Below are 50,961 nucleotides of genomic sequence, written 5' to 3' on the forward strand. Positions count from 1 at the left end.
AGGAATCAGAAATCAAATTGCCAACATCCATTGGTTCATCAAAAAAGCAAGAGAATTCCAGAAAAATATCTACTTCTGCTTTATTGATTATGCCAAAGCCTTTAACTGTGTGGATCACAACAAACTGGAAAATTCTTCAAGAGATGGGAATACCAGACCACCTTACTCTTGAAAAATCTGTATTCAGGTCAAGAAGCAACAGTTAGAACCAGACACAGAACAACAGACTGGTTCCAAATTGGGAAAGGAGTACATCAAAGCTGTATATTGTCACCCTGCTTATTTAACTTCTATGCAGAGTACATCATGCGAAATGCTGGGCTGGATGAAGCACAAGCTGGAATCAAGATTGCCAGGAGAAATATCAATAACCTCAGATATGCAGATGACACCATCCTTATGGCAGAAAGCGAAGAAGAGCTAAAGAGCCTCTTGATGAAAGTGAAAGAGGAGAGTGAAAAACCTGGCTTAAAATGCAACATCCAAAAGACTAGGATCATGGCATCCAGTCCCATCACTTCATGGCAAACAGATGGGGAAACAATGGAAACAGTGAGAAACTTTATTTGGGGGCTCCCAAATGACTGCAGATGGTGACTGCCGCCATTAAATTAAAAGACACTTGCTCCTTGGAAGAAAAGCTATGACAACCTAGACAGCATATTAAAAAGCATAGACATTACATTGCTGACAAAGGTCTGTCTAGTCAAAGCTATGGTTTTTCCAGTAGTCATGTATAGATGTGAGAGTTGGACTATAAAGAGAGCTGACTGAGCACAGAGGAATTGATGCTTTTGAAGTGTGGTGTTGGAGAAGACTCTTGAGAGTCCCTGGGACTTCAAGGAGATCAAAGCAGTCAATCCTAAAGGAAATCAGTCCTGAATATTCATTGGAAGGACTGATGCTGAAGCTGAAACTCCAATACTTTGGCCATCTTTTCCAACTGACTCATTGGAAAAGACCCTGATGCTGGGAAAGATTGAAGGCAGGAGAAGAAGGCAGCGACAGAGGATGAGATAGTTGGATGACATTGCCAACTTGATGGACATGAGCTTGAGCAAGCTTCAGGAGTTGGTGATGCACAGGGAAGCCTGGCGTGCTGCAGTCCATGAGATTGCAAAGAGTTGGACTGAGCGACTGAACTGAACTTACAGATGGTTGCCTTCTTACTGTTGTCACTTAGTCTTTGTATGCTGAGACACACAAAACTCCTCTTCTTTTAAGGACATCAGTCATATTGGATTAGGGTTCACCTAAATGACCTGTGCATGCTTAGTCGCTAAGTTATGTTCTCACTTAACCTTAATTACCTCTTCAAAAGCTCTATTTTCAAACAGACTATGTAGTAGGGATTAAGATATCAACATTTGAATTGGGATGGGGAAACAGTTCATGCTGTAACAACCACCATGCTTAGCTGTCTCTTAATTATACCAGGAAACCTAACATGATGTCAGTCTCAAGCTTTGCTTTGTGTGTCCTTAGTTCCTTCCCCTTAAGTCTGGGAGTCTGGTTTAAGCTGCTCGTGATTTCTCCCCTCACTGTGGAGAAGTTACCTTTTCTGGGGTGGCTGGTGCACTTAGTGTGGAAGGGAATACTGGACATTTCCCAGACTTTTCCTCCTCCCTGCTTGGCTCCATCCCTGGAATAGCTATGTTACATAGCTATTCAGAGTCTCTGAACTGTGACCGGATTCAGTTCAGTGGTAACCTGCTGGCCCTAAGGGAAGGTGACATAGGATTGACAGATTTCGGTGGAAGAAGAGATGGAGGTGAGTGAGAAGGTTGAAGCAGGGGGAAGCCTGACTGGAGAGCCTGCTGGAAGTAGGGTTCTATATCCATGAACACTCATTCAGTTGTTCCATCAGTCAAGTAGTCAGTCAACAAGCATTTCCCAGGTTGCCTCTGTCCCAAGCTTTGATGTTTGCCTCCATCCACCTGGAAGGATGAAGCATTCTGCTCAGAGGGCTCCCTGTTGAGGAGATACAGAAAAGGGGAACTTCCAGTGGCTGAAGAACATCACAAGATGGGGTAGGGGTAGAGAACAGCACTTTAGTAAGAGAGAACTGCATGTGCAAAGGCCTGAAGAGCAGATAAAAATGTGTATATGCACCTAGATGTATCAAAAAAACAGTCCTTCCTTGACTTGCAGTGGGGTTGTTGTTGTTAAGTCACTCTGTCATGTCCAGCTCTTTGCCACCTCATGGACTACAGCACACCAGGTTTTCCTGTCCTTCACCATCTCCCAGAGTTTGCTCAAACTCATGTCCGTTGTGTTGGTGATGCCATCCAACCATCTCATCTTCTGTCATCCCCTCTCCTCCTGCCTTCAGTGTTTATAGCATCGGGATCTTTTCCAGTGGGTCGGCTCTACAATGGGGTTATGTCCAGATAAACCCACTGATGATGAAAATATCATTAAGTTGAAAATACACCTAACGTAATGAATAGGTAGGCATAGCCTACCTTAAACATTCTCAGAACACTTATATGGAATGTTTGTAAGTATGTTGACTGTTCAGCCTTTTGACTGCACAGTTGACTGGGACCTGTGGCTTGCTACTGCTGCCCAGCATCGTAACAGATTGCTAGCTTGGGAAAAGATCAAAATTCAAAGCTTTTCTACTGAAAACATATCACTTTCACACCATTATAAAGTTGGAAAATCATAAACTGAACCACTGCAGGTCAGGGACTGTCTGTACATGAGAAATATCTAAGGTCTATATTAGAGGAATCATTTGATCCATCACCATACCCTCTGAATTAAAACCCAAAACCTCTGAAAGTGTCTGATCCAGAGTAAGGGATGAATAAAGTGTAATAATAGACATCTTTACTGAAAAGGAGGGGGAAAATACTTAGAGAATTTCCTGGAGGACATTTGATGAAGAACAGCTCAGTATCCTATATGAAGACCAGAGCTCTTCATGGTTATATTTCTGCAAAACCAATGATGTACTATGTAAAGGAAAAGCAGTAACCAATGTAAAAAAAGTATCATAAATTATTTTCTCTTTCTACTCAAGAAACTTCAATCAAAGCCCACATCTCTATACTTAATGTGAATATATCTGGATGTTAGGCCTTTAGCAGTTGCAAAGTTTTCACAAGTAACCTAATATAATTCTAAGACACATCATTTTGACTTATAATTGAATTAGTGAGAGCATTACAGCCAGAGAAATAAATTATAGTGTAGCCCTTAAAAAAAAAAACCCACAACCTCACAGCGACCCTCTCCTTCTCGTCAACCTCATCCTCCTGTATCCATGTATCATTTATCATCCTCATTTCCCCCTTTATAGTCCTTGCCTTCCTTTCATTTTGGCCTCCCTGCCTTTGCACTTTCTCAAGATGCTAAAGTTAATAAGCTCTGCCTTTTTGTTCCCTTTTTTCCATCTGACTCCGTCTCATTTCTCAGGTTCACCTCCCCAGGGAGGCCTTCCCTGACCACTCTGTCTAAAGTTGCTTCCCCTCATCCCAGGAAAAAAAATATTTTTTTTCTGGGAGACAGACATGTCTCTGTCTCTCTGTTTTTTCCTTGCTTATAGCCCATCTCACCTGCTGGACTGGACTACGACTCCATGAAGGCAAGGATTTTGGTCTTTTCGTTTATGGTTGTGTCCCTAGCATCTAGAACAGTGTCTAGTCTACAATAGGTCCTCAATGCTATTTTTTTTTTTGGCCTTGCAGCATGTGGGATTCCTAGACCAGGAATCGAACCCAAGCCCCCTGCATTGAAAGCATGGAGTTTCAACCACTGGACCACCAGGGAAGTCCCTCAATACATATTTTTAAGCTAATTACATGAATGTGAATATATTAATTCATTACTTGAATAATTTAAAAAAGAAAAAACAAACAGTTATATTGAGAAACTCGTTGAGGAGAGATGATAAGGATCTGTGGCCATTGGATCAAGGGGAATGTTAAAAGAAGATGGGGAGAAGGGAAGCCTGGCTTACTTTTGCCAGAGAGACAATGAGAACAGGGGTTTAGGGCTTAAGGTGGCCCTGGGTCTCTAAGGTTCCCAGGAAAAGAGAAGGGGCAAGAAGTCTCTGTGGGGACAGTTGCTCAGAGCCAGTTGTGCAAGGAGGAAATAGGATGGGGGAGGGTGCTAGTGGTGGTGGGTGGGGAGCAGCGTTCAGAACGGGATGAGAAGTGCATGGTAGACATGGGCCTTTAGACAGAGGGTCTTTGAGGTAATTTATCAGGAGCAGTGAAACAATGTCCTATGACAGTGGCGCTTTGAACAGATTGTATATTTTTAATTTTAGGAGTTACATATTTAGTGATGAAGGCGAAAGAGAAGCGTGAAAAAGCTGCCTTAAAACTCAACATTCATAAAACTAAGATCACGGCATCCAGTCCCATCACCGTGCATGGTGACAGCAGCCATGAAATTAAAAGACGCTTGCTCCTTGGAAGGAAAGCTATGACAAACCCAGACAGCATATTAAAAAGCAGAGACTACTTTGCTGACAAAGGTCCATCTGGTCAAAGCTTTGGTTTTCCCAGTAGTCATGTATAGATGTGAGAGTTGGAACATAAAGAAGGCTGAGCACTGAAGAACTAATGCTATCGAACTGTGGCCTTGGAGAAGACCCTTGAGAGTCCCTTGAACTGCAAGGAGATCAAACCAATCCTAAAGGAGATCAACCCTGAATATTCACTGGAAGGATTGATACTGAAGCTGAAGCTTCTATACTTTGGCCACCCGACGTGAAGAGCTGACACATTGGAAAAGACCCTGAACCTGGGAAAGACTGAGGGCAGGAGAAGAAGGGGGTGACAGAGGATGAGATGGTTGGATGGCATCACTGACTTAATGGACATGAGTTGAGCAAACTCCAAGAGATGGTGAAGGACAGGGAAGTCTGGCATGCTGCAGTCCATGGGGTCACAAAGAATCAGACATGACTTAGCGACAACAACAACAATATTTAGTGAATATAAGAAAATTAAAACTGTGATTTTTGTGATGATTGCTTTGGATGAGGCTAACATAGGTATTTAAGAAAAAAACAAGGAGAATGTTTAGAGTCAAATCTATGGTAGTCCACTTGTAGGAACATATGACTATGTTCATGGGAGAGATCGTTTTTTAAATTAATTTTTGGCTGCTCTGGGGCTTCGCTGCTATGTGCGGGCTTTCTGCAGTTGCAGTGAACAGGGATTACTCTCTACTTGTCCTGCGAGGGCTTCTCATTGTGGTGTCTTGTTGCGCAGCACAGGCTCTAGAGGAGAGGCTCAGTAGCTGTGGCTCACAGGCTCCAGAGCACAGGCTCAGCAGTTGTGGCGTAGGGTCTTAGTTGCTCCTTGGTATGTAGAATCTTCCTAAACCAGGGACTGAACCTGTGTTCCCATCATTGGCAGGTGGATTCTTAACCTCTAGACCACCAGGGAAATCCCATGGGAGAGAGATCATGATTCTTGGCCACCTCCATGGTTCCCCTCTCCCTCCCAAGCACACCCCATCTCTTCCTTGTGACCCAAGTGTACATCTTTGAAACATCACACCTTGTAATTAAATAATCTTTTAAAAGATTTAATGTCTGTTTGCACCCCCTCCACCAACTTCAAGGGAAAGAACCACTGTATTCTCAGAGCTATTATAGAACTTCAGTTCAGTTCAGTTCAGTTCAGTTGCTCAGTCGTGTCTAACTCTTTGCCACCCCATGGACTGCAGCACGCCAGGCCTCCCTGTCCATCACCAACTCCGGGAGCTTACCCAAACTATGTCCATTGAGTCGGTGATGGCATCCAACCATCTCATCCTCTGTCGTCCCCTTCTTCTCCTGCCTTCAATCTTTCCCTGCATCAGTCTTTTCCAATGAGTCAGTTCTTTGCATCAGGCGGCCAAAGTATTGGAGAACTTGTTACATAGTAAGTCTCCAAGGAGGGGCTGATGGACCCTAAAGGAAGATGAGAGAGAGGTCTGTGTGTGATGGGGGATCCAAAGGAGGCAGGAGGATCCTTGGGAGACCAGGATGGGTTTCCTGTGAGGTTGGGCTGGGAGGGTTGCTGAGGCGGGTATTGGGGGGTTTATATAACAAAAATGGAGTCCTCCAGAGGCAGGGATGGAGGCCCATGTGAAAAGGAAATGGAGGTTCCCAAAAAGTGGAAGCGGAGGGTTATGTATCAGCCAAGGGGAATCTCTGAGATGATGGGGGATTAAGACCAGGCAGAGAGGAGATTCATGTGGGGAGAGGCCAGTGGCTTCCAATACGTAGAGATGGTGGTTAGTGTGGGAGGGGGAATGAGAAGTCTACGACAAGGGAAGGGACTCCATGTTGCACAGCTGGGCAGTAGTCCTGTATTAGGTGGAGATGGGAGTCCTTGCAACAAAGTTGGGTGGTCCAGATGGGATAAGAAGAGGGGTTGGTGTTGCAAAGGTGGGGATACCGTGTACTACGGAAGTGTTCGGTCCATGTTGCAGAGTTGTGAGGTGGCACGCGGTGGGACAGAGGTCTGTGTCACGAGAGCTGGGAGTCAGTCCGGTGGGGGGGACGGGGTGCAGTAAACAAGGTTTGGTGGTGCCTCTCTGCGCCAGAGATGGGATTGGGGGGATCAAGTGAGGCCGGGATAGGAGTCCATGTGCACCGCTGACAGGGTCATCAAGGCGGGGCTGGGAGAGTCCTGGTATCCTGGAGGTCCCATGGGTCATTCCCGGCTTTCGGGGGTGGTGAGGGGGCTCGGCGGCGGCTCCCGGGCGCCCCCTGGCGGATCCGATCCCGCCGCCGCCGCTCCCACAATGCTTGCGTAGCCCGGCTTCGGGCTTCAGCAGCAGCGGCAGCTCCAAAATGGCGCAGACTATCTTCGAGGCCCTGGAGGGTGAGCGGCGGCGGGGCCGGGGGAGGCGGCTGTTCCGCGCTGTGCCCCCTCCCGCCGCGAACCCGCCGCGCCGGGCTCAGGGCGCGTGGCGGCCGCGGGGCGGAGGGCATCGGGACCGGAACAGCCGCGGAGCGGGAGGGGCACGGACGGGAACAGCCGCGGGAGCCGAGGCCCGGCGGGGGTGGGGGACCGAGGGGCCTGAACAGCTGCGGAGTTGAGGCTCAGTGGTGGTGGGGGGCGTCTCGGGAATGGAACAGCCGCGGGAGCCGGGGCCCGGCGGAGTGGGGGGCCACGGGACAAGAACAGCGGGAGAGGGAAGGCCCCGGCGGGGGCGAGCACCGAGACCGGAACAGCCGGGGAGGGCTGGCGCCGCGGGGAGGGGCGTCCCGGACCGGAACAGCCGCAGCGGCCAGGGCCCCGGGCGGGCGCGCGAGCTGGGCGCGGGGAGCAGTGTCCTGGAGAGAACAGCCGGGGGTGGGGTGCAGCCAGGCTTGGAACTGCGGGGTGAGCTAGGCTGCCCCGCGGATGCGAGGCTTGGGAAGAGCTGCACCCAGTGGGAAAATGGTGGGGATTTTCCAGGCAAGAATACTGGAGTGCGTTACTAATACCCTTCTCCAGAGGATCTTCCCACCCAGGGATCTAATCTGGGTTGCCCACATTGTGGGCAGATTCTTTACCCACTGAGCCATTAGGGAAGCCCCTGAAGAGCTTGCGTTGAGCACCAGCTGTGTGCTTTGTGCTTTGGCATAGTGTCTCTAATTCGGACAGGAAAGGATTGATGCCACCCAAAAGCAGCAAACAAACACTGGGTGCCTACTTTGTGTACTTTTCTGGGGTGCATGGTCTTAAAAACCCAGATCAAGAAAGGATGGATGCCAACGGTGTGGTTGACCGGGCTACCGAGTTCCCAGATCCAAACCAGCAAACACTGGGCACCTGCTGGTTATCCTGTGCTCTGTCAGATCCTAGCACGTGAATGGCCCTCAGGCTCTGGGAATTGTGAGCTTTGGAGCCAAGCAAAGGCAGAGGTCTCAGACCGTAAAGAATCCACTTGCAATGCGGGAGACCTGGGTTCCGACCCTAGGCTGGGAAGATCCCCTGGAGGAAAACATGGCAACGCACTCCGGTATTCTTGCTTGGAGACTCCCCATGGACAGAGGAGCCTTGGCGGGCTACCGTCCATGGGGTCGCAAAGAATCAGACACGACTGAGCGACTCCACACAGCACAAAGGTAAAGGACCTCCATGTGCACTTGCTGGGAGCTGGAAAGGATGTCTTGGGGAACTCAGAGCCGGGCAGAGTTGATGCAGGGGCGATACAGATCCAAGAATGCTCTTAGAGGAATGAGATGAGCACACACATAATCAAGAGTGCAAACTGAAAGTAGGCTGGATTCGGGGTGTGTGGCTGAGGCTTTGAGTCCTACAGCTCCTCAGGAAGTCTCGGTCGCGTGTCTTTTAACTTTCGGAGGATCAGAATTCTTTCCTAGAAACCTCCCTAAAGGTTCAGTTTTAGGAATACTCATTGGTGAGGGACCCAGAAATTATATAATTATAGAAAAGGTAATCAGTAAAAGAGGACAACCTCAGCTGGCCTTCAGTGCTGTGATGGGAGGGCCAAGTCAGTGGATGAGAGGCCAGTAGGATGAGGTGAGGTCTACTTCCTCTCGAGGTTCAGGGACTCCCTCAGTGTTTGAATTTTCACTGCAAGAATGTGTGTATTTTGGTGTGTTTTTTAAAAAATAATTTTGCTTTTGCTTTTGTTATTACTTTATCTTTGCGCTGGGTCTTTGTTGCTGCACAGGCTTTCTCCCGTTGCAGCAAGCAGGGGCTACTCGAGCTGTGGGGCCCATGCTTCTCATGGCCGTGGCTGCTCCTGTTGCAGAGCACAGGCTCTAGGGTGTTCAGGCTTCAGTAGTTAGTTGCAGCTCTAGGGCTCAGTAGCGTGGCTTACCAACTTAGCTGCTCCAGAGCATGTGGAATCTTCCCGGACCAGGGGTTGAACCTGTGTCCCCTGCACTGGCAGGTGGATTCTTAACTGCTTGGACCACCAGGGAAGTCCTGTTCATGTCTGTGTACTGAGTAATGAAGAAAGGAAAGGAAAAATCAGTTCCTTGGACTGTGTGATTATGCTGGGGTTGGAGAAGGGCAGCAGAACTGTGGGGATCCAGGGGTGACCCAGGCAGTGGGAACTGCATTTCCAAAAAGCCTTGGGGTAAGAGAGGTCTGGGGTTCACAGAAGTTCATGTGAGCAGCTAAAGATGATGTTTGTGAACTTTATCTTGGCATCCGTGTGGAGCTAAGAAGGAGTTTTCAGCAGGGGGGCTGCACAAGCTAATGTATGTTTTATAAAGTTCACCCTGGCTGCCCTGAGAACAGACAGGAGGGGCCAGAGTGGCAGCAGGGAGCTGAGACCACTGCGGCCATCCTACTGAGAACTAATGGTGGCCTGGGCCCCGAGGACAGCTCGGGGGATGGAGAGAAAGTGGATCTGAGAGATCTTTGGGAGACAGACTAGGCTAGACTTCCTGAAGGGCTAGAAATCAAGGTGGGAAGGGAGATAGGTTAAGGAAAGAATCAGGGGTTGTCCCAGGGGCTTTGACAGAGTGGGCAGTGGCACCTTGTTCTTAATGATGAGAATTACTAGGAGAGGAACAGTCGTAGGGGTGAGGAACCACACATTTAGTTTGAGTTTTAGATTTGTTGTTCTTCAGTTGCTAAGTTGTGTTGGAGCTTCAGCATCAGTCCTTCCAATGAGTATTCAAGGTTGATTTCCTTTTGGATTGACTCATTTGATCTCCTTGCTATCCAAGGGACTCTCAAGAGTCTTCTCCAGTACCGCAGTTCGAAAGCATGAGTTACAGAGGCATAGATAGGCAGCATTTTTATCAAGCACTTTATTTTTTTTTAGGACACTTTTAGGTTTACACAGTTGAGAGGAAGATGCAGAGACTTCCTTTGATCTTACACATTCATAACCTCCCCTTTAATCAACATAACTCACCAGAGTGGTACAGTTGTTACCAAGAGTGACCCTGCACTGATGCATCATAAGCACTCAGAAGTCCATCATTTCTCTTTTTTTAAAAAAATGATTTACTTGTTTTTGGTTCTGCTGGGTCTTCATTGCTGCACGCGGGCTTTCTCTAGTTGCGGCGAGTGGGGGCTGCTCTTTGTTGTGGTGCACAGGCTTCTTATCATGTTGGCATCTCTTTGTGTGTGTGTGTGTGTGTGTTGGCATCTCTTTTTGCCAGCGCAGGCTCTAGGCTCTCAGGCTTCAGTCGCTGTGGCTCGTGGCCTCTAGAGCTCCGACTCAGTAGTTGTGGCCCACAGGCTTAGTTTCCCCTTGGCGTGTGGGATCTTCCCGGACCAGGAGTTGAACCCGTGTCTCCTACATTGGCAAGCAGATTCTTATCCACTGGACCACCAGGGAAGTCCCCATCATTTATCTTAAGTTTCATTCTCCGTGTTGTACATTCTACTGCACAACTGTATAATGACATATATCTACCATTATTGTATTAGCATATAGAATATTTTCACTGCAGTAAAAATTCTCTGTGTTCTGCCTGTTCATCCGTTCCCCACCCCCGCCCCGCCCCCGGCAACCACTGATCTTTTTATTGTCTCCACAGTTTTGATAGGCAGTATTTTTCATTTATTTGATTTTGGCTACACGGATCTTCATTGCAATGTGTGGGCTTCTCTAGTTGTGGCCTGTGGGATTTTAATTCCCCAACCAGGGACTGAACCCACATCCCCTGCATTGGGAGGGGGATTCTTAACCTCTGGTCCACCAAAGAAGTCCCAGGCAGTATTTTTTTAAATTAAACTTTTTATTTTGAAATCTTTTTGGTTCTGTAGCTTCATGTGCAGATGTAGAAATAATACCGGGAGATTCTGTTTATCTTGTCACCTAGTTTCCCTCAGTGTAACATCCTGTAAAGCTACCCTATAATATTACAACCAGTGGCTCTACAGAACCATCCTTCCACTGCAAGATGTTGCTCTTTTTATAGCCACATCCACCTCTTCCCCTGCTCCCTATCCCCCATGTCTGGCACCCTGATATGTTGTTCTCTGTTCTCCATGTCTTTCTTTTTTAAATTGGGGGGAAATTGCTTTACAGTGTTGTGTTGGTTTCTGCCATGTGACAACACAAATCAGCCATGATTATACATATATCTCCATTTCTAAAATACTATCATTTCAAGGATGTCATGTAATTAAAATCATAAAGTATATAACCTCTGAGAATGGCTTTTTTTACACATTGTAATTCCCTGGGATTCATTCAAGTTGTTGCTTATATCAGTAGTTTGGCCCTTTTTATTACCGAGCGGTGCTCTGTGGTGTGGATGAACTGCAGTTTGTTTAACTATTCACCCACTGAAGGACATCTGACCTGTTTCCAGTTTTTTACTGTTATGAATAAAACCGCTATAAACATTCAGGTACAGGTTTGCACACAAATGCTGATGTGCAATTTTGCATCATGATAGAAGATTTACTGAACCTCATTCTGGGGAGGATGGACCCCAGAATGGTTTGATACTCAAGATAATAGGGAGAACTAGATGAGGGTGAGTGAGGATTCTCAGGGAGAGTGGAAGAGTGAGAGGCGCGAGAGAGCCAGACAGAAGGAACCCTTCAAAACAGAAATATTTAGGAGACAGACAGGAGAAGAAAGTGAAGGAGGCAGGGAAGTAGCAAGTGGAAAGATGGGAGAAGACCCAGGAAGCTGGCGCCCTGGAGCCTTAGAAGAGGGTGTTTCAAGAAGAAATGTCCAGCGCTGCCGGCTTCTCTTTGGTGATTCTGGTGGAATGATGGGGGCTTAAGCCCCCTGGAGTGGGTGGAGGAGGATTGCGAAGTGGCCAGAGGAGATGGAGGGTGTAGACAACTCTCACTGGATGCTTGATGTTGAAGGGAAGAGAGATGAGGACATGGGTTCAAAGGAGGGTATCTAGAAAGACCTGAATGTGTGTAGCTGCTGGTGAGAAGGAGAGGTTGTGGGCACAGTGTGAGAGGGGCCAGCTGGTGGAGAGGGCTTCTGCAGGAGCTGGAGAGGATGGAGAGAAGGCTGGCCTCAGGAGATGCACAGCCCATACCGTCACAGGGAGAAGTATGGATTCAGCCTGACCGCAGGATCAAATGCTTTTCAGTGAGGGGCTGGGGTAGGTGTCCAGGTCAGAGCTGAGAGGTTGACTGTGAGGACGGAGAGAAAGAGGCAGCCCTCTGGGTTATTTGGGAGGGAGGTAGTGTGCCTTGGGGGCCACTTAGGTGTGAGGGGGCCTGTCCTCCAGCTGGTGCCACCGCTGGACAGTGTACTACTGAGAATCGCAACAGTGACAGCTGATTGGAAAATGTAAACGTAGCCAACTTCTCAAGAACTGCCCCCAACCCCTGACCCAAACCCAGATTGCACTGTTTATTGAGGATCTGAAGAAATAAGCACACAGGAGAAAAAAAGGAGAAGCCCAAGTACAAACAGGTTTGTGGCATTTGTTGGCTGTGGTTGGGGAAGACTCAGTAACATGATTTCCAGAGGGGTCATTGCCCTTTGGATTAGACTCATCCACAAGTAAGAGAGAAGCCCAACCTAGCAGTGGCTTAAACAGGCTAGAAGTTTATTTCTGTCACGTGGGAGTCCAGAAAAAGGCACCCTACAGTGTGACAGTGGCCGTGTTCTACCAGGTCCCCAGAGGCCCAGGATCTAGCCAGTTTTTTGCCCTGCAGTGCCTAGGGCCTGGCCCTTGTCCTCATGATCTGGGATGGCAGCTGGACTTCCCACCATCATCTTCTTGTTCTAGGAAGCAGGATGGAGGATAGGACAAAGAAGGAGATCTCATACTGGGTAGTTTTTAAGAAAACTTCCCCAAAACTCCTATTGGCCAGAACTTAGACATTCGATAGCTGCAAGAGTGGAGAAGGCAATGGCACCCCACTCCAGTATTCTTGCCTGGAAAATCCCATGGACGGAGGAGCCTGATAGGCTGCAGTCCATGGGGTCGCGAAGAGTCGGACACGACTGAGCGACTTCACTTTCACTTTTCACTTTCATGCATTGGAGAAGGAAATGGCAACCCACTCCAGTATTCTTGCCTAGAGAATCCCGGGATGGGGGAGCCTGGTGGGCTGCCGTCTGTGGGGTCACACAGAGTCGGACACGACTGAAGCGACTTAGCAGCAGCTGCCTGCTGCAAGAGTGGCTGGGAAATGTATTCTTTCTTTTGGGTCCATGTTTCTAGCCCCAAATCTTGGGTTATGTTACAGTAGAAGCAGGAGAGAATGTATATCAGGGCATGGCCAACCACTTCTGCCATCAGGGCCTTGCAGTGGGTCTGGCTTTTAAGGGTGAAGTCACAGCAGGATGCTGAGTTCACCTTCCAAAAAGACTGCTTTTCTTTCTTCAGGAATGGACAATCAGACTGTCTTGGCCGTCCAGTCATTGTTGGATGGCCAAGGAGCAGTTCCTGATCCAACAGGCCAGAGTGTCAATGCACCCCCTGCTATCCAGCCACTGGGTGAGTATCTGCTTAGGTTCATCAGCGGGAAGAGTAAGGGGCTTCCTGTGAAAAACAGGTGGGGCTGACGGGGGGGTGTGGGAGTGAACTGCCCACTGTGGTCCCCAGGTTGTCCTCTGGTGTCTGAACCCTGTCCCCTTCCTCCCAGCCTGGATCTTCAGGCTCAGACCTTTCTCTGCTTAGCTCTGAGGCCACTGGTCCTCAGTCCCTTAGTAAGTGTGGGGATCATGACAGAGAATGACTAGGAGCCCTGATGTTTGTGCCTTTGACCCAAAGTAGTTCCTCAGCCTCCTCTCTATGAGACTAAACATGAGTCTCTCCAATTTACAACTCAGGCTCTTGAGACAAGAAGAGGGCTTTCTATAGAGCCCTGTGTGAGTCTGTGTTCATCTATTCATGCTACAAAGATTTTTGAGTACTTGGGAACCATGCTGGGGACAGAGAGATTTGCACCTAGTTTGGATCCTTGCTCCTGAAGTTTGGCTCTGTGACCTTGGGCAAATGAATTAACCTCTCTGTGCCTCAGTTTCCACCTATGTACAATGAGGACGATAGTCCACCTCATAGTAATCTTGTGAGGGTACTTGGGATTTGGTTTTAGCTGTGGTAAATAAGAAGTGCAAGTTTCTTGTAATTTGTACACGATTAAAGTTTCCCTGTGGTATGAAGTCCCAGTGACTCAGACCCCTTCTTCTGTATGGCTCTGCCGCCCTCAGCATGGGGTCCAAGATGGCCGCTCCAACCTCCCACTTTCATTTCCACACTCCAGCCAATAGGAAGGGAGGAAAGAAGGAAGTGGAAGTCATACCCCTTCGTTTCAAGAGAAAATTGTATAGACAGAATACTTCTTCTCTTATCCTATTGGTCAGAGTTTAGTCACATGACATGTCTAGCTGTAAAGAAGTCTGGGAGATACGTTCTTTAACTAGATGGCCATGTTTCTCACTAAAGTTTATATTGTTTAAGAAGGAAGAGTGAATATTGAAAACTTTGGCACACTACATAGCCTGTGGTGGGCCTTCAGTTATGGGTGGTGGCAGCTGTAGCTAATCTTTCATTTAGTTTTACATGCATTCAACAGACATCCACTGAAGGCTTCCTATGTGCCCAGAAAATATTGTAGTTATGGTGATAAATAAGAATATTTCCTTCCCTTACAAAATATGTTGGTGATGGGGAAAATGTGATGAGAGGCTTGCTTAGAGGAAGGAACTGGGAACATTGCTTTAGGAGGACTTCCTGGAGGAGGTGACATCTAGGCTGAGCCTTGCAGAATGAGTCATTCTGGAAGAGGCAGCTTGGCAGGGGGAGCAGGGGATGCAGAGGCACCCAGGAGTGTGGTCATGCAGCCCATTTGGGGACTGGTAAATAAATAAATTCAGGCAGGATAAAGATTCTGACTGTCCCAACCTTGAAGCGAAGCCACCTTACTATTTCCTGATTTCTGATTTTTGTGATACCTGTGTGAACCTGGCTGGATATTCCCAAAGGTACTGATGTGATTTGAAAGCTCATAGGAAGCACAGAGTTGATGCTTGACCCTCAAGCACTGAGTGATGGAATGCCATTAGTGTGCTTTCTTATGGTCCAGCCATGGGCCTTCCATTTCTCACTGATGCCCTCTACTTTTTTATTGCTCTTTTCCCGTTATTTCTCTCCTTCTGCTACTCTGCGGGTGTGACCCTTAGATGATGAGGATGTCTTTCTCTGCGGAAAGTGTAAGAAACAGTTCAACTCGCTTCCAGCATTTATGACCCACAAGAGGGAACAGTGCCAAGGGAGTGCCCTGCCCCTGGCCACAGTCTCACTGGCCACCAACAGCATCTACACACCTTCGGCAGCACCCTCAGCCGTCCAGCAGGCCCCACCTCCTCCCAATCGCCAGGTATTCATTCATTCGTTTCGTTCATTCAGCTATTCAAGTCTTTTTTGAGCGCCCGCTGTGTGTCATGCTCTGTGTGGGCACCAGGGGTGCAGGAGTGGACAAACAGACCAGGTCACTGCTGTCGTGGCTAAAGGTAAGATAGACACCACCCAAAAGACGTGTTGAGATGGACTTCTCCCAGGACCAGTGCAGAGGGGCGGGTACCAGGACAGGGCTGGGAGGTTTTGCCTTTTTGTATGTGATGCTCAATGGGATGAGGTCTGAGAAAAGGTGACATTTGTGCAGAGACCTTGGGAGGTGAGAAATAGTCACACAGCTCCTTGGGGAAAGAGTATGCTGGGGGCAGATCAGCAAGTGCAAAGGCCCTGAGGCAGGAGTGTGCTGGGTTTATTCCAGGAACAAGGAGGTGAGAGTGGCTGGAGCTGAGTGAGTGAGGAGGAGGGTAAGAAGTGATAAGGTCAGAGAGGCAATAGGGAGACCCTGGCAAATCATGTGGCGTTTACTCTGCTTGAGATCAGAGCCATGGGAGGGTTTTGGGCAGGAGAGGGATATGGTCTGATTTATGGAGAAGGAAATGGCAACCCCCTCCAGTATTCTTGCCTGGAGAATCCCATGGACAGAGGAACCTGGCAGACTACAGTCCCTGGGGTCACAAAGAGTCGGACACGACTGAGCAACTAACAACAACAGCAACAAATACTTCAATTAGATCACTGCAGCTGCTGTAGAGACCAGATTTTTTGTTGTTGTTCAGGAAATAACTTTTTATTTTATACTGGAGTCCAGTTGATTAACAACATTGTGTTGCTTTCAATACGGCAAAGTGATTGAGTTTTACATATACATTTATCTATTCTTTTTCCAATTCTTTCCCCATTTAGGTTGTAACATAGTACTGAGCAGAGTTCCCTGTGCTATAGGATAGGTCCTTGTTGGTTATCCATTTTAAATATAGCAGTGTGTATGTGTCAATCCCAAACTCCTTAACTGTCCTTTCCCCAACCCTTACCCCAACAGATTTTGATGAGAGTCAGGAGAAAAGTCCAGAGACCCATTAGGTGACTACTGTATAAATCCAGCAGTGGGTGGTGGTGGGTCGCTTGACCAGGATAGTAGCAGTGGAGTGGAGAGAAGGGATGAGACTTTAGAAATATTTTGAAAGTGGAATTGGCCGAGGCAGTGGCTGGATTGGATGTAGGGTGTGAGATTAAGAGGAGGCAAGTGTGCCCAGAGTTGGAGTTGCCATTAACTGAAGTAGGGAGAACACAGAGGAGATTTGGAGTTGGGCTGCTCATGTTGGATTTGAGATGCCCACTGGACCTTTAAGTAGAGGCGATGAAAATGCAGACAGATAGACAAGTCTAGAGGTCAGGTAACCACGCTGGGGGTATCTGGAGAAGCTTCCAGAGTCCTCAGTGAGGAACACAGTTCTAGAGCAAAGACACCGTGGATGGGAGCTCAGAGGGATTAAAGAATCGCCATAAAGGGGGCTGGGCTTGTCCCAGGATGCCAAGTCAAGGGGTTAGATTTCCCTCTGACTTCCTCTTATCTCTTTCTTCCTCTAAAATGAGGAGTCTCCAACTTCTGGGATCTAATGCCTGATGATCTGATTAATAATAATGGAAATAAAGTGCACAATAAATTTAAGGCTCTTGAATCATCTGAAACCACCCCCCTGCTCCGTATCTAGTCTGTGGAAAAATTGTCTTCCATGAAACTGGTCCCTAGTGCCAAAAAGGTTGGGGACTGCTGCTCTAAAACATTAATCTTCCCCTGTGGTTGTATACACATAATTCCTGCCATCAGGATAAACATGTCCACCCCCAGATCCCTAGGACACTGTGCACTGAAACTTTTCAAGTTACCACAGACGTTTCCTAACACAGAACATAGTCATTTTTCTCGCTTCTTGATTATGAGTTTCGTTTAGTAGAAGATGTTCCTTCTCTCCTGACTCCCTTTTTATTTTCAATAGGAGAGAGGGAAATTCTTCCAGTCCTGGGCAAGAAGAAAACCTTAGCACACAATCAATTGGTTAGGGGCAAACCCAAATCCCTCTGCCTAAGTGAGCTGGATGGACATGGAAATGATTTCCCATTTTTTTGTCCCAGGCTAATGCATGTGACATTGCAAAAATACATGTCACTGCCTTTCGTGGCAGCGACATGGGGTGCATCCCTAACCTGCCCAGGCTGTCCTTGCTTGGTTGAGGGCAAGGACTTCTGTTGGAATCGGGGGCTCATTTGCTGCTGTCCCCAGGGGTCCTATAGACAGGTGACTTAAGAAGATGCCAGAAAAGGCAACAAGTAAACAAAACACCCTTGCATTTACAACGGGAAAGTCACTGCGTGTTTGACACTGTCTTGTAAGGTCTGCCATGCATCTTTGCTGTTAACCTGAGAGCATATTATTATATTTTCACATCCTTACTGAAGTACCCACAGGAGTTACATAGTAGTATTTTTTGGATTTTTAAAGATGAGGATATATAATGTACATATTATTATAAAATTTAATTTTCCATGCAGTACCTCTTACTTGCCATCTATAGTATTCTAGCCATGACTGTATTACATGTTTTTAAATCTAGCCTCCTATTGATGGACATCGAGGTTATTGCCAGTTTTTCACTATTAGAAAAAAGGCTGTGCAGAGTGCTCTTTTTTTTATGGTCTCCTTGTGGACAGGTGTGAGTGTTTCTCTAGGCCAGAGATCAGGAAAGATTGTTGCTGGATTATAGGTTATAGGCATTGTGGGAAGGTGTAACTTACTCTCCTCGTTTGATAGATGAGGAAATGCAGGTTGAGAGAGGTGGTGTGACTTTCCCAGGGTCGTGTGACAGGGCGCAGTAGCAGAGGTGGAGATGTGGGACTCCAGACCCAGATCTTTTCTACCATGCCGTCTGCTTCCTTCCAGAACGTCAGAGATGTTCTTTCCGTCTTTCTCTCACTGTCCAGATCTCCACGTACATCACAGTGCCCCCATCCCCGCTGATCCAGACCCTGGTGCAGGGGAACATCTTGGTAAGCGACGACGTGCTCATGTCCGCCATGTCAGCCTTCACGTCCCTGGACCAGCCCATGCCCCAAGGCCCCCCACCTGTGCAGGTAAGGAGGTGGCCAGTTTCTTATAGGATCTTGATTTTTGGTCTGCAAGTTGATTCCTGCAGATTCAGAATCTTGTAGAAAGAAGGGGGGTTGACCCCAGCTCTTCTTCAAGCTAAGGAGGACTGTCTGCTCTCCCTTGGTCAGCCCTCCTGTGGATGGGGAAGCTGATGTGTTCAGCTGGGACCCACAGCGTGACTTTGGGGTTTCATAGCCATAGTCCAGTTCTTCTGACTCACACTTTTATTCTTTTGTAAAGAATTACTGTATTTTTTAAAATCTGGTCTGTGTTGGGCCTTCCTTGTTGTGCGCGCAGGCTCTTCTCCGGCTTTGGAGACTGGGGGCTACTCTTCAGTCGTGGCGTACAGGCTTCTCACTGCAGTGGCTTCTCTTGCTGCAGAGCACAGGCTCCAGGGTGAGCGGGTTTCAGCAGATGCGGCTCGAGGACTCAAGTCAGGGTTCCTGGGCTCTAGAGCGCAGGCTCAGCAGTTGTGGCACATGGGTTTAGTTGCTAAGTGGTATGTAAGATCTCCCTGGATAAGGGATCAAACCCGTGTCCCCTGCGTTAGCAGGTGGATTCTTTACCACTGAGCTACTAGGGAAGCCCTTCTATTTTTATTCTTTGCGAAGTGTTCCATGTCCATTAAAAAAACACTAGAAAATACACAAAAGAAAAGTTTTTTTTTTAATTTAATTATTCTTAATATCGAAAGAGACAGGGCAACCAACTGAATTTGCAATTCTTGGTTGGATTCTAGATAGGGTGTGGGGGTTTGGGGTGAGGGAGGCCTTAAAGGCCTTATTGGGACACTTCGGGAGATTAGAATATGGAGGAATTTGAATATTGTAGCTAAAGTATTACATCTGTTCAATTTTCTGTGTGTTCATCCAGTTGTTACATAGGAGGATGTCCTTGTTCTTAGGAGGTGCATCTGAGTAATTTTAAGGAATCGAGTGTCATATTTTTAGCTTACTTTCAAGGGGCTTAACAAAATGCAGGTATATATGTGTGTATATGTACACACACACGTGCACTGCAGATGTGGCAAGATGGTAACAACTGGTGAATTAAATGATGTAGAAAGAGCATTCATTGTATTCTGTTTGCAACCTTTTTGTAGGTTTGAAATTCTACAGAATAAAAATTGGAAAGTCAAACAAGCACTCTTAACTCCCTCCACCGAGAGAAAACACTACCAAAATTTTGGTGTCTGGATTTCCTGACCTTCGAATGCAAATAGAAATAGCTTTTTATATAAATATGTTTAAAACATACACATCTATATAAATGGATCTTATACGCGCTGTTCTGGAACTTGCTTTCCTTACTTTGTGCACTCAGTCGTATCTGACTCCTTATGATCCCATGGACTGTAGCCCGCCAGGCACCTTTGTCCATGGAATTTTTCCAGGCAAGAATACTGGAGCCCGTTGCCATTTTCTACTCCAGGGGGTCTTCCTGGCCCAGTGATTGAACCTGAGTCTCTTCTATGTCTTGCATTAGCAGGCAGATTCTTTTACTGCACCACCTGGGAAGCCCTTTCTTACTTTGCCTTTTGTTTAACATCATTTCCTATCTATGCCTACAACCCTACATCAGTATTTACTGAAGTGTTCCTCGGAACAGTGGCTCCTTGGGATTTTCCAGTAGAAAAAGGATCATTGGTCCAAGCAGCCTGAGATGGAAGCATTGTACTTCTTCCCTTGCTCTGTCCCTGGGTTTTTCCTTCAGTAAATACTTCAGAAATACTTTTGATTTTGTCAACCCTGATTTTTCCCCCTACATATTTGACCGTGGAGCCCAAGGAACAGCAATTAAGAGAAGCACCCTTTATTGAATACTGATCAGCACCATCACTGTAACAGCCACAAAGGATTCTGTTCCATTCCAGGTGGATGGACCATCCTCTGTTTAGCCAAACTTCCAATGGGAGGACATGTAGTCGTTGCCAGTTTTTGCTATTATAAAAATGACAAGTAACATCTGTGTATGGTTATCTTTGCCTACCTGGTTGATTTTTTTTGTAGAATCAATTGCTAGAAGTCAGTGGCTGTGTTTCAAGGATCCATAGCCACCCACACATTTCATGACTCTCTAGAAAGACTCCCAGGACTCAGGATGCTTGTGCTCTTGGTTGGTTTAAAGTAGAAGGATACACAGCAGGACCAGCAAGGAGGAAAGACCCAGCTACTGGAGTCTGCAGGAAATCAGCGTTCTTCCAAGTCTCCAGCTTTCTTTGCCTCAGGAAAGTGGGGAGAGGCTGCTCAGGGGGGCACACGGCATTCTCCAACAGTCAAGAATGCCCAGAGTTTCTGCCAGGAAAGAACACCATTGACTCTAAGGCCAGGGCTTCTGTTGAGGATGTCATGTAGGCTTCCAGCCACACAGCGCAATTCCAGATACCTAGGTGAGAAGGAGTTGTTCACCATAAATCACATTGTTGTGGAAACTGTCTAGGTAGTTGGTACACTAGGGCCAGTGCCCCAGGTGGGCAAAATAGCCTCATCACCATAGGGAACCTGCAGGACTTCCCTACAGTCCAGTGATTAAGACTCCGAGCTTCCAAGGCAGGGGGCATGGGTTTAATCCCTGGTCCACAGGACACACAGTGCAGCCAAAACAAACAGAAAACCAGGGAACCTTCTTCAAGGCAGGTTCTCAGATGCCAGTTCAGAGCCAGTCCTACAAGCAAGCCCTTCTAAAGACAGCAACATTAGAACCACTCTATGAGCTCATTTCTGCACAAGCTGGGCCATTTCTGCTTACCTTCATAGAGAAAAAGGGCAGCAATACCAGACTGATGGCTCCTTGGAATTCTCCCATGATTTGGTTTCCATGCCTGCTCTCTGCCTTTTCCTCTCTTCTTCCCACATGACTGGCTAAGGCAAGTATCCTTCCCTGCTGATAAATCAGACAGCTGGTCTCAAGAGGCTATGACAATTTAATTTTCTCTTGTGATTTCAGAGTAACTTGAATATGCATCCTGCACCAAACTACCTGGCCCAGCCTCCACCTCCTCCTCCGCCCCCTCCACCGCTGCCCCCGCCCCCTCCCCCCCAACCCCCACCACCCCCACCCCAGAGCCTGGGCCCCCCTGGGCGTCCCAACCCTGGCGGGAATGGCGTGGTGGAGGTGTACAGTGCCACGGCACCCCTCACTGGGAGTGGAACGGTAGAGATCCAAGCACTGGGAATGCAGCCCTACCCACCCCTGGAGGTGAGCAGAAGCTGGGGCTTGGGGTGAAGGGGGAAAAGCTGGTCATAGTCGTCATGGGTAACCTGAGCCTTTTCTGATGCCAGACATACTGTGGAGCCTTTTCTGATGCCAGACATACTGTGGGGGTAAAACCAGCTCAAGCTATCATACGTGTAAAAGTAAAATGCACCCCATGAGAAGGTGGAATGAAGCAGGGGCTGTAGCAGAAATACAAGCTGCCCTCAGAGAGTACTCAGAACAGTTAAGAAAATGCTTGCCTTAGGGGAAGGGATTCCAAAATCATATATGTGAGTGTCTCATATGTTGTAACAAGCTAAGTGTATCAGTTAGCTGTGACTGTGTAAGAAATACAGTATTTGGGGAAAGATGTTTATTGTTCTCACGTCTATGGTGGTCAGCTTGGCAACTGCTGATCTTGGCCGGGTGCTCCCACATGTCTGGAGGTTGGCTGACTGGCTGCTGCTCTAGAGTGGCCTAGGGTGGAATAATCAGGTGCAGTGACCCAGCTCTCCTCCACACATCTTTCCTTCTCAAGCAGGCTCCCCAGGCATGGTCTCACCGCTGTGGTGGACGTGCAGTAATGCAAGCGGAAATGCTCAAGACTTCTTGAGCCTTAGGCTTGTAAGCGACACAGGGTCACTTCTGCTGGTGAAAGCAGGTCACAAGGCCAGCTTAGGTTGAAGGAGTACGGAAATAGATGCCACCTCTCTGTGGGAAAAACTGTAAGTCACACTGGAAAGGGCCTGGGTACCAGAAGTAAAGAATCGAGGCCATTCAGTCAGTGTACAGGCATACCTTGCTTCATTGCACTTTGCCAATATTGTGTTTTTCGTCGAGGAAGGCTATCCGTGCCATTTTTCCAACAGCACTTGTTCCCTTTGTGTCTCTGTGTCAAAAGTTTGGTAATCTTTACAGCATTTCAATCTTTATCATTGTCATTGTATCTGTCATGATGATCTGTGATTTTTGATGTTATTAGTATTACTTGCTGGAGGCTCAGGTGTGGTTGGCATTTTTTTTAGCAATAAAGTCAAAAAAGTTTTCTTTAATTAAGATATATACATTTTTTAGGGTGTAATGCTATTGCATACTTAACAGATTACAGGACAGAGTAAATGTAACTTTTTTTTGTGAACAACTTTTTTTCATAAACATAACTTTTATATGCACTGGAAAATAAAAAGAAACTCTTGTGTGACTTGCTTTATTGTGATGTTTGCTTTATTGCAGTGGTCTGTAACTGAACCCACAATACCTTCAAGGTGTGCCTGTGCCATATGTACCATATTAATTTCTGGCTGAAGAGTTTCGAACTACAGGCAGTGTACTCTCAAGGCACTGAGACTTCAGAACCATGCCAGGCACAAGTGCTAGGGGGCATGGTTATGACAGAAGGAGCCTGCCTGCACTTGAGGTCACATTATCTCAGACTCACTCTAGAATCCAGCCATACAGACATTCTATGCTAGGTGATCTCTCTGGAAAGAGAACTAGACTGGAAGAAAATTCCACCACCAGCCATGTAATGTTATACCCTGCAGGGGGATTTTCCCTACCCTGGGAGAATAAAGCAAGGACTTGGCTGAATTTTTAGAAAATTAATACATGTGTATGTATGGCCGAGTCCCTTTGCTGTTCACCTGAAACTCTCACAACGTTGTTTGTTGATCAGCTAATAACCCAAATGCAAAATAAAATTGAGTCACCAATTGATCAGTAAAAATGACTTGTAAATTTTGTATTTAAATAAATAAATATTATTTAAATTGTCAAAAATAATTTAGCTAGTGAGATGCTGAGAGGATGATGGTGCCCTCATAGACAGAGGGGCCAGCATAGGAATAGCCACTGTTATTTATTTTTCATGTAGACAAAGAGTGCTCTCTGAAAACAGCCTGAATCATCTTTGATTTTGCATCCTTGGCACCTAGCAGAGACCTTGCCTGTGGGACACCCATAGTTGGTATCTGAAATAGGGTGCTTTGTCCTGTTTCAGAGAAGAGACTCTAGAATGGGAACTCCCCTTGTAGAACTGTGAGGATAATGAGAACTAACCCAGTGGCAGCCATATCATTGCTCAGGAATGACCTGGATGATGGGTGAATTCATTCACTGTGACAAATATTGAGTGCTGTATTGGTCAGGAAAATTGAAACCACTCTAGGTATTTCTAACAGAGGGATTTAATATAGGAAGTTAAATCTGTAGGGCTGATGGAAGGGCTGGAGGAGTTAAAGTCAGGGTTGGCAAGAACCACTCGTTTTCAGGGTCACTGTTGTGGCTTGGCCCTTGTAACCAGGACACTGTACTTGGTGAGAAAACTGTAGGATTCTATGGCTGAGGTTTCAGCTGCCCTGCCATCCTTTGGGCTGGTAATCAGGAGGGGAATGTAGGGTTCAGTTTGCCACTCCAAAACTCATGACTGCTAACCTGCCTGTCTCCCAGAATGGCTGCCAAGGAGAACAATTTCTTCCTGCCTTCTGCCTTCAAATCTCATGTAGATGCTTCTCATGGGCAGAACTTAATTTGTGTTCAGAACTGTGCTGGCAGGGGTACTTGAGAATGTGGTTTCAAGCTTGCCAACTCTGGATTTCAGGGGAGAGCATGGGCGGGTGTAGGAAGGTGCCAAGGGCCGACAGGCAAGACCTGGCAGAAGCACCTAGTGGTGCTGTATTAGATGCCTGAGACCTCCCTAATTGAATTCATTCATTCAGCAAATGTTTATTGAGTGCCCACTCTGTGCCAGGCATTGCTCTAGGCCTGGGAATAGAGGAAGAAACAAAAGCAGAGCAGAAGTCCCTGCCTGCATGGAACTAGGCAGATAATAGGGTAAGTAAGTAAAATGCATAATTTATTAGATAATGATGCATCTAAGGAGGAAAATGAAACAGAGGAGAGGAAGTGGAATTTTGGTTAGGGCAGCCCAGGAAGACCAATGAATGATAGGTAGATGATGGAATAAATGAATTCTTTACAATACCCCAGCGTCATGATGTGAGCTTAGTGGTCACTGAGTTTGGGTGGCTCAGAATTCCTTTGGTAATTTCTCGTGGCTTCAGGGTTGATTCCTAGTCAAGGGATGCCTGCTGGTGTGACATCAGGCAGAGTTGGTTAAGAAGTGGAGTTGCTGGTGAGGGCATAGACCCTTCTGACTTCCTAGTTCTTCTGTGCAAGAAGTCTACTACTAACAACAATAATAATGGCCATCACAACAGCTGATGTTGATTGGGTACTTACTACTTGCCAGGCCCTCTTCTAAGCTCTATCCTCATACAGGGTTGCTATAATTGGCCCCATTTTACAGATGCAGAAACTGAAACAGAAGTTAAAAGACTCGCCCAAGGTCACTTAAATGATAAGCGGCAGAATCAGAATTTGAACCCAAGCAGCCTGGTTCCAAAGCTGCTTCTAGCCTGCTGGCTTCATGGAGTTCTATTCAAAGGGGTCTTGGGAGTGACTGGGGGGACTGAGTGAGGGGGAGGAGTTAGGGTGGTGATGTAGCTGTGGGTGGCTGAGATCAGCCAGGGCCACAGTGAAGGTCCCACCACCTGGGGCAGCTCTTCCCCTCCCTTCCCAGGGCACTCTCCCTGACTCTGCTGTCCTTGTAGGTGCCAAACCAGTGTGTGGAGGCTCCAGTATACCCCACACCCCAGGTGTACAGTCCCGGCAAACAAGGGTTCAAACCAAAAGGACCAAACCCTGCTGCCCCTCTGACCAGCACCACCGGGGGCACAGTGGCCACCTTTGACTCCCCACCATCACTGAAGACCCGACGGACCAAAGGTTCCAGTGGACTCCCAGAAGGTGGGCACACAGCCTGTCATGGCATCTCTCCTCAGCATGGAGGTACCTGTCCACAGGCTGCGTGGTTCCAGTCTTCCCTTTTGTGATAGTTAGGATTAAGTTTGGTTGCATGTAGTGGAAAATCCAAAAGAGGAGTGACTCCAGAATGGTAGAATTTTGTTGGTCTGTGCAAAACAAGTCCAGAGACAGGCAATCTGGAGTTTGTATGCCTATATAATCACCAGACACCCACATTTCTTCTATCTTTCTGCTCCATCATTCCTAGAACATGACTTTTGTTCTTGGGTGCCTCATTGTGTAAGATGGCTGCTGAAGCTCCAGTCATCAAATTGCATATTCCAAGCATCTGGAAGAAGGATAAAAGAAGCATCCCCCAGCTCCCAGAAGTTCTAAGCATGATGCTTTTGCTTACATTCCATTGGTTACTAAGTCACATGACCATGTCTATCTCCAAAGGAAGCTGGGAAATGTCTCTCTTAGCCAGGAACGTTGATGCTCCCATTATGTAGGGGATTTGTGAAGAAAGGAAAACGGAAGAGTGAGTATTAGGCAGGCAAGCAGCGATGTCTGCCACCCTGCTAGAGATGCTAGGTATATGGTTGGGGACGATGTCAGAAAGTAGTGGTAGTAGAGAAAGGCAGAAGAATTGAGAGTTTGCAGGGGCTTCCAGCCCCTTCTTTCCTTTCACAAATGTGTTGAGCATCTGTGTGCCAGGCTTGGTGTCAGAACTGGAAATCTAGCATCTTGGATCATGATTTCCTTACCCTTAGTTACTCACAGTTTAATGGGAGAGACAGGGAATAAATAAATATTTATGGGTCACTCTAGAAAGCAGATTAACAGAGTGCTGTGATTGAGAATACTGGATAGAGACTGGAAAATGCTGCTGCCTATCTGTCCGGGGGTGAGAAGGAACAGTCTCGTGACTGTCTGAGGGACAAGCATTTTAGGCAAGGTGGAACAGCAGGTGCAAAGGCCCTGAGGTGGGACCATGTTTGAGGTCTTTTGAGGTTAGCCGGGCGTTCACTTCAACTAGATTGTAAGAATAATAGGATTGGTAGGAAGTAGAGGATGCAGAGCCCCAAAGACCATGGCAGAGAGGGTGGATTTTATCCTCCGGCAGAAGGGAGTCTTTGAGGGGTTTGCCCTGCTTTCCCAGCCAGAGCATGTCCTGGAATTTCTTCTCCCAGGCCCTATGAGAGACTTACCTGTGCTTCTTCCCCAGCCTGTCCAAGATGTAGACCTCCTAGGATCTGGGCTGTCTGGCCCTGGGTCTAGGGGTCGAGTGGCTGGAAGCTGCTCTTGCTGCCTACAGTTGTGTTGCCAGCCTCACCATCCCCTTCCTTGTCTTCTTCTGTGTGTGTCTTTTTTTATTTTTCATCAGCTGCAGGGAAGCCAAAGGCTCAGAAACTCAAGTGCTCATATTGTGACAAGTCATTCACCAAAAACTTTGACCTGCAGCAGCACATCCGAAGGTAACCGGGCGTGTTGGGGCAGGTGGCCCCTGGGCAGCCCTGGCGGGGAGGTGGGATGGGGAATCCACCGCGGAAGCAGTGCTCCTTTCCCCGCCCCCTTCGCCTGGTGGTGACCAAGGGCCCCACTGGTCTGTCATGGTTCTCAGGCCTTCCGTCCAGCTCAGGGTGATGTTGCCCTTTTCTTCCTCAGTGGGAAGGATCCGTGGAGCCTGCCTGCCATGATAAGGAAGGTCCATGGTGGGAATGGAGGAGCCGGAATTGACTTGAATGGCTAGGGGGAGGGCTTTGTCAGTGGGAGGCGTGCCTCAGCCCTCACTTCTTAGAAAGGCCTGACCTCGGGGTTAGCGATGCTCTATGAACGGGCCTCTGCAAGTTCTCTGCTCGCTCAGTACTAACCATGACACCGCTTGTCCCAAGAACATGCAAGGAGCCCCTCTGGGCCTCAGGTTTTCCATTGTGAAGTGAAGGGGTGGTCTTGTTCGATGTTTCTCATAGAGTGGAACACTGGGACATAAGATGATTTTAGGTGGTTTGTGGATGTGGGTATTGAAAATTTCTGAAAGATAGAGTGAGAAAAATTTTTTCAATTTCTTTGAGTCAGAGGAGAAAGCCTCAGTTAGGTGTGGTCTGTCTGTAACACCTCGCACAGTTTTGCTCATCTTTTATAACAGAGAGAAAGAGAAGGAAGGGAGGGAGGGAGAGTGCCCAAAATTCCAGCCATGGCAGGCAATAGCTTCTCTGTGGACCAGGGTCTACCAGCCTATTGAGATGTCTTAGATCACATCATTCCTTCTGGGGGGGCTGCCCTGTGCCTAGGAGAATGCTCAGCAGTATCACTGACCTCTAACCACGAGATGCCAATAGCCCCTCCTCACTCCTCAGCTGTGACATCCCAGAATGGCTCCAAACATTGCCAGATGTCCCAGGAGGGAAAATTGATCTCTGTTGAAAACCACTGGTCTACAACCAGTGCTTGTCAGTAGAGCTTTCTGCAAAGACGGAGAGACCCCAATAGGCTGTGTCCACAGGGCAGTGGACATATGGCTGCTGAGTACTTGAAATGTGACTGGTATGACTGAGAAACTGAATTTTGGTAACTTTATTTATTTTTGGTCATGCTGGGTTTTTGTTGCTGTGCAGGTGCCCTGGCTTCTCCTTGCAGTGATTTCTCTTGTTGCAGAGCACGGGCTTTCTAGGGCACTCAGGCTTCAGTAGTTGCAGCTCCCGAGCTCGAGAGCACGGGCTCAATAGCTGTGGCACCCGGGCTTAGTTGTTCCGCAGCATGTGGGATCCTCCTAGATCGGGGATCAAACCCGTGTCTCTTGCACTGGCAGGCAGTTCTTTACTACCGAGCCACCAGGGAAGCCTCAGAAACTGAGTTTTTAACTTGATTTTATTTTAATGAGTTTAAATTTAAATAGTCCCATATGGTTTATGTCTGCCATAAGGATGATGCGTCTATAGATCTTAATAAGATTGTTTTATGAATAATTGCATTTTTTGTTACTTGTGTTTATGACAAGCGGTTTTACATATATAATAACAACAGGAAGCTTCATTTTTAATTATTTTCAGTTCTTAAAAAGTGCATTGATTTGAAGGAAAGTTTTAAATAGTTGTACAAGTGCTGTGCTGTGACGGCTAGGACATTTTCTCCTACAAATAACAGAAAATTCTCCACTTAAACAATTGTTGTTCAGTCTCTCAGATGTGTCCAACTCTTTGCAACCCCATGGACTGCAGCACGCCAGGCTTCCCTGTCCTTCACCATCTCCCAGAGTTTGCTCAAACTCATGTCCACTGAGTCAGTGATGCCATCCAGCCATCTCATCTTCTATCATCCCCTTCTCCTCCTGCCTTCAGTCTTTCCCAGCATCAAGGTCTTTTTGCATCAGGTGGCCAAAGTACTGGAGATTCAGCTTCAGTCCTTTAGGATTGACTGGTTTGGTCTCCTTGCTGTCCAAGGGACTCTCAAGAATCTTCTGTAGCACCACAGTTCGAAAGCACCAATTCTTTGAAACTGTTTTATCTCACAGCTTAAGATGGCCACAGAGAAGGTCCACTCCAGGGCTAGTTGATTCAGCCACTCAGTCTTGTCACTAGGAGCCGGGGGTATGTCTGTGCTTGCCTGCCTCAGTAAGAGGGCTCGTCCTCAAGTCTCGGGATGGTGGCCCACAGCCTCCAGATGCTCTGCCCAGGGCTTCCTGGTGGTTCTGAGCTCCTGGACTGAGGTCACAGTCCCTACACGTGGGTGCTGACAAGCCTTGTTTTCCGCAGCCACACTGGTGAGAAGCCCTTCCAGTGCATTGCATGTGGCCGCGCCTTTGCCCAGAAGTCTAACGTCAAGAAACACATGCAGACCCACAAGGTGTGGCCTCCAGGACGCAGCGGTGGCACCGTCTCTCGCAACTCTGTGACGGTACAGGTCATGGCTCTGAACCCCAGCAGACAGGAGGATGAGGATAACACAGGTGGGTAGAAGTGACCACTGTACTGGGCAGCGTCTGGCTGGAGCATCCCTGTGTAGCCCTGGGGGTGAGCAGAGCCAGCCACAGACAGCTTACGGAGGGGGTGTTCTGTGCAAGCAACATATGCCCCCTTTTCTCTGGCCTGCCAGTGGGAACTGGCCCTACCGTGTTGAGCCATTCTGTGCATGCCTTCTGAATTCTTGTGAGCTCTAGAGAAGAACCCATTTCTTTCAAAACTCTTGTAATGCCTAGCACCTAGGGTTCAACCATTGAGCAAACATTTATGGAGGCTTACTGTGTGCCAGGGGTCTTCCCAGGTGGCCCAATGGTAAAGAATCTGCCTGCCAAGCAGGGGACTCAGGTTCGATCCCTGAGTTGGGAAGATCCCCTGGAGAAGGAAATGGCAACCCACTCCAGTATTCTTGCCTGAGAAATCCCATGAACAGAGGAGCCTGGTGGGCTATAGTCTGTGGGATCACAAAGAGTTGGATGCGTCTTAGCGACTAAACCAGCACCACCACTGTGTTCCAGGCCCCTGGGCCTACAAACTTGAGGTCAGAGGCCCCTGTCCTCAGGGAGAGTGAGGGAGGAACAGCTAAACACATGATTGTACAAGGAGCTGGGCGGCATCGTGAATTCAGCTGGGGGTGGCAGTCAGGGTCGTTAACAACCTCAGAGCTGTCTAGAGTGTCTGAGGGGAAGGCCTGCAAGGGGAGACTTGAGGCAGTGGCTCTTCATCCATCAGAATGTAAGTGTTCAGTAGTTTGGCCCCTGGAATGGCTGTGTCCCTGCACAGCAGCTGAGCGTGAATGCAGGGCCTCGGTACCATGTCCCACACTGAGCCCATGGTTGGTGGCAGGTGAATCCAGCAGAGCACAGGGGAGGGGTCCCAGGAGTCCTTCCGGGGTGGCGTGGCCCTCTGCCCTGACCCTTCCTCTGCCTTTCTCAGTGACTTTCCTCCCTGGCTTTCTCCACAGGGTTGGGCCAGACCCTGTCGAGCACCCCACAGCCCCAGGCCTTGCCCACAGCCGGCGAGGGAGAGGGGGACAAGCTGGAGGCCAAGCAGGTGGTCCTCATCGATAGCTCCTATCTGTGCCAGTTCTGCCCCAGCAAGTTCAGTACCTACTTCCAGCTCAAGTCCCACATGACCCAGCACAAGAATGAGCAGGTAGGTAAGGGGGCGGGAGCAGGGGAGGGCCACAACCACTCGAGTCATGAGCCTTGGCTGATGCTGGGGTCTTGAACATGGCCTAGAAAGGGACAGGAGTGGGCCTCGGTTGCTCTGAGCTGCCATGTGACCATGATGGGCTAAGCTTCCCCCTCCATCCTCCCTGGGTGGTGCCAGCTTTTTGGGCCATTACAGTGCTTGCCTGAGCGAGGAAGTCCACCTCTCAAGGGTCATATAATGAAGGAATCAGACACAGGAAGAATTCTTACCACTTTGAGAAGATCTAGTGTGTGAAAACCCGCCTATGGGGGTTTGAGACTACAGCCTTTTTTTTTTTCAATTGAAGTGTGATTTACATGCCATAAAATTCACCCATTTTAAAGTGTACGCTTCAGTAGTTTTTAATCTATTCATAATGTTATACAGCCATCACCCCTGTATTTCTAGAACATTTTTTTTTTTTTGCAGAACTTTTTTATCACCCCAGAAACTTTATACACATTAGTGTTCACTCGCCCCTACTCCCAGACTCAGGCAACCACTAACCCATTTTCTGTCTCTATTGATTTGCCTATTCTGGACATTTGATATTGGAATCATCTAGTATGTGGCCTTTTGAAATAATATTTGCATTCATGTTGTAACATGTATCAGTACTTTATTCCTTTTTATTTTTGGATAATATTTCATTGTATGAATATAGCACATTTTGTGGAGAAGGCAATGGCAACCCACTCCAGTACTCTTGCCTGGAAAATCCCATGGACGGAGGAGCCTGGTGGGCTGCAGTCCATGGGGTCGCTAGGAGTCGGACACAACTGAGCGACTTCACTTTCACACATTGGAGAAGGAAATGGCAACCCACTCCAGTGTTCTTGCCTGGAGAATCTCAGGGACAGGGGAGCCTGGTGGGCTGCCGTCTAGGGGGTCACACAGAGTCAGACATGACTTAGCAGCAGCAGCACATTTTGAATATCCTTTTATCAGTTGATAGACATTTAGGTTCTTTCTACTTTTTAGCTATTATGAATAATACTTTAGTGATCATTGTGTACAAGTTTTTGTATGAACATGTGTTTTCAGTTCTCTTGGGTATGAACCTAAGAGTGGAATTACTAGGTTATATGGTAACTCTATTCAAAGTAATTTTTGTTAGTTATTTTTTCTCCCTATTAAAGTATCATATACCCAATATAGAATTGGGAAATTCAGAAAAGTCTGAAAAATATATAGATTCACATTTACTATTTATTATATGCTAAGTACCCTGCTAGAGGGATTCCCTGGTGGCTCAACAGTACAGAATCTGCCTGCAATGCAGGAGATGCTGGTTGGATTCCTGGGTCAGGAAGATCCTTGGAAAAGGAAATGGCAACCCACTGTGGTCTTCTTGCCTGGGAAATCCCAGGACAAGAGGGGCCTGGTGGGCTACAGTCTATGGGGTGGCAGAGTCAGACGCAACTTAGGACTGAGTAACAACCCTACTAAGGTTCCTCACATTCAGTACTTTACTTACTTCTCATAGCAACCTTAGAGATAGGCATTTTCAGTGTATCCAGATGAAGAAGTCGAGGCTCAATCCATCCAGAGTCACACTGCCTGTAATAACTGAGGCAGGATTCAAAGCCAGTTCGTTTGACTCCAAACCCCTTGTCATAGCCAGCTTACAGTATGTCCTCCCAGGAATCCGGCACTCAGTGCAGTACGTTTTGTAGATTTCCTTTCCTTCCTCCTTTTTTTTGACTATGCCACACGGCTTGTGTGTTGTTAATTCTCTGACCAGGGATCAAACTCGTGCCCCTTGCAGTGGAAGCATAGAGTCCCATCACTGAACCCCCAGAGAAGTCCCAACGGCGGCATTCTTTAAATCCCCTATTATTGGACATTTAGGCTATTTCCTGAGTTTTGCTATTATAAACAAAACCATGATGAATATTGTTGTAATCAAATCTTTGTCCACATCTCTTTACTTTTTCCTTATTTATAGATTCTTAGCAGAGAGATTGATGGAGTTAAGTTAGACTATCCTTGGGGGGAAAAGTCACCAAAAACTTGTATTCAAACTGGCTTAAACAATTAGGAAGTTTGTTATCTCACATATTAAGAAAACCCAAGATGGGGCAACTCAGGCCTGAGACAGTCAGTTGACTCAACCCTGCATTAAGGGCCCTGTGTCTTTCTAACTCTTGTCTCCACAGGGCATGGCCCTGTCCTCTGCTGGTGGTTCACCTGTGGTCCTATGATGGTGGCCACTTTTTCTAGGCAGAAGACCAGACACAGTATTATCCATGAACATAAAGGGGTTACATTAATAATATCTTCTGTATCTTCTTTAAGAGCATGGAAACCTTGCCCAGAAGCCTTCTGTAGCCTTCTCATTGGTCAGAGCCCATGCACCTGCTCTATCATTTAGAAATGCATTGTTAGGCTGCAAATAATAGATAACTGGCTTACTGGTTAGGATTTTTTTCTCTCTCACATCATAAGAGGTCCATAAGTAGGTAGTATTGGGTTTATCTAGTAGGATTCTCCTGGCTTTCTGCTCTGCTATCTTTAGCATGTGGCTTTCATCCTCAAGGCTGCAGAATGGCTGTCACACCTTCAGTCATCACAGCTGTATTCCAATTAGGATAAATGCAAAAAACAGAGGGAACTTCTCCTAGGAAGCTTTTGCCTTTGTGTCCAGGGAGTGATGCCCTCCCCAAAGATTACTGCCTACATACCATTGGCAAGAAATGGTCGCATGACTGACACTCGATGTAAGGGAGCCAGAGGATCAAGTGTTTTAACTGGGCATCTTGCCACTCTGAGCAAATCAGGGTTCACTTTGTTAGGAAGAAGAAGCCTTCTTCCTTCTTTGTTAAGAAGAAGGGTTGGAATTGTATAGGCAACCCTGAGTGTGTCATGCAACTGTGACTGTTTCACAACCCTATGAGGAAGAGTGTGTGCATGCATTTGTGCTAAGTCACCTCAGTCATGTCCAACTCTTTGCGACCCTGTGGACTGTAGCCTGCCAGGCTCCCTGTCCATGGGATTCTCCAGGCAAGGATATTGGAGTGGGTTGCAATGCCCTCCTCCAAGGGGATCTTCCTAACCCAAAGATCAAACCCTCATCTCTTATAGCTCCTGCTTTGGCAGACGGGTTCTTTACCACTAGTACCACCTGGGAAGCCCCATAAGGAGTGTGTACTACTTATTAATGTATACCTTTTAAAATGTTAAAAGCATATCTTTCATACAAATAACTTAGTAAACTTGAATCAGGATTTTGCTTAATTCATTAATGGGGGAACTGGAAAAATGACAAAGCCGGTCAAAAGATGGTACGGAACACTAATACCTATATCTCTGTGTAACTGTGTCAGTAAAAAAAAGGAATCCTGAAATAAGATTACTAAGTTAGATACAAATCTGGTTTATGTCCTTCAGGGCAATAAAACCTCTGGAGTTTTAAAAAAAAACCCTCTGGAGTTATCTTTTCTACATGACAAAAATAATTTACATTGGATCAGTTTTCTACAAGTTAACATTTAACTTTAGAGAGTATAGGTTCTGATCAGTAATAAACAGTCAAAACAAGTCACATCACCCAGAGAGTGAGATGACCCTTAGCAGCTTAGCTGTCTTCACCTAACTGCTTGCCAGACAGCACTTCTCCAAGTGAGGTCCCCAGCCCAGTAGCTTCAGCATCACCTGCGTGCTTGGCAGGAATGCACGTGTTCAGGCCACCCAGACCTGCTGCGTCAGATTCCTTGGAAGTGGCCAGTCTGCTACTGTGATGCAGGCTCCAGTTGGAGAGCCACCATTCTCGCATAACATTGAAAGGATGGGATGCCATCTTTTCACATCTTTTCAAGATGTTATCATTCCAAGTTCTGGATAATTTTTTAAAAATATACCCAGTACATATAGTACAAGAGGGTTCCCTTTTCTCCACACCTTTTCCAGAATTTATTGTTTGTATGTTTTTTTGGTGATAGCCATTCTGACCAGTGTGAAGTGGTACTTCATTGTGGTTTTAATTTGTGTTTCTTGGAATCTAGAAAAATGGTGCAGATAAACTTATTTGCAGGGTGGAATATAGACGCAAACGTAGAGAACAGGCTTGTAGACACAACAGGGGAAGAGGAGGGGAGGACAGATCGAGAGGGCAGCACTGACATTTAGACGCTGCCATGTGTGAAATCGACAGCTAGTGGGAAGCTGCTGTGTGGCACAGGGAGCTCAGCTCGGTGCTCTGTGATGACTTAGGGTATGGCATGGGGGTGGGGTGGGAGGGAGGCTTCAGAGGGAGGGAGCACGTGGATATATACGTGTTGACTTAAAAAGAAATGCACAATGTGAGAGTTAAGTTTTATTAGGGGCAAAATGAGGGCAGTCTGGGAGGCAGCACCTCACATAGCTTTGAGAAACTGCTCCAAAGAGGCAGGGAGGGAAAGGTCAGTATATATGAGATTTTGGTGAAGAGAGAGTACATGCAATCAAGCACATATATTTTCCAGAAGATTTCCGCTAGGCTTGTGAAGCTTTTGCTAGTCACGAGGAACAGTCATCACCATGAAGGATTTTAGTGCTTTTTTAGATATAGGGAGATACAAGAATTAGGCTCATAAAATCAGCTCCTAAAAATACCTGAAGACCTGTCGTACTAGTTTTTCCTCGAGCACAGAGTGCCTCATTTCTGCTTTCCACCCTGAACTCCTTTCAGGGGGTGGGTCAGCTGTAGCAGCACGTGATTTAATCCTTGTAGAGGTAGATGGCAAGTGCCCATGGCAAGTGGCAATTTGTGGTTGACATACATATAGCCGATTCACATTGTCGTACAGCAGAAATGAACACAGCATTGTAGCAATTATGCTCCAGTTAAACAATAAATAAATTAAAAAAATATGTATGGCAGAAGCCAACACAATATGTAATTATCCTTCAATTTAAAATAAATGAATGAAGAAAAAATAATAATAAACCCAGGGCTCCTGCAGCAGGGGAGCAGGGGAACAGCAGTTGGGTCTTCTGTGAGCAGTGTTGGAGGTGGACACCACAGGGCAGGGGACCGCAGTGGAGGCGGCTCTCCAGCCTGCCCTCACCCGCCCTACCTCTTACCCCAAGGTGTACAAATGTGTGGTCAAGAGCTGTGCGCAGACCTTCCCGAAGCTGGACGCATTCCTAGAGCACATCAAGAGCCACCAGGAGGAGCTGAGCTACCGCTGCCACCTCTGTGGCAAGGACTTCCCCTCGCTGTACGACCTGGGCGTGCATCAGTACTCACACAGCCTCCTGCCACAGCACAGCCCCAAGAAGGACAGTGCCGTCTACAAGTATGTGATCCCCCTTCCCCCTCCCCATAGGAAGCCCGGGGGTCCATTCCCTCGGTGGTTCCAACTGCTCAGGTCCAGTGGGACATCTCAAAGGGGAATCTGAGGCTTCAGGGTCCAGCCTGGGGGAGTGGGTTGTGTGCCTTGGCACTGAGCGGGGGGAAAACGTGGCCCCTCCTTGTATCATTCTTCAGCTTGGCAGACATGCAACCTTAAAAAGAAAAAGTCTTAAAAAGGGAAGCCAATTTTTCCTTGTTCATAGTGGAAAAAAGATTTGTTTTTCCCTAAAGTAAAATATTATGAAAATAGTGTTTTGTCTGATAATCTACACAATTTAGATTACACTTAGAATGGTACACTGATTTTTTTTTTTGGCTGCACTTGGTCTTGGTTGCCGAGCACAGGCTTTCTCTAGTTGTGGCAAGCGGGGGCTACTCGCTAGTTGCGTTGTTCGAGCTTCTCATTGTGGTGGTTTTTCTTGTTGCAGAGCGTGGGCTCTGGGGTGTGGGCTTCAATAGTTGTGGCCCATGGGCCTAGTTGTCCCATGGCATATGGGAGCTTCCTGGACCAAGAATTGAACCTGAGTCCCTGCATTCATCAGCAGATGGATTCTTAACCACAAGACCATCAGGGAAATCCTACATCGATTCTTAAATGAGAAAATGCACAAATGTGTATTTGAAAGCAAAAATCATAAAAATAAGATTGGTATGTTTTATAATCTATAGAATTTAGGTTAAAGTTGGAGCTATATGCTGATTCTTAGAGTGGGACAAGGAATGAATTAAATGTGTATTTTATTGGGGGTAATTTTTCTGACAACCCTTTACATGGCTGTAGTCTTCTGTTTCAGTCATAAAGAAGGTCCCTTTAGCAGAAATGATGAAGGGCTCCCTCCGTTTTGCCATATGCTTTTAGTCCTTAGAACTTCCGATCATTCTCTTTGGATCCATTGATCTTGTAATTGTCCTTGTCATTCTTGTTGGAGCTACTGAGCCTGTGTTCATCCTTGTAGAATCTCCCTTCCTCGAGAGCTTTCTGGCTCCTCCTCCAGAATCCCATTTGCTGATGGTATTGTTTAGCATCACTTCCATGATTTGGAGGAACCCCTCACTGTTGCTCTCCATTCATTTTGCTGTGCATTAGCCTTATGTCATTTGCGAGCAGCTGCCTCACAAAACCTAGCACATGGGGATAGGTATTAGTGGGGAAAAAAAATAGGAGTTTTTGTCCAGGGACGACTTCTAGTTCATTAGTGAATATTTTCATGTTAGAATAATTTTGCTTCTCCGTGCAGACTTGTATCTGCAGGGAGTTGGCTGATGACCTCTGTTAATGCACACCCCCAACCCTGGCCCACCTCTAGCTCCTGGGTGAGGCTTCTGGGGTTCAGAAATAAGTAAACAGACTTTGAGTCTAGAATGCATGGACTGCTTAGGGAGACAGGAGTGTATGTATTCTTACTGTATGCTGTGATAAAATGCTGTCATAGACATATATACCCACGGTAAGAGGTAGGGCAAGGGACAGTATTCCAGGAGCAATGATATCTGAACTGAGTTTTGAAGGATGAATAGGAGTTTGCCAGGTAGACAGTGGATGGCCGGGAGTACCTTCCTAACAGGAGGAACAGCAACTGTAAAGATAGGAAATAAAATAGCAAGTGGTTTAGAATGCCTATTCTGTAGAATGGAAGTGGGAGGAGATGTTTAGATGGGGCCTGGGAGAAAAAGTGGGGGCCAGGGCCTGAGGATCTTGTAGAAATCACAGGAGCTTTAAGAAGCTGGCAGGGGGACTAGGCTCAAGAAATGGGGTAGAGGGCATCTGACCCTGGGGGAGATTGGGAAATGGGGCCCCAGAGGCAGGAAAGCCAGGTGAACTCTGACCAGCTAAGGGGTGATTTCTGGATAACGATGAGTAATTCCCGTTTGTAGAGAGCATTTGCTTTTGCCCTTCCAGTCTGTGGAATTTCAAGTCCCTGTAGCTGTGTGGCTCTCTGGAGTGAGATGCCAAGTAAAAAGAAGTGAGTACCTGCAAGGTGCCTTGGCCTGACTTAGGGACATTGAGCCCTGCCTTCCTGGAATGTAGGTGGTATCAGTCAGTTCAGGTGGCTATAACAAAATATTAGAGTCACGTGAGAGAGAGAGGGTGCCTTTCTTTCTGGTCTTTTGTTTTCTTTCTTTCCTTCTTTAGCTGCATTGGGTCCTGGTTGTGGCACTCAGAATCTTGTTGCAGCTTGAGGGTTCTTCGTCGTGCCGTGGAGGCTTCTCTCTAGTAGTGGTGTGGGCTTCTCTCTGGTTGTGGCATGCGGGCTCCAGAGCACGTGGGCTCGGTAGTTGCAGTGCATGGGCTTAGTTGCCCCTCAGCATGTGGGATCTTAGTTCCTTGACCAGGGATTGAACCCACATTCCCCCTGAAAGGCAGATTCTTAACCACTGGACCACCAAGGAAGTCCCTGCTCTTTTCCTATAGGGGCACTAATCTCATCTGGAGGCTCCCACTCTCATGATCTCACCTAGACCTAAGCACCTCCCAGAGGCTCCATCTGCAAATACTATTACATTGGGGATCAGGACTTCACCATATGGATTTTGGAGGAACCTAGTTCAGCTCATAGCTGTGGTATTCTCCCCATTGCAAAGATGAGGACACAGAGGCTCAGAGAGGAGACGTTAGCATTCCATTATACATGGATAGGCTGTAATTTATTTAACATGTCCCGTACTACAGGTTAATTGGGTCATTTCCAGTTTATCATTATTATAAACAACATTACAGGAAACAAATTTGCACCTATAGCTTTGCTCATTTGTAAATAAGTTCCTAGAAGTAATTTTGCAGGTCAGAGATCAAAGAAGGGTTTACAAAAGATTAATTACTACCTGAAAAAATAAATTTATGTGCATACAATGCAGTATTTTAAAACTACAGAAGCACATAGAATGAAAAGGAATTCCCTATCCATCCTGACCCACTTCCGCATCCCACAGGCAATTGCTTTCAAGAAGTGTTTTTTTTAAACTTACTTTGAGGGACCTTCCCTGGTGTTCCAGTGGCTCAAAGCCCGAGCTCCCAATCCAGGGGCTCCAATCCTTGGTCAGGGAACTAGATCCAATATGCCATAACTAGAGATCCCGCATGCTGCAACTAAGGACCCATTGCAGCCAAATAAATAAATAATATTTTTTTAAAAACCTTACTTTGACATAATCTCAGACTTCTAAAAAAGTTATACGAATAGTACAAAGAATTCCCATACATATCCTTCACCCACATTTCCCAGGTATTACAATACTAACCACACTGGCTGTGTCATATTCTGAGCTTTTTGAGAGTAATTTGCAGACACCATGCTCCTTTACCTTTTCTCTTTCGTGTGTATTTTCTAAAAACAAGGATAACCTCTTCCATAAAAGCATAGTGTAGTTATCAAAATCAGGAAGTTAAATCAATACAATTCTGTTACCGCATTTATAGACCTTATGCAGAAATTTCCAATGGTTCCAATAGCATCTTTTATAGATGAAGAAAAAACTTTTGTCTGGTCCCAGGGTCCAATCCAGGATCACACATTGCATTCGGTTGTCCTTGTCTCTTCAGTCCCCTTTTTGCTGAAACAGTTCTTTCTGTCTTTGTCTTTCATGACCTTAGTATTTTGAGAGAGTAGAAGCCAAGTATTTTGTAGAATGCGCTCAGTTTGGATTTGTCTGATTTGACCTCAGGGTTGGTCCAGGATTGACACTTTTGGCAGGAGCATCACGAAGCGACGTTGTGTCTTTCTCAGCACATTATATCAGGAGACACATGACATGGGTTTTCCCTATTGCTGGGCATGTTACCTTGCATGATTTAGTTAGGGTGGCATTGCTGGCAGGGAGTTTTCATTTTAATGGTCTTGCGAAACTGCCTCCCCTGCAAACCTGTGCCTCCTGCCACCAGAGCCTGAGCCATTCCCATCTTTCTCCCACCAGCTCACAAAGTCTCTGCCCTCCTGGTAGCATGGCTCCCACCCCACCCCCTCCTTCTTTCTTGCCATCTGTAGGCATTTAGCTTGTGGTTTTCAGGGTGTGGCCCTAGGGGGAGTCCCCTGGGTGCACCACAGGTGCAGCCTGCCTGTGGGTTTCCCACCATGGCCCTGGTGTACAGATGGCAGGGCCCACAGTTCTGTTTTTAGCATGAATTGCCCACCTGCCTCTAGCTGTCCTCATTGGTACTGCATTGTAAATGGGCCCAATTGCTGGCCGGTGTTTTCATGGTGGGAAGACAGTGGGGTCTTTTCTTTAGTGTGGCTTGTGGCCTGAAACTGCTGTTTTGTGGGTATGTTAACCAGTGATGGTGGAGGAGGGGTGTGGCTGGTTACCTCCAGCCCCGTGCATGCTCTCTCACCTCTCTGCTCCTCCCCATTTAGGTGTGTCAAATGTGTCAACAAGTACTCCACACCTGAGGCGCTGGAGCATCACCTGCAGACCGCCACACACAACTTCCCCTGCCCGCACTGCCAAAAGGTGAGGACCCCTGCCCTTTCTGGCGAGACAAAAGTAGGGGGCAAGAGGTGATGGAGCGAAGACCCCACTGTCTCCTCCTCTCCTGCCTGCCTCATCACATGCAGGCCAAGCTTGGGGTTGTCTCTGCAGACAGCACTTCTTGAGGAGTGAGAGCTCTACCTTGCCAGTCTTACCAATTGGTCACCTACCCCGGCTGGCCCGGGGTTGCTACTGGGGCTAGGCGGGCCGGCCAGGCTGTGGAGTGAGGACTCTCTTGGGCCCAGGCCCGGCATGCAAACAGCAGCCTCCAACTTCCTGACGTCTTATTATCCTGGTTATTACCAGTTCCTTTTTAACAGTGGATCTGGAATCTCTCACTAAAGCCTGGCCCTTCACACCCATCAAAAATCCAGTCAGGGTTCCATTTTTCACTTTTCCCCAAAACATTATTTTTGTAAAGTTTGTTTGAATCAGGTCCATATATTGTGATTGATTTTATTAATCTGCAGATTCCACCATCAATGCTTTTTTTTTTTTTTCTTTTAATGTGTTTGTTGAAGAAGCTGGGCCTTTGGTCCTGTGGAGTTTCCTGAAGTCTGGATTTTGCTGATTGCACCCCCTGGTGTGTCTAACTGGTTTCTTCGTTCTTCTCATTTTCTTAGCACCTTACATGGCAGATTTCCTAGGACAGACAGTTCTGGTTTCACTTCGGCCTCATTGTAGATGTTTCTAATTTTACAGCCTAATTTGGAGATTTGGAATTTGTGGTCCGAATAAAAGGTATCATGAATTAGCAAGAACCCTGTGCCAGATGTAGTTCTGAGCATTCTATCTGAAACTGACTCATTTAACCCTAGGAGGCAGGCATACTATTTTACAGACAGAGAAACTAAGGCACTGAAAGATCATCCAGCTAGGAGATAATGGATTGAGTAAGTAATTAGGTCTGTGTCCTTGACCACGTATCTGTATCAGATGAATGAAAAAATGAATGAGTGCCCTTCCTATACCTGGGGAGGAAGGAGAATTTGGCTTCTGTGTTTTCTGGCTTTTTATTACCTTTCCATTTATTTCTTCGGTTACGTGTTCATTTCTTCATTCATTCCCCTGCTTGTCAGTCATTTAACTCAGGCCCTGTGCTGGGAAATAGGGCTGTTATTCAAATAGGTTAGATGCTAACTTTAAAAGTGTGGGTGGACTTTCAAGGCATTAAATGTGTGGCATTGAGAAGTCACGGAGAGCTTCATGGAAGCAGTGACCTGAGTTGGGTCTTAAAGGATGAGTAGAAGTTTGTCCTGCTAAGAGAGAAAGTCTCTCTGGGTAGAAACAACAGCCTGGGCAGAAGCTCAGAGCCAGCCTGTCTTGACTGGTCTTATGGGTGAGTAGTGGGAGCCATGAGCTTCTAATGACTGAGCTGGGCCCTGTGAGCCTTGACCCCTAATGGGCAGAAAGAATGGTGTTTCCATAAGAGCTGGTAATGAGGGGTCCCTTGAGCTCGTAATGTGGTGCGGGTGGTGAGTCAGACCTGACGCCGACTCCTTTGTCCTGCCAGGTATTTCCTTGTGAACGGTACCTGCGGCGTCATCTGCCCACCCACGGCAGCGGGGGCAGGTTCAAGTGCCAGGTGTGTAAGAAGTTCTTCCGGCGGGAGCACTACCTCAAGCTGCATGCTCACATCCACTCAGGTGGGTACACCCCCCTGCAACTTCTGCTCAATCCCCAACTCCCTCCCCTAGACACCCTCTCAGCTCCCCTTTCCATCCTCCTCTGGCCTTCCTTCCCAGCTCCTTCAGCCTGTTTCCTCAGCATCCTCCTGCCCACCCCCTTCCTCCTCTTCATCCCCGACCCCATCTCCTTCCTGGCCCCCTACCCATCTGCCATCTCAAGGGAGCAAGAGGTTCCCACCAACACTGTAGTAGAGACGAGCCTCTGGAGGCTGATGGACAGACTCCTGGCTCTGCCTCCAGGAATCATCCCCTTGAGACCATTCTGAGCCCCGGAGACTGGGCCCACTGTTCTCGATACAGAATTCCTTCCCACACCTTAACCTTTTTAATGGCTGCAGACCGTTCCATTATAATCAGAATTACCTCAGTCATTGGATTGGCATATTTCAAAAGTACTTATTCATCTTAGAGAGGAGGACAGAGAGGAAATAATGGCAGGAAATAAAACAGCCCAATCATAGACTTTTTCCAAAGGGCAGGTTGTGACCCCCGACCCCTGTCAGATGAGAGCTGCTCTCCATGCCCCACCCCCACCAGCCCCACCTGTGGAATCTGCAGCAGATGATTTGGTGTGACTCAAGTGGGCTTCGGGCCATACTGCTGAGCTATGGAATCTTAGTTCCCCCAAACACTAAGTGTACACCATGAACCTCAGTTTTCTCATCAAGGACTTACCTTATGGTTTGTTGTAAGGATTCAATCAGATAAGATGTATTGCTCCCTCCTGTGGGCTTCCCTTGTGACTCAGCTAGTAAAGAATCCACCTGCAATGCAGGAGACCTGGGTTCGATCTCTGGGTTGGGAAGATCCCCTGGAGAAGGGAAAAGGCTACCCACTCCAGTATTCTGGCCTGGAGAAGTCCATGGGGTCGCAAAGAGTTGGACATGACTGAGCGACTTTCACTTTCATTTTTCACTTTCCCCCTTCCCGTATGGTTGACCCCATTTCAGTAAACGTCACGACTGTCCACCTGGTCACCCGTGCCTCAGGCTCATCCTTGACTCTCTTCCTCTCCTGCCCCACAGCCAGTCCATAGGCAAGGGCTGCCGGTTCTGCTTTCTCAGCATCACTAGTACTTGGCCACTTCCCATTTCTTGTACCAGCCTCCTTCCTGCCTGAGCCCACACCGCCCTCAGTCTGCTCTCCTCCGCAGTCAGATCCTAGCCCTCCTCCGCTCGGCCCCGCTGTGGCTTCTCATTCGGCTCAGAGTAGAAACCTTGGCTTTCAGGCCCTCCCTGTCAGGCCTGGCTGCCTTGCCCACTTCGTCTTCTGCCTCATGTTCCCTTCCCTGCTCCTTGCACTTTGTTCCTGAGACACACCCAGCACCTTGCCTCTCCTCCTGCCTGGACTCACTCCCAGTGTCTGCCAGGCTCACTCCTTCACCACCTCAGGGCTCACCTCAGGTGTTGCCTCATCGGGGAGGCCTTTCCTGCCCCTCCTAACTGAAGCAGCCCCCTCGTCTCCTTGGCAAAGCAAAGTCCTGAGGAAGGAGAGAGAGGTCTTTTCCAGGCCACCTCTCTAAAGGAGTTGCTGCTGTCTGGTGGGGACCCCTGTGCCCCAAATTCAGACTCCCTCTCAGGGTACCCTGGGCCTCCCCAACGGGGTTTCCTCCTGCAGGTGAGAAGCCCTACAAATGCTCAGTGTGTGAGTCCGCATTCAACCGCAAGGACAAACTGAAGAGACACATGTTGATCCATGAGCCATTCAAGAAATACAAATGCCCCTTCTCGTGAGTAGAGACGACCCTGGGTAGGAGGGGCAGCTTTACCAGCTGTGGGGTGGAAGAGGGCCGGGGCTGAGGGCGTAAGGCCCACTCGCCTTTTGTCCTGTCCCGGGTCCTGCCTGGCTGCCTCACTTCCCACCCTGCTTCCTTGCCCAGCCCCCAGGGTAGATGAGGACTAGCAGAGTGGCCAACAGGAGAGTCCTGGGCTTAGCACACTCCCCTGACCAGCGTTTTGGGTTCTAGGACACACACGGGCTGCAGTAAAGAGTTCAATCGGCCAGACAAGCTGAAGGCTCATATCCTCTCTCACTCCGGTAAGTTGCTCCTGCACCTGCTGGGAAAGTCTGGTTCAGCTCGAGCCCCCTGGGCAGGACCCTGGAAAGAACAGGCATGTCTCATGAGACTTAGTATCCCTGCCTGACACCTTCTAGCCAGCAGACTCTTGCTCCCAGGAGCCCCCCCCCTACATTTGGGTCCTCAGAGTGCACAGAGGTGAGTCAGCCACAACCTCCAGGTGGAGAAGGAAGCTGATTCAGGAGATGACTGTATCAGAGAAGCACCCACTGTGATAGAGATGGGGTCATATGGGAGGGAGATCCGATTCTGAGTGGGTCCAAGATAAGGCCCGGAGAAGGCAATGGCACCCCACTCCAGTACTCTTGCCTGGAAAATCCCATGGATGGAGGAGCCTGGTGGGCTGCAGTCTATGGGGGTCACTAACAGTCAGATACGACTGGTGACTCCACTTTCACTTTTCACTTTCTTGCATTGGAGAAGGAAATGGCAACCCACTCCAGTGTTCTTGCCTGGAGAATCCCAGGGAAGGTGGAGCCTGGTGGGCTGCTGTCTATGGGGTCGCACTGAAGCGACTTAGCAGCAAGATAAGGCCAGAGGGGTTCCTTGGTCCCCTCGGCAGAGAAGGGCAGCTGGGATGTGGAGTAGGGGTCTGCACATCACTCCTCAGTTTCCAAGGGGCTCCACGGAGCTCCCCCCAAGATTGCTGCTTCCCTGGAGCAGCTTGGCTGGCTTCCCACATCCAGGTACCATTTGGTCTGGAACACGATTTCACAGTGTCAGCACTATTGATATTTTGGATAATTCTTTGTCATGGATATCTGCCCTGGGCACTGTAGATTGTTTAGCAGCATTTCTGCCTCCAGGGGACAAGCCAAGAAATCCCTGGGTAGTAAAGTCACCCCTGATGAACAGCCACTGGTTTCCAGAAAGGATCTAGTTTGAAATCTGGGAGAGTAGATTGGGGTCTTGGAGACTAAGAGCCTAGGTTGGATTCTTGGCATTACCACTGTCCTGCTGGGTGACCTCAGGCAAGTTTCTGCCCCCTCTCTGAGTCGGCATTCCAGGGAAACTGAGGGGACGATGGCACAAGCTGTGTGTGGGATGGAGTTGACTTCACAGTGGACATGGAGGCACCAGTGATTCACCCAGTGAGTGATAACTGAGAACCTACCACATGTCAGGCACTGGGGGTGCCATGAGGGAGTCAGGCAGAGCCCCACCCCACTCTCCTGGGAAGCTTAGCATTTAGTGGCAGAGATAAAAAATGAACAGCAAACAAATAAGTATATTACACTAAAATATGCTGAGTTCAAAGATGGAAATAAGCAGAGTGAGAGGGCAGAGAATAAAAGAGAAGTGGGTGTCAGGGAGGACTTCTCGGAGGAGGTGACAGAAAAGCTGAGTCTGAGAGATGAAAAGAGCCAGGAAATGGCTTCCAGGGTGAGGGAGCAGCAGGGGTGAAGCCTTGAGGCAGGGAAGAGACTGGAGAGTGTTTGAGATGAGGAACAGTGGGCAGGGGGCCTAGAGCTCAGAGAGCAAGTGAGAGGAGGGGAAGGGGCTGAGAGGAGAAGGGGGTGGTCAGCCACACGCAGCTCCGTGGGAAACTTGGGGAATCACTGGAGGGTCTGGAGCGGGGAGTGTCATGGAGGAGTTTTACCAAGACCTCTCTAGAAGCCCCGTGGGGAGTGGTGTGAGGGGGCCAGGGTGAGGCAGGCCAGCCAGAGACGGGAGATGATGGCCACCTGGCAAAGTTAGCCACGGTGTGGAGGCTGAGCTTGCTGTTCCAGGCAGAGGGAAAGAGCGCATGGAGAGGCCCAGAGGCAGGAGGCTAGCACAGGAGAAGTGGCTGGGGGAAGGCGGGAGATGAAACTGGTGGGAGCAGGGCCCAGGTCACACCCCTGCTCACAGGGCAAGCTGAGGAACTGGGTTTTACTCCCAAGTGCCAAGGCAGCCGTGTAGGGTGAAGGGTCTGGGCGCGTCTCACGGCCTTCCCTTCTCTCCGCAGGCATGAAGCTCCACAAATGCGCCCTGTGCAGCAAGTCCTTCAGCCGCCGTGCCCACCTCGCCGAGCACCAGCGTGCCCACACGGGCAACTACAAGTTCCGCTGCGCTGGCTGCGCCAAGGGCTTTTCCCGCCACAAATACCTCAAGGACCACCGCTGCCGCCTCGGCCCCCAAAAGGACAAGGACGTGCAAGCCCGGCGGCCCCCCCGGAGGCGGGCAGCCCCCCGCAGCGGCAGCGGCGGTGGGCACAAGGTGGTGACCCCCCTGCCTGGCCCGCTCGGGCTGGAGGAGCTGAAGGACACAGGGGCCGGGCCCGTGGCTGAGGCCGCCCCAGGCAAGCCGCCCTTCTCAGAGCCAGAGGCCGTGCTGTCCATCGTAGTGGGGGGCACGGTGGGGGGCGAACCTGAGCTGGTAGTGCCTGGGCATGCCGAGGGCCTGGGCTCCAACCTGGCGCTGGCGGAGCTGCAGGCAGGGGCTGAGGGCTCGTGTGCCATGCTCGCTGTGCCTGTCTACATCCAGGCCTCGGAGTGATGGGCCCATGGTGTTTGCTCCTGCGTCCTGCCTGATGCTCATCTTTAGGTCCAGAGCCCCTGGGAGCACACCAGAGAGCCTTCCCCGTGGAAGTGAGCCATTGGTCAAAATCCTTTTGGAACGTCATCTGTAAACCCTGGCCCAAGGCCGCCTTGCTGTGTTCCCTGTCCTGCTGGGAAGCCCTGCACCGTTCTGGGAACCGAGGCAGCTGAGCCTGAGCGGCCGAGGGTCTGGCTGGTCCAGGCTGGTGGTCGGGCTGCCTAAGAGGGAAGACAGGGCCGCCCCATCCACCCTTCCTCTAGGCTGCCAGGGGGCAGCCTCTAACTAAGCTGCTGAGGCCTGAGATGGTTAGAGCCCTTATCTGTTGAACCTTTTCACATGCAGTTCCTCCCAGCATCTCCAGATGACTGTAATGTAGCCATGTAGGAGGCACTCAAGTGTCATGGTTGGAGTGGAGCTATCAGCCAGATCTGGCTTCAGATCCAAGCACTGACACTTACTTGCTGTGTGACCTTGGGTAAGTCACTTCCCCTCTCTGAGCCCCGCATTCTGTATCTGTACAGTGGGGCTTATGACAGTACTACCTCATAGGGCTGTCATCAGGATCCAGTATGATGAAGTGTGCAAAGAATTTGGCATAGTGCTCAGCACTGAACAAGTGCTCAATAAATGTTTTTTTTATAAAAAATGACTCAGGCCCTACCTTTGGCAGTTTCTTTCTTAGCCCCTAGGTGGCAGCAGTGCCCCCTCCAAAGCACGTGGGGGCTGAGGGGTCCCTTGGCTCCTCACTCACAACTATCCTGCCCCGATAGCCACAGAGAGGTTTGATGCATACAGAACAGTTATTTTAGATCATGACCCATGGAAATCCCCCGAGGAAGGGGTTTATAACTCACTTTTGAAAATGCAGAATCCTGGGTGTTAGCCTAAAACCCTCTGCGATCAGAAACTCTAACCAGAGCCAGAGGACCATCTCTAAATGGCCATAGATACTCTCGCATCCAGCATTCCCTTCACTGTCTCCAGCTAGTCCAGAGGGAAAGCACGCCAGGCTTTCTGGCAGGCAGGGAGGAGAAAAGGGGCCTTGACCAGTGCTTTCTTATTTATCTTCACCACCACCTTGCTAGACCACATTGCCTCAGGTGTAGGAGAGGCCTCTGCGGCTCGAAATGGGACAGGATGGGATTCGAGAGGACTGTTGGACGCAACCTAATCACGGAGTTTCCCTGAAGAGGACATCCCTCAGACATCTGTGTGTGGGCCTGTGGCTGGAGTTCAAAGCAAGGCTGACTTCCCTCCATCCTCAGGAGAGGGTGTGATGTGGTGGGAGGGATGAGTGAGGCAGCCTTGCACAGCAGAGGGGGTGAGGGCAGTAAGTGTACCTGGCCCAGCCGTCAGAAGGGCCAGGGGAGGGACTGGTGGGGACAGGAAGTCTCAGAGGAGGAAGTAGCCTTTGACAGAGTGTTTGATGTATGGGTAGATAGAAGAAGGCATGCCAGACAGAGCAGGGCATGAGCAAAGACCTTGAGGTGTGACAGTGATTGAGGCCTGGGGCTGGTGTGTGGTCCAGGGTGACAGAGATTTGGGGGAAATGGGTCAATCACGATAATCACTAATTGCTTCAAATCTCCATTTGATGGAAGCTGTGTTGTAACCCTTCTGTGTCACATAAGTTCAGCCCCATCAGGTGAGAATTGTCACTTTCCTTATTTCACAAATGAGGAAACAGAGGCCCAGAGAGGCAGAGTTTCTTGCCCAAACACACACAGGAAGTCAGAGTTGGGATTCAAGCTGGGGGGCCTGCTTCCATGTACGCTTAGCCACTCTGCTCTACTGAAATATGGGTCAATGTCAAATCAGAGAGAGCCTTGGATGTTGGCTTAAGGAATTTTATTCTCTACAATCAATATATTCTCTGTAATGAAAGCATCATGGGTGACATTAAACATTTTTTTAAAAATTGTAACAGTTATAGTAAAAAAATGTGAACAACCACATTTCCATCTTAATACAATTTTAAATTATACTTGTCTTTTTTTCCTGTCAATGTACACACGCGTGCACTTATCAATAATCATGAGGACTAAAGCTAACTAGGCACTTACGTCATGCCTGGAGTGTGCTAAGCACTTTAAGGTGAGTGCTACTTTTAATCACATTTTACAGCTAGGATGAGGCAAGGTTAAGCAGCCCCAAGTCACACAGCAGTAAGTGGCAGAGCCAGGCCCCCAAAGTGAAGTGAAATCACTCAGTCGTGTCTGACTCTTTGCGACCCATGGACTGTAGCCCAAGCTCCTCCATCCATGGGATTCTCTAGGCAAGAATACTGGAGTTGCCATTTCCTTCTCCAGGGGATCTTCCTGACCCAGGGATCGAACCCAGGTCTCCTACTTGCAGGCAGATGCTTTAACCTCTGCGCCACCAGGGAAGCCCACACAGTAGTAAGTGGCAGAGCCAGGCCCCCAAACAAGGGCCATATTAAGATCAGGTCTAATACTTAAAAGATGTGGAGTTGGACTGCGGGTGAGGAGGCTGGGGCAATATTGGGGTTCTCGTAGTTAAATCTGTCCTAGGTTGGCATATGGGAGACTGAGGCCCAGAGAGGGGAAGGCCCACGGTCAAGGGTCATTCAATGTTGATGACAGAGCTTCTGTAGGACAGGGTGTAGTAGAAAGAGGAACTAACCTGGGCATCCAGGGTTGTCAGATCCAGATTGTGGCATCAGGCAGATCTGGGTTTGAATCCTGGTGCTGCCTCTTCCCAGCTGTGTAACTGGCAAGTTACTTCACCCCTCTGAACCTTGGACTCCTCATATGTCAAATGGGAAGAATGATATTAATAGCACCTACCCAATGAGATTGTTGTTGCAACTCAGAGAATTGAGATCACAAATTGGCAGCCTACAGGTTGATAGACTTTGACTTTCACTGTGTTTGGAAAAAATGAGCCAGCCTTTAAAAGTTATGAAATTCGAGACCTACAGTCATGAAAAGTAAGAGGCATTCCCTCTGTGTCAGGAACAAGACCATGATGCCTGCTGTCATGACTTCAACGTTATGTAGGAGGCCTAGCCAACAGCAAGACAAATATATAAAAATTTACTGCATTCATGTACTCCAGAAGTGATTAGAAAATATAAAGTTGGGAGATTTCACATAAAAATCCAAGTTTCTGAGTTCTTTTGAAAAATGGGAGGAAATTCCCCTGAAACCCACTGGTTAGGACTCTGCACTTTCACTGCTGAGGGTGTGGGTTCAATCCCTGGTTGGGGAACTAAGTAAGAGCCCTCAAGCCACAAAGCACAGCCAAAAAAAAAAGAAAAGAAAAATGGGGTATCTGGCACTAGGAGGCAGCAGTCAAAAGGAGCTCACCCTTTCAGGTGAGCACTTACGTTACATGTGTCTCAAAAGTGGAAAAGCAAGATGGCCAGGCAGGGCCACATGATTTTTCATGTTCCTGGCCCAATTTACTCATTCATCTTATTTATAGTCTCTGGGTATATGACTTTGAACTTCCCTGGTGACTCAGATGTAAAGAATCTGCCTGCAATGCTGGAGACCTAGGTTTGATCCCTGGGTTGGAAAGATCCCCTGGAGAAGGGAATGGCAACCGACTCCAGTATTCTTGCCTGGAGAATTCCATGGACAGAGGAGCCTTGTGGGCTACAGTCCATGATGTCACAGAAAGTTGACACGACTAAGCACACATACATACGACTTTGGGGAACCCTGGAAATCTTTCTTCCTCTTCCGGTTTTCTGCCTCTAACCCAGAGCTACCCTCAGTTTCTCTATCAATAAACGTGGGGAGTTCAGTCATGGCTTTACTGACTAAGCGCCACGCCCTGTGCTCTGTACCTTATTTACATGTTACTGGAGTCCTTAAGACACCCCTTGGAAGCAAGCTGTCCTATCATATCCATTTTACAGGTGGGAAAACCAAGCCTCAGACAGGTATAGCAGCTTGCCCAAGGACTCACTGCTGGAATGTGTAGAGCTGGGCCTCCAGTCCAGGACTGATAGACTCCAGAGCCCTAGTCTGAGGATTTCTGAAGGTCTTGCCAGCTCTGATGAGATGATTATTTTTAGAACCACTTCTCTGAGGCTCCAATCAGAGCTTGGCCACACTATCCTCTCCAGGCCACCAGTCTATCCTGAATGGATGACTGTATCATCAACCTTCTCTCTGGCATCATCTGCTTTCTCTCTTTCCCCACCACGATGCCCACCAGTTTGACCACAAGAGCCCAAGTGATCTTTCTAGAGCCTGATCAGATTATGGCGCTTTCCTGTTGAAAACCCTCCAATGGCTTCCAATCCCACCCAGAATGGACTCTAAGGTTTTCCCTGTAGATTTCCAGGCTCTACAGGATGCAGGCCTTGTCTCCCACCACTCTTCTT

At 48.1% G+C, this 50,961-nt stretch overlaps 1 protein-coding gene across 1 annotated transcript; it reads left to right on the forward strand.

Annotated features, from left to right (window-relative positions):
- The first annotated feature begins 6,805 nt into the window (after nucleotides 1-6,805).
- Nucleotides 6,806-46,967, forward strand: ZNF341 (zinc finger protein 341). The gene is made up of 15 exons (XM_068987487.1): nucleotides 6,806-6,836; nucleotides 13,250-13,360; nucleotides 15,049-15,245; nucleotides 18,203-18,352; nucleotides 21,315-21,566; nucleotides 25,175-25,349; nucleotides 26,755-26,845; nucleotides 29,123-29,316; nucleotides 30,291-30,481; nucleotides 35,591-35,799; nucleotides 40,205-40,301; nucleotides 41,833-41,965; nucleotides 43,625-43,736; nucleotides 43,974-44,044; nucleotides 46,033-46,967. The coding sequence occupies exons 1-15, from the start codon at nucleotides 6,806-6,808 to the stop codon at nucleotides 46,560-46,562; spliced, it is 2,544 nt and encodes an 847-aa protein (XP_068843588.1). The 3' UTR covers nucleotides 46,563-46,967.
- The last annotated feature ends 3,994 nt before the right edge of the window (nucleotides 46,968-50,961 follow it).

The sequence above is a fragment of the Capricornis sumatraensis genome, chromosome 15 (assembly GCF_032405125.1).
Source record: "Capricornis sumatraensis isolate serow.1 chromosome 15, serow.2, whole genome shotgun sequence".
Lineage (NCBI taxonomy): Eukaryota > Metazoa > Chordata > Mammalia > Artiodactyla > Bovidae > Capricornis > Capricornis sumatraensis.

Coding starts and splice junctions, on each gene's coding strand:
- ZNF341 (XM_068987487.1), top strand. CDS start 6,806: ATGGCGCAGACTATCTTCGAGGCCCTGGAGG. Junction 29,317..30,290: donor GGAGGATGAGGATAACACAG/GTGGGTAGAAGT, acceptor CTTTCTCCACAG/GGTTGGGCCAGACCCTGTCG. Junction 43,737..43,973: donor AAATACAAATGCCCCTTCTC/GTGAGTAGAGAC, acceptor TTTGGGTTCTAG/GACACACACGGGCTGCAGTA.